Source organism: Arachis hypogaea, chromosome 20, assembly GCF_003086295.3.
Source record: "Arachis hypogaea cultivar Tifrunner chromosome 20, arahy.Tifrunner.gnm2.J5K5, whole genome shotgun sequence".
In the NCBI taxonomy this organism is placed as follows: domain Eukaryota; kingdom Viridiplantae; phylum Streptophyta; class Magnoliopsida; order Fabales; family Fabaceae; genus Arachis; species Arachis hypogaea.
In genome coordinates this window covers 25,220,254-25,273,336 of record NC_092055.1, presented here as the reverse complement: position 1 = coordinate 25,273,336, position 53,083 = coordinate 25,220,254, and the positions used below count along the sequence as shown (strand labels likewise).

Below are 53,083 nucleotides of genomic sequence, written 5' to 3'. Positions count from 1 at the left end.
GATTCAATAAGAATAAAATGTTCACTCAAAAAAAAAAGTAACCTCTATCACATACATGACCTTTCTAAAAAGGTCGAACACCGAATAAAAAACTCGAATTTCTCTTATTATTTTTATCTTCATTCTAGACCGCACATTTAAATCTAAATTAACGCTTCAGATAACTCTCAAAACACCATGGTTGTCCTTTAATTAATGAATTATTTAGTTGACATATTTATATGAAACTACATTTGATTGAGGTAGTTTGAAGATTGTATAAATAAAATTTGAAGAAATGGACAATTGAGCAGAAATAATTTTTTTTAAACCAAACATATGCTCAATTTATATTGAAAAGTTATATTTAAAATATAACAACAACAAAGTCTTGTCCCACTAAGTAGGATCGGTTATATGAATCAAACGATGCCATTGTGCTCTGTCATGTATCATGTCTACAAAGAGACCGTTTATATGTAGATCTCGTTTGACCACCTCATGGATGGTCTTCTTAGGTCTTCCTCTGCCTTTCGCTCATTATCTATCTTCCATCTCATCCACTCTCTTGACTGGGTGTTCTATCGGTCTTCTTCTCACATGTGCAAACCACCTGAGACGTGATTCAACTATCTTTTCTATAATGGGTGCTACTCCAACTCTCTCCCTTATATCTTCGTTCCTTATTTTATCTAATCGCGTATGACCATTCATTCATCTCATCCATCTTCATCTTCATCACGTTTGAAAAATTATATTTAAAATAAATATGAAAATTAATTTTTTTAAAAATCTAATTCAAAGGTTTTAATTTAGATTATCAAATTTTATTTTTTGACGATTATATTTTAAAATTTAAATTATATGTGGTTTAAAATTAAAATTGAGATATTATTAAATTTGACATTCCGTAACATATGTTAGTAGCAGATAAACTGCTTATTAGTTCTTCATGCATTTTACAAATTGTAAAAAGCTGTTATCACTAAAGACAAAAATTATGCACCAATGATCAATATTAATGCATTATTTTAAGTTTATTTTCCACATTTTATCTAGAAATTATTTTTTGGTCTTAGTAAGTACTAAAATTTGTATAAAGAACTAAAATATATTATAAACCATTTTAATTAGTTTTTTTTATTTTCGCCTTTAAATCATTATCCTATATTAAAGCTCAAATATAAGTAACAAAATGTTAAAAGGTATTTTACACGCAATGCTTAGGTAATTTTTTTAGTTCATAATTTTTTTTCAATCTTTTTAATTTTATTTTTTTATTTTTTTTTGGTGACTTTTCAATTTTATTTGTGAACAAGATATAATGTAAAAAGTCAATAATAAAAAAACTGTACATACTTTATATAAAAATAATATTATAACCAAATAAAAATTTTGAAGTAAAAAATCACGTATTTCTAAGTTTATTTTCTTTTTCAAAATAATAGGTCAATCTACTATTAAAGTTTGCATATTATTTTTGTATTGCCATTTTTGTTTCTTTTTCTGTAATCACGGCTTTTGGTTTAGCATTCAGTTTATTTTAAATAAATATTTTGTATAAATAATAAAATATATTTCAAGACATAACTTGTAATTCGTTAAGATAAACTTTACTGATTATTAAGAGTAACACTAAAAAAACAATAACGTAAAATTATATTATTTAACTTAATATTTATAATTATATATATATAATATCTATAATTATATATTTATTATATCTAAAGATTATTTACTTATTTTAGTAATAATTAAAAAATATAAAATAAAAAATATGACTCTTTTTATTTTCAAACTATTACTCCTAAATATTTTAATTGTTAAATATATTCTAATATAAGTCAAATCAACCTTCTTTCGAAATTTTATTTATTAAAAGCTAAATAAGTATAGTGACTGTACGAGATGTCTCTGGTACGGGTTGAGAGATGGATCGGGAACTTGCGGGTTGAGGCAGATGCCGGATCACCTGACTGGAGCAATGGGGGGAGGTACCTGCAAAGACACTCCGACGCTCAAGTCAGAATGGATCTCAGAGGTATAAGGTGTCAGGAATGGATGATTACCTGGAGGGACTTGGGTCCTCTATTTATAGGTGATGGGAGTCGTCTTATCTTATCTTTGTTTGGTTAAGATAAGGGAGGCGTTTGAATTCGAAAGTCGGTTAGGAGCTCTAGAGGGCCGGTTTTGGGCCTTTCGAAGGAGGGAGACGGGTCGGTCCCGAGGAACCGGATTCGGGTTTAGCCTCGGGTCCGGGATCCGTAACAGTTGCCCCTGCAGCGGGAGAGCGAGCGAGGTCGGTCTGTCGCTGGGAGGTGTGGTGTTTGACCGCGAAATGGGTCTTCAGCTTTTCTCGGGTGTTCGTTTGGTTCTTTCGCGATGAGGTCGGTGCCTCGGTTTCGTCTTGTGGAAGATTCGTCTGACCGTTTTAGTCTGATGTGACTCTTCCGTGTCTGCTGCGTCTGTTGCGTTTTTCGAGGCGTGATTTATTAATTGCTTTTTCCGAGAGGGCATTTATTGCGAGGGGGCGCTTTCCTCTTTTGCCCTTCGTTTGTTTTGCTTTCCAGGGGTATTTGCGTTATTTCACTTTTTCAAAACCGTTTTGGTTTTCTTCCTTCAGTTCCCTCGTTTGCTTCATTTTCTCTATTGCTTTCTTCTTCCGAAAGAACATCTTCTGCTTTCCTTTCGCACTTTGTGGCTTTGGTTGGTATTCTGCTGCAGCATTTCCTCTTTAGATTTATTTCCTTCGCATCATCAGGTTGGTGTTCTTCTGTTTTCCTTTTGTTTCCTTTGCTTTTTCTTTTTCTGCGTTTGTCTTGCCTTTGCTTTGTGTAGATTTAGGATTGTTTTATGGTATACGATGGTATTGCGTAGTGGTAAATAGTTTAGTTGGGGTAGTGGATTCCGTAAGGGGGGCGAGCGCCACCGTACAATTGGTGGTGTACGGTGGTGTCTATTTTTGGTTTCATCCGCCGTTTTCTGCCGCGGTGTTTGGCTGACGGTGGTGCTCGTCACTATTTTAGGTATGGCTCGTCGAAGGACTGAGGGTATGAGGGCTCCGGTGGCCCCGGCGGGGGGTGTTCCCGGTCTTTTCTCTTGGGTTACTAGTGATGTGTGGGGGACGCCGTCGCGGATGACGGAGGCGGACCTCCAACGGCTCCGCGATCAAGGAGCTGTTTGCGGGGGTGGTGACGCCGAGAGTCATTACGAGCTTTCTCTGCCCGGGGTTGATGAGAGGGTTTGTTACACCAATCTTGACTCCCCGACCGTGCCGGATTGGATGTGGGTGTATGAGGCGATGTTTACCCGGCTTGGCGTTCAGCTTCCCTTTTCCCCTTTTGTTCAGCAGTTATTGAGCCGGTGTTCTGTGGCGCCATCCCAGCTGCATCCGAATAGCTGGGCGGCGATACGGTCTTTCGAGCTTGTTTGTGACTATTTGGAGCTTCTTGCCTCGGTAAACGTCTTCCTTTTTCTCTTCTTGTGTACCCTTCCGACCAAGGAAGGGAAGCACAAGAAGAGATATGTGTCTTTTAGGGCTCAGCCGCATCGTCGAGTCTTCGGGTTGTATGAAGACTCTTTTCATGGTTTTAAGAGTGGGTATTTTAAGGTTCGTCCCGTAAGGGGACATCATCCTTTTTGGCTGACGTTGGAGGGTGAGCGTCGGTTTCCCACTTATTGAAACTTTAAGGCGGGGCCGTCCGTGTTTACTCGGGTTTCGAAGGAGTTCCTGTCCTCGGAGGAGCGGGATATCGCTCTTGTTCTGTGGCAGTTGTTTGGAGAGCGTCCTCTTAATCCTCGGGATGTGATGGGTGATCCGGTTGTTTGTCGGTCGTATGTTGGTGTGTGTCTGTTCTTTCCTTGGTTTTTATGTTTGTTTTCCTGTCTTTATAACTTGGGATTTTTGTTTTCTTTCAGTTGAGATGGCTGGTGGTTTGACTTCCTTGGCACGGTTGAAGGCAGCGATGGCCCAGGAGGAGGGGTCGTCGTCTCCGGCTACTCTTGTTTCTAACCCTGCCGTGGGGTCGCGGGCTGTTTCTCAAGAGGTGGTTTCTTCGGGCGTGCGGGCTGATGCTCAGGTTTCCCCTGGCCCTGCGAATTCTCCTGAAGTCGTTGTGGTGACGGCTGCCGAGGTTTCTCGGAAGAGAAAAAGGGGCGAGGAGCCGAGCAGCGAGACCTTTGAGGAAGAGGGTCTTGTGCCTAGCGTGATGGACCGACGCTTTGATGCTCCAGGGTTCATTGATCAACACTTGATGCCTGGTACGGAGCCGTTTTTTGATGGCTGCGACGTTTCGTTCCAAGCCAAGTCGGTGTATCGTGCCCTCCTCCGGTCTGCCGTTGTCGTTCGGAAGGCTGACCCCGTGATGGCACAGGTTGGTTTGCTGGATAAGAAGCTTCGCCATTCTCAGGCTGAGGTGGCTAAGTTGAAGGAGGAGCTTGAGGCTGCCGAGGCTGCGAAGGAGAAGGCATTGAAGTCTTCAAAGGAAGCTGGGGCGGAGATTCTCCGACTTTCCGAGGTTGAAACTTTGCTTCTTTCCCAATTGGCGGAGGAGCGGCAGCGGGCTTCAGATGCAGGTTCTCAAGCTGCCGTGCTTCTCGCTGAGTCGGAGGCTCTGAAGGCCGAGATTGCTGCCTTGAAGAGGGAGAAGACGGAGTTGTTGGGTGATGCAAAGGATGCGATTGCGGCTACCGAGGAGACGATGAAGGCTCAGGCTTTAGTGCTGGCTCCGGGAGTGGATGTGTCCGTGATGGGAGCCTTCAAGACTGTTCGTGACGGCCAGATCATTGACCTCGAGTAGCTTTTTTATCTTTGTAATTTTTATTTTGAACTGTTTGTTTTTGAATGTTTTGGATGGCCAAGGGCCGTGACATTGGGAACCGTTTAATGGTATTTTCGGCCTTCGGGCCTTTGTATGTTCCGTATTATGGTGTTTTCGGTCGTTCAGGCCTTTTTATATGTTTTGTTTTGAGCTATTCTGTTTGTTTTTTCGGACCGTCGTTTGGTCGGGTTTTGTGGATATCCGTGTGTTTGGCCTGGGGGGTGATCGGTCCCCCAGTCGTGGCCGTGTCTTTGTTCCGTATTTGGGACGGTTAGGAAGGTGGAAGTAGCTGTTTAACGAAATATTTATTTAAGGTTGGGCCTCGTTAAAACCCTCCGTTTTTGGAGGAAAAGAGTACCCGGGATAGATACTTAAGCGAAATTTAAAATTCAGGATTTGTAAAGTACAAATAAAAGGAGGTGACCTAGTTAGGTCGGCCTAAGTGTAGTATCGCCGTAAGTTGGTGGCGTTCCAGGTCCTTGGGACTTCGTCGCCGTTAAGTCGCTCGAGTTTATATGCTCCCTTTCCGATTACCGCCTTGATTCTGTATGGTCCTTCCCAGTTGGGGGTGAGTTTTCCTTCTCCTGGGGTCGGGGGGCCGATGTCGTTTCGTCGTAGGACGAGGTCGTCGGTCGTAAATTCTCGTCGGACGACGCCATGGTTGTATCTTAAGCTGATTCTCTGTTTTAGGGCTAGCTCTTTGATATGGGCTATGCTTCTTTCCTCGTTAATGAGGTCTCGTTCTGCTTCCTCGTCATTACCGCCGACCGTTCTTCTGGGGCTTGGGTCTCCGATTTCCACCGGAATGATTGCCTCCACGCCGTATGTTAATCGGAAGGGTGTTTCTCCCATGGTCGTTTGTGGTGTGGTTCAGTATGACCATAGGACTGATCCGAGTTCGTCGGCCCATAGTCCTTTGGCTTCGTCGAGCCGTTTCTTGAGTCCCTTGACGATTATTTTGTTTGCAGATTCCACCTTTCCGTTTGTTTGGGGGTGTTCTACTGAGCTGAAACGGTGAGATACCCGTAGTCCTTCTAAGAAATCTCTGAACTTTTTGTCAGCAAATTGGGTTCCGTTGTCCGAGATAACAATCTCGGGGATCCCGAATCGGGTGATGATCTGTCGCCAGAGGAATTTACGGCATTGGGCTGCCGTTATGGAGGCTAAGGGTTCAGCTTCAATCCATTTGGTGTAGTAGTCTATGGCGACGAGGAGATATCTGAGTTGGCCAGGTGCCGTAGGGAAGGGTCCGACGAGGTCGATTCCCCAGGTGCCGAATGGCCGTTCTACCGAGATGATGCTGAGTTTGTGAGGGGCGGCTTGGTGGATATTGGCGTGCCTTTGGCATTTGTCGCAGCTTTTGACTATTTGTATGGAATCCCGGATAACCGTGGGCCAGAAGTAGCCTGTCCGGATGACTTTTTGGGCTAATGTTTTGCCTCCGACGTGGTGGCCGCAGCAACCTTCGTAGATTTCGCGGAGTATGTACTCTGTGTTCTCGGGTTCCACGCATTTGAGCAGGGGTTGCGAGAATCCGCGTTTGTATAGCTGTCCTGCAACAATGGTATAGTTGGCGGCTTCCCTTTTTATTCGTTTTCCCTCTTTGGGGTCTGGTGGCAGTGTTCCGTCGAGGAGGTATTGTAGGATAGGGTAGGTCCAAGATCCCTGGTTCGAGAATGTCAGATGAGCATTGGTCGCCGTTGACACGGAGGGTGACTTAACGACTTCCTGGATTAGCGATTTGTTACCGTGTTCGGGTTTGGTACTGGCCAGCTTGGAGAGTAGGTCTGCCCTGGCATTTCGTTCCCTAGGAACGTGCTGTATGGTAACGTGCTCGAATCCTTCTTTTAGTTTGTTTACTTTGGCGAGGTATTGTTGGAGTAGGGGATCTCGTGTCTGGTAGTCTCCGTTAATTTGAGAACTGACTACCTGTGAATCGGTATTTACTTCTAGGACCTTTGCTCCGACCTCCCGGGCTAAGGATAGGCCTGCCAAGAGGGCCTCGTATTCTGCCTGGTTGTTTGAGACCGGGAATTCGTATCGAACTGACTGTTCGATCACGACTCCGTTTTGGCTTTCGAGAATGACTCTGGCGCCTCCGGAAGTGGTATTCGAGGAGCCATCAACGTGTAGTTTCCATGATTCGGGGATGGAGTCCCCTGGTGTCATTTCGGCGATAAAGTCGGCCATGGCTTGTGCTTTGATCGCATATCGGGGTTCGAACTTGATATCGAACTGGGATAGTTCGACAGACCATGCTAGCATTCTGCCTGCTAGGTCGGGTTTTTGTAGTACCTGCTTGACCGCTTGGTCGGTTCAGACCGTCACGAAATGAGCCTGGAAGTATTGTCGTAGGCGCCGGGAGGCTGTAAGGAGTGCGTAAGCTAGCTTTTCTATGCGTGAGTAGCGAGCTTCTGCGTCCTGTAAGACTTTGCTTATGAAGTATATGGGTTTTTGATCTTTTTCCTCGTTTTCACGGATTAGTGCCGCTGCGAGTGCCTCCTCCGTTATGGAGAGGTATAGGTAGAGTGTTTCCCCTGTTTGGGGTTTGGCGAGGATTGGTGGTTCCGCTAAGGTTTTCTTGAAATGTTGGAAGGCTTCTTCGCATTCCGTCTCCCATTTGAAAGGGGCTCCTTTTTTCATTAGTTTGAAGAAGGGGATCGCCTTTTGAGCCGATGCCCCGAGAAAGCGTGATAACGCTGTCAATCGGCCGGTGAGCTTTTGGATGTCTTTAAGGTTTTTTGGGCTCGTCATTTCGAGGATGGCGCGGCATTTTTCCGGGTTTACTTCAACTCCGCGTTGCGTGATCATGAAGCCGAGGAACTTCCCTGCCTCCATCCCGAAGGCACATTTTGCCGGGTTAAGTCTCATTTGGTGCTTTCGTAGGGTGTTCATTACGACCTTGAGGTCGTCGGTGAGTTGTTCGCCGGATTTGGTCTTGACGAGCATGTCGTCTATGTAGACTTCTAGCTTGCTTCCGGAAATGTTTTGAAATATCTTGTTGACGAGTCTTTGATAGGTGGCTCCCGCGTTTTTCAGGCCGAAGGGCATTACTGTGTAGCAGTATGTCCCGTCGGGAGTGATGAACGCTGTTTTTTCTTCGTCTGGTCGGTGCATCGGGATCTGGTTATAGCTGGAATATGCGTCCATGAAGCTGAGGTATTGGTGGCCGGATGCGGCATCCACTAATCCGTCGATGTTTGGTAAGGGAAAGGCGTCTTTTGGGCAGGCTTTGTTGAGGTCCGTGTAGTCGACGCACATTCGCCATTTCCCGTTAGATTTTTTCACTAGTACGACGTTGGCTAGCCATGTCGTGTAGGGGAGTTCTCTGATGAAGTTGGCTTTAAGTAGGGCTTTAACTTGCTTTTTGACCTCAGCGGCTCAGTCTGATGACATTTTTTGTCTCCTTTGTGCCACTGGTTTAGCTTTGGGATCCAAGGCTAGCCGGTGAGACATTAGGTCGGGGTTTATTCCCGGCATGTCGGCTGGTGTGAATGCGAACAAGTCTCTATTTTGTTTCAGGAGTTGGGAGACTTCTTCTTTGAGATCGTATGGGAGGTTCCTGTTAATGAAGGTGCATTCATCTTTGGTTGGCCCTATTTGTAGTTTTTCCATATCTCCTTCTGGTTCTGGCCTGGGTTGGCCGTCTTGTCAGGCATCCAGATCGGCTAGGAATACCCCGGCCGCATCTTGGGACTTCTTCCTTAGGGCTAGGCTAGTGTTGTTGCATTCGGTTGCGACTTCTCGGTCCCCGTGGATGGTACCGACGGAGCCGTCGTCGGTTCTGAACTTCATAAGGAGGTATTTGGTAAAGATGACTGCGGAGAAGTCATTGATTGTTTTCCTTCCGAGGATCACGTTATAGGCTGTGGAGTCTTTTAGGACTACGAATTTAGATAGGATTGTCTTCTTCTGGCTGCTCGTTCCTATGGTGATGGGAAGTGTGATTGAGCCATCTGGTTTGAGAAAGTTGTCTCCGAGTCCCGTGACGCCGTTGCGGTGTGTTTGGAGGTTGTCGTTGTGGAGCCCGAGTTTATCGAAGGCTCCTCGGAAAAGGATGTTTGAGTCTGCCCCGGTGTCTACCAGTATCCTTCGTACTAGTCCTGTTCCGATTCTAGCCGAGATGACGAAAGGGGCATCCTCAGCCGAGGTGCCGTGCTGGCAATCCTCTGGTAAGAAGGTTATCGTGTTGTCGGCCGCAACGGTTGGGGTTTGGTTTCTGACAGCCATTACTTTGAGATCTTTTTTTATCGTTAGTTTTGACTTACTTGATACGTCCTTGCCTGTGATGACGTTTACTATGATGGTCGGGTCTTCCTCCGGGCTTTCTCTGGGGGGTTGCTTTTGGGTTCTTAGGTTACGCCCTTCTTTCTCCGGCGATCTGTCTCTTTCCGCGCGTCTTGGTTCTCTGATGATTTTGGCAAATTCTGGGAGTTTTCCATCTCGTATGGCTTATTCGAGGGCGTCTTTAAGGTCGAAACAGTCTTGTGTTTTATGATCGTAACCTCGGTGGTAGTCACAGTAGAGGGTTTTGTTGCCTCCCGTCCTTTCCTTGAGTTGTCGGGCTTTCGGAATTATGCCTCGGTCTGCTATTTGGTGATATATCTCGGTAATTGGTGCTGTTAGGGGCGTGTAATTGGAGAATTTGCCAATTCTCGGTGGTCGGCTTGTATTTGCCGATCTGGGGTGGTCCCTTTGATTTTCTCTGGGTGGTGGGTTTTGGCGAGAAGCCGAGTTGCCGTGTTGGGTGTTGCCGTTTTGCCGTTTGTTGGCGGCGACGACCTGGCTGACTTCTTCGTCATTGATGTAATCTCTGGCGACGTTCTGGATCTCGTGCATGGTCCATACTGGTTTGGTAGTGAGGTGTTTGCGAAAATCTTCGTTCATGAGTCCATTGGTTAGGCAAAGGCTGGCGACGGAATCCGTGAGTCCGTCGACCGTCAAGCATTCGTCGTTGAAGCAGTCGAGGTATTTCCTTGTGGATTCTTCTTGTTTTTGCGTGACTCCCAGTAAGCTGATGGGGTGTTTGGCTTTAGTGATTCTGGTTGTGAATTGGGCCATGAATTTTCGTGTCACATCGTGAAAACTGGCTATGGATCCGTTTGGGAGGGCGTTGAACCATTTGATCGCCGGCCCTGCTAGGGTTACCGGGAAGGCTCTGCATCGGACCGCGTCGGCCGCTCCTTCCAGGTTCATTCTGGCCTCGAAGGCCGTTAGATGTTCCTGGGGATCTTTGGTTCCATCATACTTCATGTCGGTAGGTTTGTCGAAGCCTTTGGGGAGTTTTGCTCTTAAGATTCTTTTTGTGAAGGGTGTAGCTCCCATTATTATATGGTCATTTCTCGTGCGCTTGGTGTTTCGGTCCCTCCGATCTTCGTCTGAGTAGCGTTAATAACTCAGATCTCGGGAAACGCTGTAGTTGTGTTTCTTGTTGTGTCGCCGTTCTGGCGATTTCTCGTGTCTGTGGTCGCGTGAGGGGCTGCGACCGTCTCTTCTCTCGTGTCGTCGGGTTGGCGACCTACCGCGGCGAGACCTTGATCTGGAAGTTGCGTGGCTTCCATGTTCGTTGTATTTTTCTCTATTGGTCAATTTGCCTTCGAGTTCTTGGACCCGGAGGCAGAGATCCTGGATGATCTGTGCCGCTTTGTCCCTAGCTTTCTCAGGATGTCGTTGGTCCGTGACGACGTGGTCGTTCATGTGTTGGACAGTACTCGCTATTCTTGCTTGGTTTGTGACCTCCCGGTGTTATGGGGTTGGGTTAAGCGGTTGGGAGTCATCCTGGCTTGAGGGGGTCTCCTCCAGGACGTCCCCCATTCGGCTCGGCTGGCGCAAGTTCCCACAGACGGCGCCAATGTACGAGATGTCTCTGGTACGGGTTGAGAGATGGATCGGGAACTTGCGAGTTGAGGCAGATGCCGGATCACCTGACTGGAGCAATGGGGGGAGGTACCTGCAAAGACACTCCGACGCTCAAGTCAGAATGGATCTCAGAGGTATAAGGTGTCAGGAATGGATGATTACCTGGAGGGACTTGGGTCCTCTATTTATAGGTGATGGGAGTCGTCTTATCTTATCTTTGTTTGGTTAAGATAAGGGAGGCGTTTAAATTCGAAAGTCGGTTAGGAGCTCTAGAGGGCCGATTTTGGGCCTTTCGGAGGAGGGAGACGGATCGGTCCCGAGGAACCGGATTCGGGTTTAGCCTCGGGTCCGGGATCCGTGGACCGGATCCGTAATAGTGACTAAGTAAATAACATTTTTTTAAAAGTAAACAACAGTTAAATAATAAATGGCTTCAAAAGAAATTAAACAAATATATAATTGTCCTTGGTAGCTGAGTCACGTCCTTATTTTAGAACTACCTGTTTATGACATTTTGCCTCTATAACTAGGGTTATTTTAGTTATTTCAACCTTTATTACATAACAAATAACAACTTGACTAACTTTTCATACCATAAATATTCTATTTCACTTTTTTCAAGTGACATACGTGATACTTTTTTGAAAAGATATAAGGTGAATCAGGATGCATTTTTACATGAAAAAATAGTTACATTTTTACATGAAAAGCAAATTTGAGTAAAAAGAATTTTATACAAATATTTAATTATATATTTTTTCAAAAAATATCTCTTAAATTTATTATTTGAATAAGTATTTAAACTAGGTATGAATTTATATATATATATATATATATATAGATTAAATTCTAATTCACTAATTTACTATCAAGATCCCAAATTTAAATTTTACTATCTTTAAATATAGCAAAAAATATTCATGATGTCCTAAATTTAAATTTTAGTACTACAAATTTAGTCCAAAAAAATACACAAAAATAAATAAAAAAAATTTATGCTAGATCAAATTTGTTGTGGAATAGAAAAAAATTTGTTGCAAAATTATGGTGAAAGTAGAGAAATAAAAATATAAATTTATGTGAAAATAGGAGAATTGTATTAATAATAGTCTCAAAAATACAACATGTAACCATTCTAATATACCAATTATTATTCAGTAAAATCAGGATATCTCATAACCAATCAATTTTATCACAAGCCAACTAAGAAATTATCAAATTACACATTGAATTTTAAAAAAAATTGATCTGAATTAAACATATATGGAATTTGAACCATACTAACCAAAAATAAAAATCATTTGTCTGAAAAGTCACACATAGAGGTCTGGCGATGAGGGCAAAACTACATCAACAATGCCTCTAGATTAACGAACTATGTTTCAAGTGCTTGTTAATGGCCGAAACTCTACATACTATGATGATGTGTCTAGAAATTCAAGAGGTGTTAAATAAATTCCCAATAGCAAGTGTAATATCCAAAAATTCGAACCTAGAAGAATGACAATGATGGAAGTAGTTTATTGACAATCTCAATAGAAGAACATATTTCAAAAAGAAAATGTTTCAAGGACAAGTAGTGTACATGCTATGGCAAGTGTGGCTAGCTAAAAATGTGATGATTTTTTACCGTAAAAACGTCAAATTTGGGAAAATTCTATTAAACACTTTTATTTGCAAAAGAATTTACAAGATAGAGTTAATATTCAAAATCGTCCCTGAAAGATACATCGATCTCCATATGAGTTCCCGAATGATAAAGTTAATCAAAATAGTCCCCAAAAGATGATGGACATGACCACGTTAGTCCTTCCGTCAATTCGTCCGCTGAGCTGGCTAACGTTGGGTGACGTGTTCCGTTAACTGCCTGGGTGGCTGACGCCTACGTGTACGCTGGGTTTGCTGACAAGGTAAGTTCGTTAAAAGAAATCAAATCAGTCCCTTGGATGATGAACCCTAATCCCAAATTCAATGATAAATAACTCGCGGTCTAGAATCATATGGCCACACAGTTGGGTAGATGCTGAAATTGTCGTAGTGGTGGTGTATCTCTTAGGTCGCACGGCAAATTCAGTACATCAATGCGAATAAGGAGGAAGACTCACGAAGAAACATGTTTCTGTGGATAGAAGAATATCGTAACCTTTTCAAACTAAATTCTCAATGATTTATGAAAAAAAAATATAAGCCAAGAAAAATACAGTCCTCAATATTAGTCACAAAAAAAAACAAAATGAGATATTGTACAAGGAATTTCCAGTTTGTTGCAGCAAAGATGAACTTAACACTTGAGTGCTTCATCTATTTCATGGCAAAATCATGCAAGTGGTTTCAGATGGACAGCACGAACCTGGTATAGGATCAATTGGGTAGAAAGAGTTGTAGCTTCGGTCTGAAGGGTCTGAACTAATTGGAGTGCCATCTTTATGTCTTATGTAAAACTCCTGAGATGACAATTTGAACATTACCGTTTTTAAGCTCATAAAACAAGCAATAGAGTAAGTGAAAATATATATAGAATTTGATAGAAGGAAGTTGAATAACAGTAAGTACCAGGTAGGCTTGGTCACCATTAGTGGTAATAATTGCATGGAACACAACATATTCCATGTCTGTCAAGTTGCATACAAGATCGAATAATAACTTGATTCGATCCTTGCACTGGATATTCACAACCGAATAACCCCTTTCGGCCCAATTCTGAACAGTCACTAACGGAGAATCATAAGTAAACTTGAGAATGGGAGTTCTCTCATAATCACGGTTGGCAAACATCATTTGATGTAGCCTTCTTTTCGTGTGCATGACAGACAGAGCAACCGTGGTTTTGGCACTTCTAATGTCATTGTCTCCCTTCAAAATATTTCTCAACCTCACTTCAATTCTATTTATTTTATGGGAATCCTCAATGGTGGACCAGAATCACAGTCTTTAACATAGATTAGGGATGCAATGCGTCCATTGTGAGTCCAAACTTTAGCCTCAACAACATCACATTGAAGATCAGCTAGCACTGCGAACACCTCCAGGGTGTCTATTAAAAAACTACCTATCAATTGCTATAACAACTCATCCCATTCTGAATTCCAATGCTTCAATTACTTCCAGGGTTAACAAACCAACGCTACAATAGATCTAGAATGCCAAAATCCATTCATGCATCAAATTAAGAAAAATCATAGCAAGAATCAAATATCATTGCCAAAATTCAGCTTTCCGATGTCAAGAATCAGAGATTTCCCAAAAGGAATTGTTTGTAAATAACATTAAGATAAAAACATGTACTCAAAATCAAAATAAAAAAATAGAAAAAAATAGAAAATTTAAATGAAAAATGAAGTGAGTATCATGTTCAGACCTCTTGGCGCGTTTCGGATCAATGGTCCATAGCTCAGCGAGCTTATCAGGAGGCATTGCTTTCTTCGCCTCCATGATCTCTCCGAACACGCCTGTCGTAGAACCGTTGACGGAGTTACTATGCCGGTGCCTCGGCTAGCTCCTCCAGCGCCAGCGCTACCGTTTTCACCAGGACTCTTATCTTCCTCGTTGTTGCCGCTTGTTCTGGCGCCGCCGTAACCACTCTGATCCGATCCATTTCTGCCCTGAATCGAACCGTTCGAAGCCCCTCCTCCGCCGCTGAGCTTCTTGATGGGTTGCAACGTTTTGAATCTCTCGTGGACACCAAACGACGTCGTCCCAACATCTGGAGTCCATTGATTCAAAACGGCGTCGTTTTGTTATTGTGCCACGCAGGCACTTAACGGAATATGTCACCCAACGTTAGCCAAGTCAGCGGATGAATTGACGGAAGGACTAACGTGGTCATGTCCGTCATCTTTCGGGGACGATTTTGATTAACTTTATCATTCGGGTACTCATATGGAGATCGAGGTATCTTTCAGGGACGATTTTGACTATTAACTCTTACAAGATATGAAAGAGATCTCTATATCATTGTAAGGTATATTTCATTATCCTTTTCAACTAATGTGGAATTTCATATTTTACTCCCTAATAGAGCCCAACATTCTCGATGTGTGTGATTCGGACACTGATTTGGATACCTTAATAACAGTTCCATTCGCTTGTGGATATTGTCTCCTTTGACACTCTAATCCTCACAGTTTTACACTTTTACTCTTGATAGTAGGGATGACGACAAAATCTCCTATACTCACCTATTAAATTGTGTCCATGAAGGAGATGTCTTCACATACTTATAAGACACAAGTCATTTTTCTTTCCAATCAATATGAGACTTCATATTTCACTTCTTAATGGGATCCAACGTTTTTGTTGGCACATCAATTCAAACACTAATTTTGATACTATTTATAATAGTCCAACCCACTCATTTGTAAATATTGATCACTTTGACACTCCAGCTTTCACGATTTTATTCTTAATGCCAGAGCTTCTGACACTCATCCATCGAAACACATCCACAAAGAGATGTCTATAAGACATGTTTCGTTAACTCTCCAACCAATGTGAAAATTTACACAACACTTGATATACAATCTTTCGATACTATGATACTTTTTGTATTACACAAGAACTCACTAGCAAAGTAATGTAGCTACTGAAGTTCTTCTATACTTGTAGTATTCTTAAAACTTTGATTTATAGTCTCATTTATAGAAGAAATATTAGAGTAAATGGTTAAATTAGTCCCTAAAAGATCATTCGTTCTTCAAATTGATTTTCAAATTTTTTTTAAATCAAATTCATCTATTAAAGATTTTAAATTAGTCATATTAGTCATTGAGTCACTTTGTTTATTGATGGAGTCAAAATTTACTAATGTGACACATTAAGTGACACTCCAACACACACCTAAGAGTCTTAATTGACTATTAATATGATTAATTTATGAAATTAGAGAGAGAGAGTAGAAGAGGATGACGACAACGATATCGTTATGGAGAGACACACGCACGCAAAATAAGTAAGTATTTATGTATTTATTTAATTTAATTTAATTTAAAAGTAAGTATTTATGTACTCAAATTTCAAATACAATACTCTAAATAATCAATAATTTTAAAAATTAAAAAAATTATTCCATACAAAGCAATTTAAAAAGAAAACTGTTAAAAAAATATTTATAAATAGTTAGAGTAAAATCAAACTGCTGATCAGAATACAATGTACTCAGAATAAAATGGTAGCCACTAAAATTAACATAAAACTAAACAAAATATAATTTAAATGAATATCTCAAAATAAAATAAGATCTACCAAATTACTTATCACTGCTGATAATGATTAAACACTTCCTTTTATCATGAATATTATTTTATTCTTTTTATATATAGGCTCAAAAATTAACATTTGGCATAATTATTATTATCTGACTTATAAAGTTATTTAAAAAGTTATTAAAAGATTGAAAAAGTTAGAATTGAGTAATAAGTAAATAAAATTAGAGAAATAGTAAAAAAATTAAAAAAAGTAGATTATTTGAGTGAAGGATTGAAAGAGAAGTTATGTGTGAATTTTTTATAACTGTTAGTGAGATGCATAACTGCAAAATTAGTTTTAAATTAAGTTGAGAGGATTAAAATAAAAAAAATTGGACATTAAACTCTATGGTAGCGTTTTGTTTTGAGATACTGAGACAGAGACTAGAAGACTGAGACTCAGTATCATGTTTGTTGGTTCAGAGACTAATACTAAAATTTCTGTCTCTGTCCCAAAATTTCAGTATTTCAGTACCTCAAAAAAGTGGAGACACAGGGGACTAAAATTTTTAGAGATAGAGACTGAAACTTTAATAACATTTTATACCTAAAATACCTTCATTTTAATTAATTAATTCCAATTTTACCCTTTATACAAATTAAATTAGAATTTCATTCTTATTTCAATTTCTCTCTTCCACTTTGCACCAAACAGAATATTAAGATTTATTTCAATCTCTGTCTCTTATGGTCCATTTGGATAGGTTCATAAGTGACTTTTTTTAACTTTTAACTTATGAAAATGTGTAGTATTAATGTCTGGTACAATTTTCAAAACAAAATTGCAACTTTTTAAAAAGTTATTTTGGCGCTTAATGAGAAGTAAAAAAAATGATTTCTCTCATAATAAAAAGTTTTTTATCATTTTTCTCTTAAAATAAGTACTTTTAGAACTAAAAAATCAAATACAAAATAATTTATTTATAAATTACTTTTAATATAAGTATTTATTATTTAAGCTAGTTCTTCAAAAGTAACTTAATTAAGTTGGCCTTTAACCGAGATGTTTTTGGGAATATTTTTAAAAGAAAGAGGGAATTGGAGAGGCGTGTGACCAGTATCCAACAGCGAATGGAGAGAGTTGATGCTTTATCCCTCATACAGGAAGAAAGGGAGTTACAGGCTGAATATAGTAATCTGCTTATGCAAGAGGAGTTGTTTTGGTATCAAAAATCCCGAGAGCACTGGGTCAGATTTGGAGATAGAAATACTAAGTTCTTTCATATGCAAACCATTATGCGGAGGAAGCGTAACAAGGTTCAGGGGTTGTTTTTGGAGGATGGAAGATGGAGTACTGATCCGCAAGAACTCGAAGAATGTGCAATTGGATTTTATAGAGATCTTTTTTGTAATGTGGAACAGGTAGAACTCGGTGTGATGGGGGATCAGGAATTATCTTCTTTATCTCGTGAGGCTATTGAAAGTCTCACAAGAAATGTTTCTAAAGAAGAGGTTAGGAAGGTGGTTATGGGCATGAACTCTTTTAAGGCCCCAGGTGCCGATGGTTTTCAGGCTTTTTTCTTCAAGGAATATTGGGAAGTGGTTGGTACAGAGGTATGGGAACTTGTTAAGAAGGCTTTCGCTGGGTTTGATCTGGATAGTGCTCTGTTTGACACTTTGGTGGTGCTGATTCCTAAAGTTGATAACCCGTCTCGCATGAAAGAGTTTCGTCCTATCAGCCTTTGTAATGTCATCTACAAGATTATAACTAAGGTGGTTGTGGAGAGGTTACGACCTTTTCTACAAGATATCATTGGTCTTTTGCAGGGAGGGTTTATTCCTGGAAGGGGTGCCCCAGACAATATCATTGTAGCCCAGGAAGTTCTCCATTTTATGAAGAAAACCAAATCAAAGAAAGGTGTTCTTGCTTTTAAAATTGACCTAGAAAAGGCTTATGACAGGGTGAGTTGGGAGTTTTTGGAGCAATCTCTCCTAATGTTTGGCTTTCCAGGTACTATTGTTTCTCTTATTATGAAATGTGTAAAGTCTTCCTCCCTTTCTCTAATGTGGAATGGTAACCGGTTGGATGGTTTTCAGCCAAAGAGGGGTTTGAGGCAAGGAGACCCGATGTCTCCTTATTTATTTGTTATTTGTATGGAGAGGTTGAGTTGCCTCATTGCTAGGCAAGTGGAGGTTGGTAGATGGAAACCAGTGACTGTGTCTAGGGGAGGTCCTGTAATCTCTCATCTCCTTTTTGTAGACGACCTTATCCTTTTTTGCAAAGCGAAGAAATCTCAAGTACTTCATGTTTTGGACACTATGGCCACCTTTTGCAGAGCATCTGGTATGAAGGTGAATTTTGACAAATCTCGTGCTATCTGTTCTATGAATGTTTCTAGACAACGCAAGGATCTCTTCACTGGTATTTCTTCTATCCGATTTGCTAATTCTCTGGGAAAATACCTTGGTGTCCCCCTTAAGCATGGCAGAGTTACTAAAGCTGATTTTAATGATGTGGTTGATAAGCTTACTAATAGGCTAGCATCTTGGAAAGGTCGCTTCCTTAATAAAGCTGGTCGGATTTGCCTTGCTAAATCAGTTTTATCTTCTATACCTATTTATAGGATGCAAGTAAGCCTTTTTCCATCAGGTGTGTGCTCTAACATTGATAAGTTTACTAGAAGTTTCATTTGGTGTGGTAGTGATAATCACCGTGGTCTTCATTTAGCATCTTGGAGAGTTTTGACGACTCCGAAAAAGTTTGGAGGTCTTGCTTTGCGGGAGTCGCGGTTGGTCAATTTTTCTTTATTAGGAAAGCTAGTTTGGCAAATTTTGATGAATCAAGAGAAACTGTGGGTCAAGATTATGCTTCAAAAATACCTCCAGAATAGAAACCTATTTGCAGTTAAAGCAATGGGTTCTTCATCGTATATATGGAAGTCTATTATGCACACAGCTTCCGTATTAAAGGAAGGGTTTGTTTGGGAAGTGGGAGCTCTTTCTAAGAATTTTTGGTTTGACTCTTGGTTGCACTCTGGGCCAGTAGGAGCGAGGGTTGAATTTCTTGATATTTGTGAGGCTGCTTTGACCATTGAAGATGTTTACCGTGATGGAGTTTGGCATTTGGAGAGGATTTACTCTTTTATTCCTATGGACTTAAGGGAAGACATTCTTAGTTTAGTACATATTTCGGCTTCTGGTCGTGATTTGGGTTGGAGTTGGGAGCACACTCTTTACTCTGCTAAACAAGGATATTTATGGTTAATTCAGAATAAGTTGAATTGGGATAGGAATATCAATTGGCTTTGGCTTTGGAAGGCGCGGGTCCCTGAAAAGTTGAGGCTCCTAGTGTGGCTTTGCCTTCATGATGCTGTACCAACTCAATATCTGCGTTTTCGGCGACATCTCTCCTCCTCATCCTTATGTACACGTTGCAATCAACTTCCGGAGACAATTCTTCATTGTTTTCGGGATTGTGAAGTGGTGCGATCAATTTGGGTTTCTCTAGGTTTTTCTGATGTGTGTTTCTTTGGCTCTCACGAGGTGCATGATTGGTTCAAGCATGGTCTCCTCAATGAAGGTTGTTCCAAATTTGTAGCTATAATATGGTCAATTTGGCAAGACAGAAATATGGGTACTTTTTAGGGAATTTTTGGATCTGCTGGGTCAATTGCATACAAGGCTCGCAGGTGCATGGTGGATTTTGAATATACAACTCAAAATCGAGTGTGTTGCATCCAGGGATTAAAATCTCTGTCTTGGTCTCCGCCAGAACCTGGTGCTTGGAAGTTAAATTGTGATGGGAGTGTGAACTTGGGAGATGATTGTGCTGGTTTTGGATGGGTAATTCGCGATAGTTCCAGTCAATGGGTAATGGGATGCTCAGGAAATTCCTTTGGATCTAGTGTCGTCAAGATGGAGTTGTGGAGTATATGGAAAGGTTTGGCTTGGGCTTGGGAGGCAGGTCTTAAGCTTGTTGTCTGTGAGACAGATTGCGCATCAGCTTTTGAGCTAGTGACTAGTTGGCAAGTTCCACTCTGGCATCTTGAAAAAGAAGTGATACAACTGATCTTTGACTTGAAGTTAAGAAGGGATTGTGATATTCGTTTTGAGCTTATCACGAGAGAAGCTAATGTTCGTGGCAGATCGGTTGGCAAAGATGGGATCTGGAGGTAGCGGAGCTGATGAGGTTCACCTTTGGCACCAGCCGCCAGAGGTGGTTTGTCCTCTCTTGCTGTTAAGAATCTGATTTCTTTTCTTTTTCTTTTCTGCTCTTTTATTTTTTCTGTTAGTTGTTCACCAAAAAAAAATTAGACATTAGTCTCTATCTCTTTGTCTCAATATTTTCGTCTCTATCTCTCTACTAAATACTATCTATATAATCGTATTATACTATTATATATTGTTATAGATTATAGATAATGTTCCAAGATAAAAAGAAAAAATTCCTCTAATCCAACCGCAAAATTAGCACACGGAAGTGGAGAAACCAAATTCCCGTAGCATATTCCCCATCCTCAGATTCCAACAAGTACAAAAGAAAAACCCATTACACAAAAAAAAAAAAGGAAAGAAAACAAGTGGGACCCAATATAATACACTTGGTCAATCACTCAATTGGCACCAATCACATGAAGCCACGTAGCACCTAATACCGTATAAGCGGCGACGCGAGTGCTCTTCCACATGTTTAATTGAAATCGGAATCCCTCATTTCCTTTCCTCTCTTTTGCTGTGAAAACAACGCCTTTTCCCCCCAATTCCCTTCCCCCGCAACCTTCCCAGGTAAGTAAACCAACTCAAATTTCTTATATCCGTTTCCAAAGTTTCGATTTTTTGTCTTCCTTTGCTTTCAAACCATCATCTTTTATTATTTTTCAAATCCCGTCTTGTAGGTTAGCTTGTAGCGTTTAATTAATTAATTATTTGTTTAGTTCTGTTTGTTCTGGTGGATTGGTTTGTTTGATGATGCTTTTGTTTATCTTTATATGAAGATGATGAATTGATGTTTGTAGCTTGTAAATTGTGTGCTTTTATCCTTTGGGGTTTTGACCCTAGTTTTGGGTTTTTTGGGGACTTTTGGATCCGTGATTTGGTTTTTTGGGAATTTCGTCATGAATTAGATCTTGATGTCCATTGAAGTATAGATTGTCGTTTAATCATATCTTTGATACCGATGTTCAATGCCAGATTACTTTCTTGGACTAGGAAGCATCCATGTTTGATAATTTTTTAATTATTCACCCTTTTTAGTAGTTGTTGGTATTTTTGGTCCAAAATGATTCTATTTATTTAAGATTGGTGGTTGAGATCCATATGATTGGATTTCTGTTTTTGTTGTCAGCTTAAGTTGTTTTTGTTAATACTTTGTGGGATTACATTATGGTAACAAAGGAAGTTGCTTTTGTGTATGTCATGTCTCTCTGATTTTGATTCCTCCTTTTCTTTGTTGGATGAGTTTGAACAGATTGTGAATTGGATCTTCATGAGTTCAACAACCACTGGAGCATTCTTCGTTTCCTGTGACTCGGGAAACAACAACAGCCTCCTCTTCTGCTGGATTTTGCTCTCCTTGCTGCCAAAATTCTTGGGAACGCCATTTGCATACATCAATTTCCTCCTAATTCAGGCTGTTGACAGGAAAGAATCGGCAGTTGGGTTCTTGGGGAACTTTGGAGTGATTAGTCTATAGTCTTTATTAGTTTGGCCATCAGCACATTTAGATCCCATTTTAATTAGCGGGAAAAAGAAATGGTTTCCTCTCAGCTTTCTGGTTTGACTACGGCTGGCACATATAAGCCTTTACAGGCTCAGTTGCTCTTTCCTACAAGTCTTCCTGAAAACATAATCACAGATCACATTGAACTAGATTTCTCAGATGTCTTTGGTCCGGTTACAGTTCCACCCACAGTAGAAGTAAATAATATTGAATCTGCAGAGTATTTCGAAGAATCTAGTGAGCTGGTTTATGATGAGCCTGAAGTCATTTACACCCGTTCACATTCTTTGGTTGGCCCTTCTGCTTGTGTTAGCCAATCACTGAAGCTTGGAAAGCTCACCATACAAGAAACTGAAGATTCATTGGAACTAGAGGTCCTAGAGGAGGATGTGACTGGAGAAAAGGTCACAGACGTGAAAGAATCTTCCTTTCACAATGTTATCACCAAGGAATCGTTGCAAGACGGTGGGAGTCTCATGAAGATTCACAGAGTTAGCCTTGATGATTTTGAGATTTTGAAGGTTGTGGGGCAGGGAGCATTTGCAAAAGTATATCAGGTGAAGAAAAAGGTAACTTCTGAAATATATGCTATGAAGGTTATGAGGAAGGACAAAATTATGGAAAAGAACCATGCTGAGTACATGAAAGCTGAGAGGGATATTTTGACACAAATAGAGCATCCTTTTGTTGTACAACTCAGATACTCATTTCAGGTACTGATTTTCAAATTGTGATAATGTTGTAGCTTCTTTTGTGTTATCGTGGTGATATATCACTAGTGACATAATTTATCAAAATGGTATGGTACTTTTCTTAGATTCTGTCTCCTTTTAGTGCCTTTTGTCATTGTGTATGTTACCCAAAGGGCCAAAATTTAAATGAAGAAAGTGTTAGTTTGAGGCATTGATGTGCAATTCTAATCATAACTATGTCAGGAATCATGCTCTCTGCTCATAAATTGGTTGCAATTCTAATCATAACTATGTCGGGAATCATGCGCTCTGCTCATAAATTGGTTTCTTTTGTTAAATGGCTTGTATTATAAGACTGTCTAATAATATTCAGAAATTCAAAATGGATGTGTTCTATTCTGTTTCAGACAAAATATAGATTGTATCTTGTGCTGGATTTCGTGAATGGGGGGCATCTTTTCTTTCAACTTTATCACCAGGGCTTGTTCAGGTAAGTTTGGTTGAGTGTTGGTTTTTTCTTCTGCTTCTTGCATTAGTTCACAGGATAACACTCGAGTTCTATTGTTCTTTGAATATCCAGAGAGGATCTAGCACGCATATATGCTGCTGAGATCGTATCTGCAGTTTCACATCTCCATTCGAATGGAATAATGCACAGGGATCTAAAACCTGAAAATATCTTGCTGGATGCTGATGGCCACGTAATTTTTCCTTCATGATTTTATTCAACATTGCTTTCTATGTGTAATAACTGTACTGAGATTTATTTGTTGGTCTACTAGGTTATGTTGACTGATTTTGGTTTAGCAAAGCAATTCGAGGATAGTACAAGATCAAATTCTATGTGTGGAACACTAGAGTACATGGCACCTGAAATTATTCTTGGCAAGGGCCATGATAAGGCTGCTGATTGGTGGAGTGTAGGCATCCTTCTGTTTGAGATGCTTACTGGAAAGGTTTGCATCTTGTTTCTTGTAAATTTATGTCTTTGCTGTTCATTTGGATCTTCATACTGTTATTCAATGATACAAAATTACTATGTGTAAGCGTGATTATATAAGTAATAAATAGTTTTAATTTAAATGCTCATAACTGCCATTTTTTTGTAGTTGCTAAGTTTTTGTTCTTGTCATTTCTCCTCTGCAGCCACCTTTTTGTGGTGGGAACCGTGAGAAAATTCAGCAGAAGATAATTAAAGACAAGATTAAGCTGCCAGCATTTTTGTCTAGTGAGGCGCATTCTCTGTTGAAAGGGGTAATTTATCATATTTACATACCGAACTGTATCTAATACATGTATTCATATTTGTGTAAAATAGTGTCCCAGTGTGAAGATGATGAATAAAGCAGGTACTTCTGATGGTTTGACCTCTTCCAGTGTTCTCCTGGTGCAGTAGTAGTGCAGCTGTGCCGAGACCTCTGGTTCTGGTTCAATATCTCATGATTACACCATCACAATCTGTTCACTGATTTATCCACTGTCCATGTTTGTTTCCAATTTGGAATTGTAGATGCATGTTAGAAAAACTGTTCCTTCTGTTCCACTCTTTGTTTCATTATCATGGTAATAATTGTTTTTGTTTATGATACATAATACTAATTCGTTAATTGAATTATAAGTTCATTGGCATTTGTTTTCAAAAAATTTAGATAGTAATACTCACAATGCTGTAAGTAAATCAGTTTACAATGCTTTGTTTCTTTCCTTGTTTAGTCACAAAAAAAAAAATCAGTTTACATTGTTGGTTATTTTGTAATTTCATTTTAAGCTTGTACTGAAATTAGTATTTCAGATGTTATTTGCATCCATTTTTATCTGCATAGAACCTTTGATTCCTTTCCTTCTCCCCTTTCTTGTTGAGCTTTCTGCTTTCTTACTGTTGTATTCAAACCTTTGTTCTTCACTTTGAGATAAAAATAATTTGTGTCTGTTACAGCTGCTACAGAAGGAGGCGGGAAAGCGATTAGGTTGTGGACCTAAGGGGATAATGGAGATTAAAGGCCACAAGTGGTTCAAACAAATCAACTGGAGGAAGTTGGAAGCAAGAGAAATCCAGCCGAATTTTAGGCCGGATGTAGCCGGGAAGCATTGCGTCGCCAACTTTGAGAAGCGATGGACTGATATGCCTGTGGTCGATTCACCAGCTGCCAGCCCGAATGGTGCCAACCCCTTCAAAGACTTCTCTTATGTGAGGCCTGCAGCCTCCTTCCTTCAAAGGAATAGCCCTGCTTGTTAAAATTGCTGTAGTTTGCAATTGGTCTTGGCTCTTAAATCCACACCTATTTTTTTCTTTGGTATTTTTAGTATTTTTTATATTTGGTTGGGTTAGGGGTTTGCATGAACGAAGGTGTTATACTGGCACATAAATTGCCAACAAGAAACTTTTTCTTAGGTTTCTATTTTGGCTTTTAGGAGTTGTGTGAACTTTCTAGGTTATGTTATTTGTGTGAATTGCGGCTCATTTGTGTTGAGTTGACTTATAATGTGTTATGCAGAAAATAAAATTGTTTAATTTTGTATCCTTTGTTTTATTCAACATCAACAAAGTCTTATTTCATTATCTGGAATCAGATATATGGATTAGATGCGAGTAAATTTTATCATATATATTATCTATATTGAATTTTATTTTGTATCATGTCTATAATCATAAAGAGTTTATTTGATTTTTAATCCTCTATGCCAATGTAAAAGTTAAAATAAAGTGATAAATAAATTTCTAAAAATTTAAATTTCGAATAGGTTAATTTCTAAAAATAAAAGTATTAATAAAATTTGAGGATAGCAAATGTGAATATATTATTTTTAAATTTTAAATTAGTTTTTATAATTAGGGTAAAAAGTTTTAATTTAAACTAAGGGTAAAAAATTATATTAAATCAAATGGAAGAAAAATTTACACGAATTTATCAAAGCAAAAAATGTGACATGAATCATCCAAAAGTATATTTTTATGTAATTCGAATTAAGCTAATTTGAACTATGAAAACAATAGTAATTCGAATTAACACACTTCGAATTAATAGGGAAGTGTAAATTCAAATTTAGTAAATCCGAATTATGCCATGGAGTTAGTCGTAGGTAGTTCGAATCAAACATGGTTCGAATTATGTATGCATCTTGTATTATAGTAGTTCGAATAATACTGATTCGAATTAAGTAGGGAAGCCAGACATAGTAGTTCGAATGAGGTTGCTTCGAACTACTTATATATAATTCGAAATTGGTTGTTTCGAATTATGAAGGCCCAACGTGTATAAATATAGTGTGAACGTGAATTCCTCCCATTAGAGTGAAAACAATGGCTAGTGAAGAGAGTTGTTTATGTTTGGTGCATTATAGAGGGTCAATTAAGAAAAAAACACGTTCTGGTGTTAAGTTTACTGATAAGGATCCTTTAGTATTTTTCTGAAATCTACAACGAGCTTCGCTAATTTCTTGAATTCTATAATACAGAAACTTGGGATGCAAGGCGTGAAACGGGTTGAGAAATCATTCTATCGCATTCTGATCTCAGTGCTGCGAGATGACGTGAAATACGATTCGTTTGTCATAGGGAGTGACGAGGATTTGGAGGTCCTGTTCCATTATCGTCGGCAGTTTCCCGAGGTCAAGACACCTGAACTGTTAGCAAAGCTGGTTGATGTGGTCTCTAGATCAAGTGGTTCGAACTAGAATACCCAAACTCCAGTAACGGCAGCCTGTTCTAGTTCGAGACCTGTTGGTGCATCTTCATCCGTGCCTGTGATTTCACCTCAAGAAGAGCATGTGGCCTCCCCGTCGTTCGCCATTAATCTCAATAGCGGTGGTGGCAGAGAAGTTAGTATCATTGATAGGGTGCCGATTTCATTACAGTGTGGGCACCGGCTGGGATGGACGATGCATTGCCGGATGACGATGACACTGATGATGTGGAGCCGGACTTCATTGCTGATGATAGTAGTGATGACATAGCGGCGAGTAATCTAGTTGGGGATGGCGGTGGTTCCAGCTCAGGGACTCAGCAGTATCCCCCGCACTTTTCATCTTTGGACTTGGATGCCATGAGACAGGAGGGGATTCCTGGGGAACCTATTGGATTTGGTGCCAGAGATATGCATGGTTCCGGAGGTCTACAGAATTTCAGGTTGGTCAGCAGTTTCAGGATAAACAGGAGGCTGTGTTAAGCGTGAAGATATATAGCATCCGACGGGGGGTACAGTACAAAGTGATGGAATTTGATTATCGCAAGTACCCTGAGAAGTGTACTGAATTTGGCAACGGGTACACATGGTTGATCAGGATCAGTCTCTGCCAGCGCAGGAGTATTTGGGAGGTAAAACGGTACAATGACCCTCATACTTGTCTGGCCACGTCAATCTCAAGCGATCACATGAGTCTTGATTATCATGTGATCTCGGCCTACATCATGCCAATGGTTAGAGCTGATGCATCCGTCTGTATCAAGGTACTGCTGAATACGACAGAGGCACATTTCGGGTTTAATCCGACTTATAGGAGGGTTTGGTTGGCTAAGCAGAAGGCCGTGGCAAAGATTTACGGAGACTGGGATGAGTCATACAACGAGCTACCGCGATGGGTCTTAGGTGTGCAGCTGACGATGCCTAGTAGTGTTGCAGTGTTGAGGACGAGTCCTGTTCGAGTGGGTGGGCTGGTGGATGACTCGCAAGCCTATTTTCACCGGCTTTTCTGGACATTCCCACCGTGTATAGAGGCATTCCATCATTGCAAGCCGTTGGTCAGTATTGGCGGGACGCACCTGTACGGTAAATATGGGGGTACGCTGCTCGTTGCGATTGCACAAGACGGGAACTCCAACATCCTGCCTGTTGTATTTGCACTCGTGGAGGGTGAGAATGCTGAGTCCTGGTCTTTTTTTCTATCCCATCTCCGCCAGCACGTGACCCTGCAGCCGAGTATTTTAGTGATATCAGATAGGCACAATAGTATCAAGACCGCACTTGAGGCTCCGGACGGAGGTTGGCTACCACCTGCTGCATACCGTGCATTTTGTATTCGACATGTGGTTGCAAATTTTTCCCTCACTTTTAAGGGCAAGAATGCACGGAGGCTTCTTGTGAATGCGGCATATGCGAAGACTGAGGTGGAATTCGATTACTGGTTTGATATTCTACGAAGTGAAAATCCTGCCATGTGTGACTGGGCTAACAGGATTGAGTATGCAATGTGGACTCAACATCGGGATGAGGGTAGGAGATTCGGCCATATGACGACGAATAGTACCTTGAGGCCAAAGGCCAATTGAACGTATCATATCTAGCGGGTCTGAATCCAGGAAACCGCCAGAAGATCCAAGACTGAAGCAGGTGTAACGGACCGGCTAGCTTCACTATGTGTCTGTTCACCATGCGACACATACACTGGTATAACCACGAGAGAGCAGCTGATCCCCAACTGTACTGACCTATGTCCTCAAGCCTGGCTAGGTGTGGAAGTCACCTAATGTGAATGCGAGTACCGAACTTATCACCAAATAGCTGAGTCCCCAACAGCATCATGATATAGGTCCGGGCATACCTCCTAACCGTGGGCTCATCGGCCCCCTTAGGAAGCTCGCTGAACGTATCTTAGAACCAGCTGCAGTTCACTGCAAACTTCTTGATGCAGTTTGCAAGAGGCAATACACCCAGCAGCTCCTCGAACCACACCCAAGCTGGGAGACCACCCTCGATGTACGTCTGAAAATCTGCCAAGCACCCACTAACATAATGCCCATCGATCGGCAGCCCTAACTGGTACACCACGTTCTGAAGTGTAATCGTGCACTCCCTGAACGCCAAGCTCCACGAATACACTAACTAGGGGCTCATCCAGCATAAACCATCTCTCATCCAGGCGCATACCCTGCTGCCGTCGCATACTCGAGATACATCGGTGGGGATGCATAAAAAATGATTGTCCCTCGGCTCGGAACATATTTACACAACATACTTCACTAATGCATATTGTAGAGCAGAACATACAATTTGCACTCTACCAAATTATGTTACGCGTTAAAATGGAAAATAACCTCAAATACACATCAAAGTGGGCCTAACGAGAAAATTTTTTAAAAACTTTTTCCTGAAAATGGTATACTTAATTACCATAAAAAATTTTCTTAGAGAGAGTATAATATTACGCTTAAAAAATTACTTCAATGATTACTACTCATATAAAAAAGAAAAAACTTACTCTAGATAATTTTCACCCTCCTTACTACTCATACTTTTTCATGTTTGTGTTCACTAATAAACCACTAATATAACCACTTAACAAAGGTATATACTTACTACCATTATAACATACAAAAGGTAAAAATGTAAAAAATATAAAAAATATAACACACTAAATCCTATTTTCAAAGGAAAAAATGGCACTAACCTCTTCATTGATGACACCAGCTATATGGGCGACGCCATCCAAATGATAGAGTTGGTCCGGGTCATCCCCCATCAGTTGAATATTCTGTTGAACACTTTGTTGCGGTCGTACAGAATGAGTTTTCTTTGGGATTTGGTGGGCAGGGGTTTGGGATAATGGTTCGAATGAGGTTGACTCGAACTCTATTTATAAGCCAAGCCTTTGTAATTCGAATTACTAGGGGCAGCCAAACTGAGGGTAATTCGAATCAAGTTGTTTTGAATTACCATGAGCTTCAAATCGGTGTGCTAGTTCGATACATGTTGATTCGAACTAGTGTGGATACTTATTTGTGTGTAATTTGAAAGAATGTGATTTAAATTACCATATCGAGTTTATGCGTATATAATTTGAATCAGTGTGATTTGAATTACTAAGGTCACACGTAGTTCGATTTAGGTTAATTCAAATTACTATTGCTTTGTGTAATTCAAATTGGGTTCATTCGAATTACATAGGATGCTGCTTTTGGGATATTCACATTGTTTTTTTGCTTTTGGTAGAATTGTGTAAGTTTTTTCTCCATCTGGTTTAAATACGTGTTTTGCCCTTAAACTAATTTATTGATGTTTATTATCTTAAAAGATTTTATTGGTATTTTTTTAAAGACTAATCTGTTCAAAACATAAATTTTAAGGGATTTATTTGTCATTTTATTCTAAAAATTATCTAAATTTTTTAAAAATAACTAGGCCGGACTATTTTAAGAGTTTATGCTTTTATATGAAATTAAATTTAGTAATTTTCATCAAGTTAAGAAAATGATCATATATTTTTTTATTTGAAAATAAAAAATACTAATACAAATTGAATACTCTAAACAACAAAAAGAATAAAGGGGTTATGAGAAACACTCAGTTTCCATTATCTATTTACTTATTTTTTATTAAATATTTTAAACAACTAAATTGTTTGGACTTATGATTTCTTGGATGAGGTTTTATGTAATTTTGAACTAAAAAAAATACGTAGAACAGGTGTATAAAGTAAGGATGAACGGTGGCAAAAGTGTTGCCTCTGCTGAATGCTGGCATTAATGTATTTATTTATTATTTATATAAAAGAAAATAAAACCAAAGTCATTGTAATATTGTATGTAACAAGTAACAACATATCATGGTTACTCTAATCAGCACAACTTCAACTACACTTCATCACAATCATCGCAATATATTTTTCTCCTCTGAAATCCACCACCCCATATACAATTTCCCTCTTAACACAGCGTTTCAAGAGTAACTACATTAACTCCATAAAGTGCAATGCATTCTTGGATAACATCAAAGAGTTATTGGTGGAGTTGGACTCCACACTAGGGAAGTTCCAGAATGTAACTGAAGACTTATCAAGTTTACAAAAATGGGGGTTTCTTACTTTTGCTAGTTTGTCATGGATTTACTTAACTGCAAGCCTGGTCTTCTTGTTGGAGCCGTTGATGCATACTATATGGCTCCAATTCAAATGGTTCTGGATAGCTTATTTGGAAAGAGAAATCTCAAAAGGAGTGATTTTGTGATTGGAGATAAATTAGGAGAAGGATCATTTGGTGTTGTTTATTGAGGTGTTTTGGTCCCAAGAAATGTAAATAATGTAGAACAAGAGAGGATAAAGAAGAGTGGCAATAAGGGGAGGAATGTAATAAAAAAGTTGGATGCAAAATCTAAGGACAAAGTCATTCTTAAAAAGGTATTCCTAGTTATGATAGAATACTCTGGCATAGTTTGATTCCTGTAGCCGATTTCGTCTGTGGTGTGTATGCAAGTGAAAGTTGGAATTGAAGGAGCAGAAAAATTGAGTAAATACCCATAGTAGTCCCTGAGATTCACGCAATTACCCATAGTAATCCCTAAGATCTCGATTTCTCTATTGTAGTCCTCCAGATAGAGCTCCGAGCACTCAAACTAGTCCCTGGCCATATTTCAGGTGATGACTCATCACCGGAGTGCTGACGTGGCCTCGGATTGCCACGTGGAACGTGTTCAAAACAACGTCGTTTTGGATTTGGTGCCCTTGAAAGCCAAAAACGACACCGTATAGTTGTTACTTAGTATGAAAAACAGTTTTCTCCCCCAACACAAACACTTCGTCTCTTCTTCTTCCACCCTGTGACTTCTTCTTCATCTCCCCATCAATGGCGTAGCGTTAGGGTTGTATTTGCTGGGTTTACGAAAATTTGAGAAAAGAATTCATCTGATCAGAAGTTGTTATCGCTCTTCCCTTCCCTTCCTTCACCACAAACACGAGGTTCTGACGTTGTGATCGGACTCAAGGTAACCTTCATTTTTTTTTACTCTGCATTTTGAATACAATGTTGGTTGATGATAGCATTGGTCAGTGTAGTTGAGGTTCTGGAGTTTTGGTGTCATTGTAGTGTCTAGGGTTTGAATCTTGGTTGGGGTTTGTGGGGTTGCTGTAATACCTGAATAAAACAGGGATGACACAGGGAGATGTATGAAGGTTTGGAAAAATATGTTTTCTTGTGGTGATTATTTTTCCTTTTTAATGCATGAGTAGGCTTTCAAATTCTCCTTGTATATTGTAAACATTTTAAATTTCTTGCAGATAGAGGAGAAGTTGGACATCATGTTTCATCATGGAGGTGACTTCAAAAAAAATTCAGAAAGGATTATGATATATTCTCCGGACAACAAGGCCTGTTTATTATAAGTGTTATCAGTAACTGAGTTTGTTTTCTAAATCCTAAGCGGGAACTCTGTTCTAATTTGTTATCAATGAATGTGTATTTGGCCGTACCTTCAGGGAAGATTGCTTAATATTTCTTTTGATTTAACAATGTTCTAGACCTAGAAGCCAGTTTCCATTTCAGAAATGTATACTTGACCTTCAATTCCTTCTTTTAAAAGGTTTAATTTATGTATTTAAATTATCGTTGTTGTCACTACTTTTGTTTTCTTATTATTTTGAAAACTATGATATTTGAATTGATGTAGTGAATAAATGGATATCACAATTAATTGCAATTGCCACTGAACAAATGAAGGAGAAGAATGAAAGGTATCCATTGATTTCTTTTTCAATTGCTAAATGAACCTTTGGAGTTTCTAAAAGTTTTGGCATGTAATCTTTTCATATTTGTTACAAACATGATGCAATATTTTTCCAGTTGTTCCCTGCTTCTTTACAGTTGTTAGATTTCCATGTTCTTGTTTTTCTGCATTCAGGATCAACAGTTTTCCATTCTCTAGCCAGTTGTAGCATATTACAAAAATGGGTTAATATTTTTCAAAGCTGTTGGTGCATATTTACAATCCTAAAATTGTGGTTCTTACAGAATTCGTAGAATAGGAGAACTTTTGACATATATTCGCACTTTGAAGATGTATGGATGGGAACTTATTTTTTCTGGTTGGTTGATGGAGACAAGATCTTTGGAAGTGAAACACCTAGCTGTAATGCTTTAAATTTTGATTTACATCTTTAGAAGTGAAACTGGAAAATTTTCATTGAAACCCACTGAGCTAGTGTTCAACAACGGCATAATTTAATTGATTACTATCTTATTAATTTTGATCCTCATGTTTTATCCATGTGTTTTTAGACTCGGAAGTACTTGGATGCATGGTGTGTATTCTTTTGGGCTACTACATCATGTTTCATCAGTGTTTAGGAAGAAGTTATAGAAGAAGAAGAAGAAGAGGTGAACAAGATGAAGAGGGGAAGTGTATGAGAATTTGGGGATTTAGGGTTACATATATTAGGGGGGACTAATATGGGTAAAAATTGGAACTTAGCCAGCTCAGCTAGCCGTTGGGAGCCCTCCAGCGTGGCAATCCGAGGCCACGTCAGCGCTCCGGTGATGAGTCATCACCTGAAATATGGCCAGGGACTAGTTTGAGTGCTCGGAGCTCTATCTGGAGGACTACAATAGAGAAATCGGGATCTTAGGGATTACTATGAGTAATTGCGTGAATCTCAGGTACTACTATGGGTATTTACTCCAGAAAAATTTGGTGAATGTGAGGAGTGGTTCAATTACAGAGTCTTCAGAGCAGCTCCAGAAACATGTGCTAGGTTTTTTGGAAGTTTTGTTGCTGATAAAACCAATCACTTTTCACAAAAGGTGGAAAATGACTTGTTTGGAAGTTTGAGGTGCTCTTATTTATGTTTCTGTTTGATAAAGGTTAAAATTTTGCTGTTAATCAATTTAGTTTTACCAAATTTGAAATTGAGTTGCTAAATTTGTAATCACATCTTCGTCGTTCTAAGAACAATTAACCTAACAGTGGCGTGAGATGGATGAAAATGATTTTGCAACGTTTATTGTTAAAAAGATCTAATTACAAATCTAAAATTGATGTAAGGACTCAATTGATAACTTAAAATGCAAAGATCTAATCACAATTTGAGAAAATTATAAGAATTAACAGAATAATTTGATCTTTGATAAACTATAGACGCATGCAGTTTATTTGTGACATATATATGGAAGCGTTTCAGGTGAGGCAGGTTCCTGTACTGGAAGTTCAGTACGCCAGTCGTTCACACCATTGAGATATACTGTAAATTATTTGAATGGCTCAGATAAATAGACACATAGGTACTGTGATGACTGATTTAATAAGGTGCACGATAGGACTCTAACCGCATCTATGGGTGTGAAGTTTTTAGTTGTTTGAGATGGCATTAATGCCTAAGCTCGTGTGAAGTAATGGTGCTTCCCAGTTCCCATGTAGCTGGCTTGGCAAGCTGTAGGAAAGCCAATGCAATGGGTCGTAAGCAGCATCTTATGTATTTAACTATATATATATATATATATATATATATATATATATATATATATATATATATATATATATATATTTTGCAATTATGTTACGTATATACCAAAATCAATCACCAAAGTCAACCAGTAATATAAAACACGGGTTGGAATACAAATACACATTAAAAATAAATTAAACCAATACATATATTTATATATAAATACATTGGTGGCTAATTTTAGTGACTGATTTTGGTGTACAAATAATATTTTTGATTATGCTCTTGTATACGATATTTTCTCTTGCTTTAATATTTGGTGTGTGATAATGATCGTTGTTTTGTTTATCTTTCCTTACATAATCCTAATTATATTATTATCCTTCGAATACTATGTATATATTTTTTTCTTTTAGGTGTCGTAATGTCTCACCACCTTAAATTTACGAATATAGCGTACGGCTTTGTGTGGTAGGGTATTACAAATTTCGATGACAGAAGATGCACGAGGGACTACATTGGTGCACTTTTTTAAATTTGAAAGACTAAATTGTAGCAATTGAAAAGTCAAAGACTATTAAATTAGTACAACTCGCCAATCCTAAAGACTAAAGTGGAATTTAACTCACCTTTTATGCATTCTCGAATATTCTTATATAAAAAAATTTAGTTGTGCTAACTTTTTTTTTTATCATAAATTGATAATTAACTATATAATAGATTGATAAATCGCAAGTGGATCATTATTATTAATGTGATAATATATATAGTTATTGGTCTTTATTTATAAAAAATATCAAAGTACTTAATTATAACTTTTTGATAAATCAATCATTGTATTTGTGAAACTTTTTTTTGGACATCTAATTAGATTTTGTGTTGTAATCTCATTGTCTTAATTAATTTACAAAAATTAATTACCATTTTATTTAAAATAATGACAAAAATAATATATTTTATTTAGCATTAAGATAGAGAAATTCACTTTTAAAATAATTTTAAATAATTAAAATAGTTATTTAGTAAAATAAAATATGTTGTTTTTTTACACTTGTTCAAAATATATATTAATATTTTAAAAGTATAAATTAATTAATGTTAATTCAAATACAGAACAAGTTAAAAAATATTAATCTTGATATTTTTATATTTAAAAAATTATAAGAAGTTAAGTAATTGTTTGAATAAAAATATTTTATTAAAAATAATAACTAAGATATTCACTTGTATCATATTTAATAATATAATTAAACATAGTCAATTTCAAATTGTTGAACTCATCATTTTTTTTATTAATTTTGACCAGAGGAACATGCTTCACACAACATAAGCGGAGCCACTACAATCATAGTAACATAGCTGACCTTCGCCACACTATGGTGCCCCATTTCTAAAGCTACCTAATATTGTCTTTTCAAACCTTTGCTAGGGGCTATTGTTGTCTTTCAATTCCTCGCTACACAACAAATGAACACAATGCTACCTAATCATACCTGGCATACCCAATTTCCATAAAAGTACGATGGAATACTTGAAACGTTTCCTATATATATATATATATATATATATGTACTTTTTTTTCAAAATTTTTTGTACTCTGTACCCGTTTTCATGCAACTTAGGTATCAACTATTCTATACACTAATTGCAGGGTTATGATGTCACAGGGTGGCTGTTCTCTTACCGACTACATGACGGATTGAAACTTTCCTTCAAACTTGGACTCTGTCATGTTTCGACAAGTCTTGCAAGGGATAGACTCGTTGAAAAGAGATGCCTTGATCTTACTTTGCTTGATAAGAAGATTCATGACACAGGCATTGTTCACTGGGATATAAAGCCTGCCAACTTGGTGGTTACTAAACACGAACAAATCAAATTCATTGATTTTGGTTCAGCTACTGACCTGCAAATCGGAAAGAATTATGTTTCCAATTTTACCCCTTTGGATCCTGACTATTGTCCCCCAGAATTGTATGTGCTACCTGAAGAAACAACTAGTCTTCATCCAGAGCCAATTGCAGCTTTTCTTTCACCAATATTGTGGCAGGTTTTGTTGCTTTGTCCTATTTATGCACTCAATTTTTTAAGTTCCTTCTGTAGTGGTTTCAATTTTGAAACAGAACATTATAGTAGGTTCAACAATCATAAAATTAGCAGAAGGTTTTGCATAGACACAAGTTTAACACTTTATTTTTTAGGTAATATGGCAAACAAAGTGGACCTTGACAACTTTTATCTAAGTGTGTCTACAAATGATGTGTTAAATTTGTGTTTATACAAAAATTATTAACTAAAGAAGTGTCGGAAGAGATATGTTTAAAGAATTATACATACTAGTATTAGAATCATTAGCATATCTGAGTACATATTAATATGATACTATTGTTAATTCAACCATACAACCTTACATAAAAAAAAAAAATCAACCACACGTATAAGATGCATGTTAGAATACAAGATACAAATTGAAAATGCGTTGAAAACACATATTTATACACAAATATATGGTAATTGAATTTTAGTGTGTACATATCATTTTTGTTGTTAGTTATAGGATATTATGAATTTATTATTTTGATTTGTTCTTTACCTGTAAATACTTTGTATATTTGTCAGGATAAAACCTTTTCTTCTATTTCACCTTTTTTGTTTCTAACAACTACAATGTTAATGAGTTTATTAACAATACATGGACTCAATTAACTTCTTTGGTTAATGTTGCTATACTAGAAATATTTTCACTAGGATTTATAAACCGCACTAAGTCTGAATTCCTCATTTTCCTATAGTTTCTGAATAAGCTATAATTTCAAAATTCTAGCACCATTTACTTAATACAGTTTAAAATGTGCATGCATTGTGCTTTTTTTCTTTATCTATTGTTTCTAGATACACATGAAAGGTGCTAAGATGAACCTCTATGATTTTGGAATCCTCAATGGGACTCCGGTAGAGGTTGGGACTGAGATTCCTCGGCGAGCAGACGCTTATCGGCCGCGGCTGCTTTGAGGCATCCTTATTTTCTTCTAGGTGGTGTTCAGGCGGCTTTAGTCCTTTTAAAATTAAGCTTGAGCACAAGGTGATTTGATTAGCAATGTCATTATTGTAAGTAGTATATTTATCAAATAATTTTCTTTTTTATTCCTTTATTTTAAAAAAAAAATGATTCATATATTTCTGAATTTTGTAGAGTTTAACTGAATTCCATATTTTCCTTCCTATTGTTGTTATCCTTGTTGGATGCATATTCAGAGTTATTATAAGCTGAATTAATTACTAATTAAATTTGAATATGAAAACTCTTCTTCATGTTTGTAAATTAAAGCCTTTAAATTTTTAATGGTAATTTCACTTAAGGGTTTTAAAGGCTTATTAGGGAGTAAATTGAGGTAAAAAATTTCAATTATCATATCAAGTAACCGTTAGGTAGTTTAACTTGGCAGTAGTCAATTTACTCAGATTAGGAACTAACATGAGTCACTTGGAGGACCAAATTGAGTAAATTAAATTTTTGGACATCAAATTGAAGCGCGAATGTAACTTTGGGATTAATCTGAGTATTAATTCATTTAACTAGATAACAAAAAATTTTAAAATCTACATAATATTTGTTAGAATAATGATGATGTTCAAGTTTTATAAAATTTGGAATAAATGATAGTAATGATAAGCAATTATTATCAACAGTTAAGTCGATAAAAAATACAAATGAATATTGAATATTCCATTCATCTCAAGTGAGATTCACATCATATTTAATAAATTTACTATGCTAATTGTACATAAAAAAATTAACTATCTGCAAAAAAATATATTTTAAAATATAAAATAATTTTTAGTATGATAATAATATTTTTTTCTATAAATATAAACCATAAATGAATACAATGTGTTTACATAACATTCTTTTGGAGTGCTCCAATGCATGCAAAGATAGTGTTACATTATTTAATTCATTAAATACCATATGATATATACAAATGTACATATAAATTATTTGTTCTTGTTTTAATTTGATACAGTGAAATATATTGTATGAGATATCCTAAGTTAATATCCTAAATCCCGGTTTCAGCAATCCACGTGTCATAACCCCGGCTCATGTTGAATGAATGCATTCTCCTTTTCAACGACCGTACTTCACCGGTCTGATTTTTCATTAATTCATCCAATCAATTCATCCTCTTGAATATTGACAATGCTATTATTTTGCTGCTGGCATTTATTACCAACGTTATTGGACTTCTACTTTTGTCGATATTCTCGCTCTCATGGAAGCCATTAGTAAGAGCAAAAAAAAATTATACAACTTATAAGAAAACTAATAAACTATGAAGAACAGTAAATTATTTATTAATTATAGTAACATTATAAATACAAATGTATGCAACCGTATAAGCAATTAGTAAGATAATATATATATATATATATATATATATATATATATATATATATATATATATATATATATATATATATAGATGTTTTTGTACTATTTGGACGATTAAGGATATTTATATTAACTAACTGATGAATTGAATAATTAATTAGAAAATTATGTTCCCTTTATATAATATACAAGTATAAAAGGATTATATAATATTAATGTATTAATCTATACTGCATAGCTATATATTTATTTATGTATATATTTATGTATTTAAGAAGAACCACACTCACCGTATAGGAACATCACACCAGCTAAAGAAATCATTCCCTGTTTACATAGCATTTGCCAACGTTCTTTCTGCTACATTGGCACTTATCTTTTTGAGTTTTCATCCTCCGCAGCTAGCATGGAAGTTCAGCACTAAGTTGGAATCTCCCGACCAACAGGCGAACAGATTGATCATGTATTTCGCGGTGGATATTGTCGGGATGAAAACAATTCGAGCCTCTTAGCACTGCCAACGGACTTGATTTTGAAGATATTTCTTCTATCTGATGGAAAAACGATAGGAAGAGGCAGGTGTATGTCGCGTGATTGGTACAATAGGTTGAATCGTGCGGCTAACATGGTCACTCACTTAAAATCGAAAGGGGAAACGCGGCGGTCCTCCATTTGGACAACCCCCTGAAAGAGGCTGATTGTGGGTGGCTGTCTCTGTACATCTTCGAAACTCGTGTAGAGGTTCCGGTTGCTGCTCCTCTTGACTGGACGTGGTTTTTCTTGGTGGGGTCGGCCACCGGCAAGCTATGTGCTAGGTTTCCAACAAATGGTCGTTCCAGTTCCTTGATCACATGGGACCCGTTGGGTTCCTGGAGGTATGTTATTCCTGATCCAGGGTCTGACTGTTACCACTTCAACCACCGTGATGACTGGTCTGCTTATGCCTTTGTTGGCGTGGTTGGTGGTGATGATTATAAGATTCTCAGCCTCACAAAGCGTCACCTGGCAGCTGCTGGATACGACATGTAGATGTATCTTTCGAATGCGAGTCAGTGGAGTCGCGTTGTTCGGACCCCGCCAATGGTTGATAGACTGAGCAGTGGGTATGCCATTGCCAGCAACTATGTTTTTTGGGTCAATAGTGAAAGTAGATTTTGGAAGAAACTGTTAGGATTTGGTTGAATTAGTCCCACATTGCTCAGGATAGCAAATGGAGTGGGTGGCCTAGGCTATAAATATGAGGCTAAGTTCTCCATTTGTTTTTGCACCAGTCAGAAACACTTTAAGCTTGTATCTGATTTTTCTTTTCCTCTGTACTCTTTATTAGAGAGTGTTGTGAGGTGTAGTTAGATATTTTCTTTGAGAGAGTGTGGGTGTACTGGGGTGCCGGTGAGAGAAAGAAGTCTATGTGTTGTAACAATTTTCACATAGTGATATTCTCTGGTTGTCATTTGACAACGGCCGTGGTTTTTTCTCCGGTAATTGGAGTTTCCACGTTAAATTCTTGTGTTGTGATTGTGTCTATTTTATTTCTCTGTCAAAGGTGTTTTCTCAAAGGGGAATGGTGTATTATTCCCAACAAGTGGTATCAGAGCTTCGGTTTGGTGGGATTTATTCTTAGTATGCTCTGTGGTTGCAGCCTAGTCTGACCTTCCACATCAGAAAAGAATTTTGTCCTGTGGCTTGAGGTTGATCTTTGGTTGCTGTTGTTGTTGCTGGAAGGCAGTGTGACACTGTGAGAGTGCTGTTTGGAAAGGTTCTGGCTAAGGAAAGACTTGGTATTTAAGTGTGTCTATTGTGACCCACCTCTCTTTCCTGGGGACCTTTCCTAGTGCACGGTTGAGTTATACTATTCCAGTATACGGTTGCAACAATGTCAGGATATTCAAGTGCTGTGAAGCTTGAAATAGAGAAATTTGATGGAAGAATCAATTTTGGCTTGTGGCAAATACAAGTCAAGGATGTGTTGATACAATCAGGTTTGCATAAGGCGTTGAAGGAGAAGATCTCTGGTATGAAGGATGAAGAATGGGAGGAACTAGATTTGAGAGCTGCAAGTGCTATTCGCCTGTGTTTGGCTAAGAATGTTCTTGCAAATATGCAAGGAATGAAAACAGCCAAGGAACTTTGGGATAAACTCGAAGGGTTGTATCGGTCAAAGGGCATCTCAAATCGGTTGTTATTGAAGGAGTAGTTCCATAATCTACGCATGGATCACAATGTGAAAATCTCCGACCATCTTAGTGCTATCAATGGTATTGTCTCTGAATTAGAGGCAATTGGAGTGAAAATTGATGATGAAGATAAGGCACTGAGGCTTATATTGTCTCTTTCCCCTTTCTATGAGTATATCAAACCTGTTTTAATGTATGAAAAGGAAACTCTGAATTTTGAAGAAGTTGCCAGTAAGCTCATTGCTGAAGAAAGAAGAATGAAAAATGAGGGTAGCACTTCATCAGATTTGGCGCTTGTAGCTAGAAGTGACAATTATGGAAAAGGAAATCGTGGAAGGAGTGTAACATGCTGGAAATGTGGAAAGTCTGGGCATGTAAAGAGAAATTGTCCAGGTAATGTAGTTTCAGAAAAAGACTCTCAATCTGATACTTGCAATATTGCTCTCTCTATGAGAGAAGATGATGTTCTCTAGAAGACAAGAAGTATCCTCATGGTATTATCGCACTGCCATGGATAAGGATGAGTTGTGGCAATCGGGTCCACAATTGCACACGGGCATTGGTTGGCGTTGAGATGCAAGGTGTGTGGCGGAGTTAGGTCGATGGCTGAAGAACTTCCAGGAAAAGCCAATTTGGAAGTTGCACCATGAATTTTCAGCAAGGTTTCGATCTGTACCAAGGTGAAATGCTTGGAGTAGTCTAATTCCAAGTGAGTATACTTTCATGGTGGAGTATAATAGTTCTCTGAACTATGATTGTCGGTATAGACAATGGCAGCAAAGAATTGTCGGTGTTGACAATGGAAGCTGAAGATGTGTGACTATTTCAATCAAGGTGGAGATTGTTAGGATTTGGTTGAATTAGTCCCACATTGCTCAGGATAGCAAATGGAGTGGGTGGCCTAGGCTATAAATATGAGGCTAAGTTCTCCATTTGTTTTTGCACCAGTCAGAAACACTTTAAGCTTGTATCTGATTTTTCTTTTCCTCTGTACTCTTTATTAGAGAGTGTTGTGAGGTGTAGTTAGATATTTGCTTTGAGAGAGTGTGGGTGTACTGGGGTGCCGGTGAGAGAAAGAAGTCTATGTGTTGTAACAATTTTCACATAGTGATATTCTCTGGTTGTCAATTGACAACGGCCGTGGTTTTTTCTCCGGTAATTGGAGTTTCCACGTTAAATTCTTGTGTTGTGATTGTGTCTATTTTATTTCTCTGTCAAAGGTGTTTTCTCAAGGGGGAATGGTGTATTATTCCCAACAGAAACCGGTCTCTGTTGTTCGGTACGCAACGCTAGAGTCTACATGGAATGAGATAGAAATAGGTACAGGTTCATGCGTGGATCATCCTACCTTAATTGGGTACCATGATTGTGTGGATTTTGTTAGCTATGAGCGGTCCTCTGTAAGGTTCGGGGTACATGTGATGACCATCAACCTTGGACCTTCAGGTGCAATGGAGTGGGTCGGCATCTCTTTGTTGGTGATCCTAACCTGACCGATACACCATGTGTTATGTTTGGTCGTGACCTTCTCGGGATCAACCATTTTATCCGTGGTTTCGATGTACTTGAGCCGTCGCTTGATGTTGTCGTATCGGAGGTCCATTTTCGCTCTGTTGGGCTGATTGACGGAGTTGTAAGGTTTGTTGGACGTGTGAGATGGCCTGTAGTTGTTTCCATCAAGGGGTGCCTCGAGTTTTCTTTAAATGTTTGAATAACGTGTTGTGTTTTGCGCGTTGTGTTTTACGCGTTGCTTTGTTTGGACTTCTGTACCCATTAGGTGAACAAGTTAGTGGTTTGCCATTTGTCATTAGTTATTGTGGCTCCGAGTTTGATTGCATCGTGTCTCCGGTGGCTGATGCGTTCGCTATGATTGTTCTTGGCAACTTCATGTTTTATTTATGAATGCTTTATTTATAATTTATAATTTCTGCTGTGTATTTCGTGGTTATTATGTAATGTATATTAGAGAGCCCCGATGTGGCTTTCATGGTAATGAATATGGCTGGGTTGACTAGGCATCTTCTGTTGCGGTTACCATTTTTTTCTGTTCGAAATCGTTCATTTTTTTTATGCACAGCAGCTTTGTGTTGCTTTGGGCTGGTATTTTGTTCTAGGTATTTCATTAAAAAGGTATTAATTGATGCCTCATTTCTATTCCAAGCATACCCGGCCTGTTCTGCTCACGTGGGCCCAATGTGTTATCTTTGGAATTGCGGATTGGGTGAACACTGGCCCACTATGATGTTATCACGTTATCTTGGTGCTTTCATGCTTCATTAGCCCTTAAACCCTGGATTCCGCCGCCGCTCCCATCACTCAGTCGGGCTCACCAAGGTGCTTCTGTAATCGTTTCGGCAGCGATTGTTTAACCTGTTGTTTTGGATCTTGCTCCTTCGTCATGGACAACTTACTACCTTTCTTATATTTACTCAGTAATTTCTTATTCATCTCTTCTTTGGTTTTATAATTTTTGGTTTTTTATCACAATGATTTCACAAATATAACCCCCCACAGGGTTATCATGCTATGATCGCTTTGTGTTCTTTCATAAAATGCCTGCTCCGACTTGATGCATGTTAAATTGTTTTATATCTTCTTTCCAGGGCGATCCCATCGGTTGAATGTGCACACTTTCTTTGACCTGAAAGTATTCAGACCCTTGACTTTTGATCTCCCTGTGGTCCTCTACAGCTCCGGCTTATACACAGCAAGGTACATTTCAGGGATTACGTGGATATATGGATTGTTAGCAGTGTTTCGGTCGACTGTGGACTCCTCTTTGCGCAAGTACCTGGTCGTCTGTTCTTTTTAGTTATAATAATACCTTCAAATAATAGTCATCCTAAGTCTTGGCTTCTATTTCGTTGTTAATGGTATCCAGATTTAGAATACATTTTTATCTGCTACTATGCCCCGCTAATCTAACTTTACCTATTAAAGTTTAGTGATGATCTTTACACTGGTAAACAACCGATTATATATTATCAAGCGATGCCTTTAATTGTGCGCCCTTAATATTTCTATGCAAAATTGAATCTTGTGTTATCTACTGCCATGCCTATCTATTAGACCGCATTTATATTGCCCATACTCTTTTTTAATTTTGCGCCGTGTTTATATTTGACTCTAATGTGCCAGTCTCTTTTCTGCTTGGTTCCCATGTATCCCTCCATGTACCGTATTTTTCCCGGACTTGCCTTCAACTATTTTTACCCCCCAATTCATCCATGTTGGTGAATCAATGCAATTAATTTCTTTACCTGTGTTCCATACTTTCTCATTCGTGGTGTTCAACCCCTTTGAGTCTCTGGTGACAAGACGTTTTCCTACCTGGAGTAATTGAACTTAAACTTCTATCCCTGATTCAGCATTTACTGTCATTTTAATTTAATGGTATTCTATCTTCTTTCAGTCCTACTTATCTCTGGAGTAATTAAATTGGGTAATTATCACTGCTATTATTAGACTTCACCCTACTTGTTTTCTTACTGATCTCATTGGATGAGTTGCATTTATTGACTACCTGTCTATTATTCATTTTTATCGGTCTTTCTTTAAAAGGAGGGAACATTTTCCCGTTCAATTTTTTCACTTGGAGCGAGGGCTTCCTATAAAGTGATCCGTAAATTCTCCGTAATAAATTCTGATCCACGAGATTAACTCTGTTTTTGCTTTTGTTATAAATTTGATTTCTTTTATTAGATTATTATCATTATGTTATATTATTATCATTATTATTTGTATTACATGCTTAATATTGCAACTGGTTAATCCATTAAGCCATCTAAATATCTAATCATTAAATCTGATATTCTTTGTATCTGGGTCGAGGGGCCCAAATATTATTAATGACAACGGCTCGGTTCCTTGGATCTTTGAACAACATTTGCTCAATTCTTTTGTTCGGTTAATAGGTCATATTATAAATTACTTTAGTTTTTAATTTAAGTTACAATAATACTAATAATCAAAATAATCAAAATATTCATATATTTATACGCATCACTTAGGATTTATTATTGTTATTACATGTTCAATATTTATTCATGTAAATCCTTTAAGCCGTCTAATCCAATGTCTTCTTTGGTATCCGGCCCAAGGTGGTCCAAATAGTATCCCTGACCACGGGCTCGGTTCCTTAGATATTATAACAATAACAATGAGAGCATTTGCTCAATTTGTTACTTTAGTGGTTAGATAATATAATAATAATGATATAATATATAATTATAATTTTTATTTTTAAATTTAGTTTTTAGTCTTTGAATAATAATAACAATAATTATTATTATCATATTCATATTTTTATACGCACCGCTTCGTCTTTATTATAAATATGTGAATAGGTCATTCATAACCATACCCATACTCATATCCATATTACCCATATATACTAATTTAATCTCGGTCTACCTTACATCACTAACTCATCGCACAATATTCCCCACCCTCCCCTACCATTTCCCACCCTTCCGCTGTTTCCTCGGGATTTAGGATTTTATTTGTCATGCAGTCGCTATCTACAATGATTCAAAAGTTTATTTTCATCTTAGTGGACCATGGGTGAGTGACCAATATTTATCTTGCTTTCTATTTATGTTCAGACACACATGTCTATATGTGCCTTTTGTTGCATTTTCTGTTGATACACTAACCCAATATGTGAGGTCCTTTTCCGTACACAACATCTGATATTGTTAATCTTTTTGTGAAGTATGTGCCTTTGGCCATCTGCTGACTCAAGCGAAAATGGTGATCCCAATCCTGATTTCTATAGACTTCTCTTCCTTGCATTGGATCCCGTAGCCGTACATTTTTTCCTGCGTCAAAACCATCACTTATTCATATATGCTAATATGCTAATATTCAACTGAAGCCTCATCTTTTATGGACTGCAAAGCACCATGCATTTTTTTTTTTGCTTAATGGCCTCATGCGTCATTTTCCCAGCTTCTTTTAATCTATGTCATATATTTATATTTATATTCATATATTCATATTTGTATATAACACCTTATATACATGATATATATTGTGTGCATAACTGCATATACATAAATTGAAAAAGTTTTGGATCATACATATATATGTTTATATATGAAGATACTGCCACTAACGAAAAGGTCTTCATGCACGTACTTATACTTGGCTATTCTAATTTCATTATTATTCCAAGGTATGTGTTTGACATCCACAAATATGTATATATATATATATATATATATATATATATATATATATATATATATATATATATATATATGCACAGCTTTTTTAGATTGTTTCTGCTCTTTATATATGTTTTTCAGAGACGAGTTGCAGTTTCCGGTCCCTTTTATCTTGCTTTTCGTCATGAACTCCGTGATTTCATGATGTTTAAGGACAACCATGGAAATGAGTTTCGCGTTATGTTAGACAAGGTTGGTAACAATGCATTTTTTTCCGAGGGATTTCGTTCCATGGTTACCGCGTACAACATCAGGCATGGGGCTTGGTTGTGCGCCTACTACCAAGGTGATGGCACTCTATGCATCTCTATAAGGAACCTTGATGGATCCCGCATTATTTATCTAAGGACACATTCTCGAAGCAACTGCACCGGTCCAACAATGAGTAGCATGAATCCGCTTCGTTCAGGCACCCTTTCTCGTGATGTGGTTCGGACTGGCAACGTTATACCTCCATTTGCCATCGGATATACTCCTCCCCCCTCTCCTGTTCGTAGCAACACCTTCGGCAGTCCACAATACCCAACCAACAGCCTTGGTTGTCCTGTGTATTTTGCCTCGACTGCTTCCCAAGCAAGTCCGGTGCACCAAGTCCACATCAGTTCGCCGAGGCGAGCACATAGTCTGCCGGTTGCACGAGCTAATGGCCACATTTAATTATCTTAACTAATTGTGTTGTGGTTTTCTGTGTCCCACAAATGTAGGTTTTTTTATCGGTGCAACGGTTAATTAAGCATTATAAGTTGCTGATGATATTTTTAGCTGCAGATCCTGGCAGCTTTTCCGAGTGGATTCGTAGTTAAAGTTGTTTTAGATCTTGCCTTGCAACCAATGATACTCCTAACCATGCCTAATCCAAGTGTCATGTTTCTGCTCTACTCTTCGCTGTTTCCTCATTTGTGCTTTGCCATGTCGTGGGTCATGTTTTGTTTCTTTTCTTTTGTTAATTTATTCCCGGCTTTGTGGTGCAGTGCGTTCGAAACCTTTGTAGTTTCACTCATCCTGATGGATAATTATGCTGTATACCCCTCATAGTCATCATTTCCATCCATGTATCTAAATCCATTACTGTCACATGTCAAGTTATCTATGTAGTACACGTAGATATGTGTATTCTTACGAATAGTAGTTTTATATTATATATTATATATTATTGTTATATTATATATTATATATATAACTTATATAAATTAAATTAATATATTCATTATTAATCATTATATTTAATATATCAATATAACTATCATAAATATAATATTGATAAATATAATTAATAATTAATTACAGATAGTATATATATCTTTTACTGTCTCAATTCTATAATATTATATCATATCTATTTATCTATTTATGGATCTTATATATATATATAGTCACTATTTATCTATTTATAGCTTCTTTTCTGTACATATACATAAGTTATAATCATTATCATTATAATAATATATTTGATATGTTATTCATATTTTAACACTCGTGTGTTATATATAATTTCTTATATATATATCTTAGGGTTAAGTACTGAAATCGTCCCTAAGGTAAGGGGCGAAAATCAAAATCGTCCCCGACCTTTTTTTGTTATTAAAATCATCCTCAACGTTACAAAACGTTATAAAATCGTCCTTTTTACCAATTTTATTTTTTTTATTACCAAACTACCCCTCATTAAAAAAATTATAAAATAAAATAAATTAAAAAGAAAGGAAAGACAGGAAACAAAAAGAAAGAAAGAACGAAACGGTGAGAGGGCTTGAGGGAGAGAGTGACTGACGGAGAGCTGAGAAGGGAAGAGAGGGAGGTCGTGTCCAGCGCCGCCGCCGCCGTGCCCAGATGCCTTGCTTGTCATCGTCGCCATCAAAGGGAAGAGGGAGAGAGAGTGCCGTCACGAATCAGAGTTGAGCCGAGAAGAGAGACAGCGCGAGAGAGGGAGTGAGCCACCGAGGGGAGCGTCACCACCGCCAGGGCCGCCGTTGAGGGGGGCTGGGGGGAGGAGGAGGGAAGGGAAGCCGCACCGCCGCCCCGTCGCACCACCGCACCGCCATTCTTCTTCTTCTTCTTCTTCTTCTTCTTCTTTAAACTGGATTTTTGTTGTAGAATTTCTGAATTTTTAGTGAAATTTCTGAGTTTTAATTGTTACTGCAATTTTGAGTTCTTGTTCCCAATTTTGCGTTGTTCTCTTTCTCTCGTTTTTTTTTCTGAAGAACATATGAGTTCTTTTTTAAATTTTTTAATTTATGTTGTTGTCAATTTTGGATCTGAAATTATAGTTGATGATTGCTGAATTGTTTAATTTAAAATTTTTGTTGATTTGTTTTTTATTGTTACTGTTGGTGTTGCTGGATTGTTGGTGGTGATGGTGTACCGATGGATTTTTGTTGATTTATTTTTTATTGTTGCTGTTGGTGTTGCTGGATTGTTGGTGTTGATTTGTTTTTGATTGTTGCTGTTGGTGTTGCTGGATTGTTGGTGGTGATGGTGTAGCGATGGATTTTTGTTGATTTGTTTTTGATTGTTGCTGTTGGTGTTGCTGGATTGTTGGTATTGATTTGTTTTTTATTGTTGCTGTTGGTGTTGCTGGATTGTTGGTGGTGATGGTGCAGCGATGGTGATGTAGATGGTGATGGTGATGGTGATGATAATGCAGAGGGTAGTGGTGAAGGTGGAGAGACTTTTAAATTTTTGTTTAAGGGCAAAATTGTCCGAAAAATTTTATTTATGGACAAAAGGACGATTTTATAACGTTTTATAACGTTGGGGATGATTTTAATAACAAAAAAAGGTCGAGGACGATTTTGATTTTCACCCAAGACCTTAGGGACGATTTCAGTACTTAACCCTATATCTTATATATTATATATTATATCATAAAGTGTAATGTATAAATTGCTATCATATTAGTTTCATATATACTAATTTTGCCTCCATCAACGTGATGATCATAATCATGAATAATTATGCGAATATAAATATATTAATCTACATAATTATAGAAATATATTTAAGTATATATACATGTATATATTCATATTATTCGTATTATTATTATTATTTGGTAGTTTATGCTTAGATGATTGCTCGTCTTCGACTTTAGTATCATTAATTTTCTGAATTTTTGTTTGGGTAGAGAAAATTTTAATCATACGAAACCTGTACTCTTGGTTTCGCAATTAATTCAGCTCAAGTCGGTTGAGGATTCATTGATTGATATTGATTATATAGATTAAAACTAAGCTAATCAATAAATTAATCTATTTATCTATATTCTATACTATTATATTATATATATTATATTCTTTGTATACTTTATTATAATATACTATTCTATACAGTGACGGATCCAGAAATTTTATAAAGAGTGGGCCAAAAACAAAAAATTAAAAGTGTCATTAAAATTCAAAATTAAAAAAAATTATATATTTTAATATTATTTTAAATTAAAGTTAATTTTTAAAAATCATTTATATCAAAGTTTTTTCATAAAATTCTAATTTTTATCCTTATTATAAAAGATATAAGTCATATAACATAAATAATATAAATTTATTTCTCTAATACTTTAATATATGTATTTAAAATAAATTAATGAATATAATATATAAGATATATTCATATTAATAAATAATTCATTTAATATATTTTGATTTTAATATTATAAAAAATAAAATTTAATCTAATTTATTTTTATGTATATATTTTATTATTACATTCAATTAGAAATTATTATAAAAACTAAAGTATTTTTATATAATAATAGATAGAAGAATTACAAAAAAGTAAAAAAATTGTTATAAAAACTAAAGTATTTTTATATAATAATAGATTGAAGAATTACAAAAAAGAAAAAAAATTGAAAGAACAAAAGAAAATAAATTTAAAATGCATGAGATGAGGTTTGAACCCATGTCTTGGAATATAAACTATCTTTCTTTAACCATTGAACTAGATTGAACTAGAAGGTGTATTGTAAAAATTCTAAATATTATATTAAATATATTTTAAGTTTTGAAAATTTAGGGGGGCCATGGCTCATGCTGGTCCCCTAAATTACTATATTACTATTACTATTACTATTACTATATAATAAACACTTCATGGCCACTTCCATTCAATTATTACATCTACTACTTTGACTTTGTCTTTCTCCTCTCCCATTTCCTTTAACCCAAAAAAGAGAACAACCCAATTCGTTCTCCTTTCAAAATTGCTTCTTTATCTCTTTGCTATCGTAGCTCATGTGCTCTCTTCCTGGATATCTTTTATCAAAAGGTGAGTTGGCTAACCATTTCTTTTCCATGTCATAGCTCTTTTCGCGATTTTCTCCGGCCAAGCAATCTCTTTTTTTTTCCCGGCCGTTTCTGACTTTTTTCCAACGAGATTGGTGATACTTTCAGGATAGTTAGTTACCCAGCCTCCCACAAACATCGTTTTAGTCTTGTTGGGTAGCTCGTGCTTGCTTGCTTGATAATGGGTATACTAATTAACACTGTTTTTGCTTTGGCACCATTCATTCGCTCAGCTTTTCTTTGTTGTTTATGACTGGAATGACTTTGTTGGCTAATGGAGACATTACTCTTCCTCGTACGCTCCGTTTATGTTTCAGGGAACATGTCTACCTTTTTCCTCTCGAGAGTTACATGCAGATGCATTATTTTTTGTGTGGACTTGTGCTTGGTGCGTCTCTCTCCTTCGTGATATAAGCGTATGCTGCAGAGATTATGATATGTGATTCATGGACAACTTATTGTAGTAACCACGAATTTTACTTTCAAGCAATGGTTGCTCTTCCCCGCATTTTTTATAGTGAATTTCGAGCTGAACTGCCATATGAGGTTAGATTTGTTGATTTCTCGGGTCGTCAATTCACCATGCTGCTCCAGAAGACTCCTTCTCTTTGTCTAATAGTGGGCAGATTGACTCAATTAATTAATGCCTTTAGCATCAAGGGAAGATGCTGGTTCTTTATGGCATATGTCGGTAATACCGAGTTCGTTATTTTTCATGTGCTAGATGCAAATGCACGTTTCCCAGATGCGGGAGTATCCTCGGACAAGCCTTTTGCTGTAGCTGAACTATTAGGGAATATTTATAATTTGGCCGCTTATTTTGTGCCCGCTTTGGGTGATGATGAGGATTTGTTGCTACCAGATTCATTCCACTCTAATTTGGCTTCAGCAATATATCCCAATGGTAATACATATACCATCCAGTTTGCATCTACCATACAAAATTTGCCCATGCTGTCATTGCTTCTGGAGATGTATTTGACTTTTGTTACTGCGTTTGCTGTAACACCTCTTGATTATCGTGCCTTCGCTTCAATGCTTGGTCATTATTCAGTTGCGTACCCTGGAGTACTACCCAGCTTGCTACCAAACTGTGAGGCTGTTGTAGTCGACAAAAAGATTACAAAATACCAAGCTGACGAATATATTCTGGTGAGAATTTAATCAGTGGTCCCGTGTTTGTGTGTTTGGTTTATATCGGTTTTTGTCCTTGATGTCTACATCTAGGTAGTCACAATCTCTTATTCATTCTTAGACGATTTTGTCTCATTTGTTTTGTAGACCCTCCCGATCAGTTTTGTTCAAAGGGCTTTCCGGATTAGACCTGATCAAGTCGACATTGTTGATGATGCTAGTGTGTGTTACAAGGTCGATGTTTGCTCCAAGCTCAGTCGGCCCCGAGAGTGTTATTTTGGTAGGGGCTGGAGGCCTTTTAGTCAGCAGCACATGCTTCAAACGGGGAGCATCATTAGGCTAATGGTTTATTCGCTCAAGAACTGACATGTGCATTGTCATGTCCTATGTATTTGATGTTTTGTTCGCTGAAACCGTATTCTGTGTTTCCACCATCAAATATCAAACTTGGTGTTTCAGAATTGTGTCAATTTAATTTTCATATGTTATCCGCGTTAAGTCATGAATATATATAAATTTATATTTTACTGGCCGCGAGACTACAGCTAAGATGACATTTATCCACATCCAGTATAATGTTCCTTCGTTTTTAAACATACGTTTGGAAAATGCTATCTATTCAATCGAATGTGATTCTGCTGCATTAATGGTAAAAAATATTTGATTGTTTTTATTGATTTATATCATAGGCATCATATTATATAAGTATATAGCTTTTAGGTTTTTTCTTTTATACTTTTTATTTATCAGATACTCCTCCCCATTATGGTACAGGAAAATTAGATTAATAATACTCTTCACAACGTTTGAATCCTTCTGAATAATATATTTCTCTCTTCACGGTTGCATGCATCTCGACTTCTTGCATTTTAGGATGTTCTTTGTACTCAAGACTACAGTTATTTGATTTTATCGGTTTAATCATGGACCTAATAAAAAAGGCGAAACCATGTCAAATTAATATATATTGTGTTAACTTTTTGTGTTAACTAATGTTAACTTTATTCAGTTTTAACTTAAAAAAATGATTCTTTTAAAATAACCCATTAACACAATTTTTTTTATTTTAAAGTTTGCTTACCAAAATACCATTTAACGAATTATTTTTTTATTGATTAAATTGCATTTTTGACAAGATTAAATAATTATTATATTTTCTTCTTAAATATCCTTCAATAATTTTTAAATTATTAACTTATAATTTTACCAATTTTGTTTTTTTACAATTAATTTTTCCATATGTATGTATTATTTTTACATGAGATCAAAAAAACCTTTATCATTATTTTTCAATCTCAGCATATATACATTAATTGTTCTACATATTAACAGGGGTCAGATTTTTTATTTCAGTGTTAAAATAACGTATATGGATATCAACCAATTAATAAAAGAATCATAAAAAAATATTCGCAAAATTTGGTTAGATCACCATTTATTAAATTTTTCTCTTTTATAATTCCCCATTGACAGAGAGTGTTAGTATTTTAGTCACGTGTTGCCATATGGGACAGCCGTGTTCAACTAACTCACTCAGTATTCAGACTGTGCTGGCCTGCACCTAGAAGAGCGAAGTCCTTTTTGGTTATGACCTTTGCTCTCTCGAATAATTTATTTCATCTTTGAGTAATTACCTCAGCCTTATTATGCAGAATAATAAGGAGCCTTTTCTTGGATTTTGAAAAATAATCCACCTGATGCGACAAAAAAAATTTCATCAAAGGACATTCACACAGCTCACCTTTCGCAACTATCCCAACACACTGTTAACTCTTCCTACACAGTGTGCGTTCATCACTCTGAATCAATAGCTGTGTGGATAATTCCTACATTCAATGTATACAACGCTGGGTTTTGACCGCCGTGTCCCAATTCTGCAAGGTTTGCTATAACCGGGCCTGCTTCACGTACTTTCCGGCTCCTTGGTTAGAGAAACGAAAAAATCAAACCCGAGTTTCGGTCATTCGTTAGCGTTACCCCTTTCCCACAATATCTTCAGACCCAAGTTTATTTAATAAGTTATGCACATGCATGTGAATATATCTGTTTTAGCCATTTAGCCACTGCAAACATTGTTATCGAGATGGGTAATATATGCGTAATAATAACACCGATATTATTGCTCGGTCAAATTAAATGGATAACGTTCAAATTGTATCTCAAGTCAAGGTTTCAACTGTTTCGTTCAAGAGTTAATTTAATTTTTTGTTAGCACTGTCAGACGGTGTGGACCGCCGTCCAGTTTGCAGTGAGGTATATGGCCCTTGGTTACTGCTAGGACCTCCTGCCCTATAAATTCTCTTCTACCTTGCATCATGCTTCCCACACTTACTTGCTCTGCATCTTTTATACTGGTCCATTTTATATCGTCGCTTTCATCTATCTCTGATATTTATTGTGATTGCTATAGATACATGTGTGAAAGCTTTGCCTTTACTGCCTTAGATATAATCGTTATCAGGCATGACATAATT

General features: G+C 37.6%; 2 protein-coding genes across 3 annotated transcripts; both read left to right on the top strand.

Moving 5' to 3' along the window:
* Window positions 1-16,972: 16,972 nt before the first annotated feature.
* On the top strand, window positions 16,973-20,017 carry LOC140183009 (uncharacterized). Its single transcript, XM_072231001.1, has 3 exons — window positions 16,973-17,803; window positions 17,888-19,384; window positions 19,487-20,017. The coding sequence occupies exons 1-3, from the start codon at window positions 16,973-16,975 to the stop codon at window positions 20,015-20,017; spliced, it is 2,859 nt and encodes a 952-aa protein (XP_072087102.1).
* Window positions 20,018-20,269: 252 nt separating this feature from the next.
* Window positions 20,270-24,771, top strand: LOC112782473 (serine/threonine-protein kinase AtPK2/AtPK19). Of its 2 annotated transcripts, none has more exons than XM_025824865.3 (7): window positions 20,270-20,626; window positions 21,309-22,273; window positions 22,660-22,742; window positions 22,833-22,953; window positions 23,035-23,208; window positions 23,399-23,506; window positions 24,189-24,771. In XM_025824865.3, the coding sequence occupies exons 2-7, from the start codon at window positions 21,593-21,595 to the stop codon at window positions 24,486-24,488; spliced, it is 1,467 nt and encodes a 488-aa protein (XP_025680650.1). In that variant the 5' UTR covers window positions 20,270-20,626; window positions 21,309-21,592; the 3' UTR covers window positions 24,489-24,771. The 2 variants fall into 2 exon arrangements, 1 of the variants encoding a protein (XP_025680650.1); XR_011878727.1 differs by lacking the exon at window positions 24,189-24,771 and adding an exon at window positions 23,763-23,815 and having other exon boundaries at window positions 20,303-20,626; window positions 23,399-23,601.
* Window positions 24,772-53,083: the final 28,312 nt, after the last annotated feature.

Excerpts from the sequence above, each read along its gene's own strand:
- LOC140183009 (XM_072231001.1), top strand. The coding sequence starts at position 16,973 with ATGGAGAGAGTTGATGCTTTATCCCTCATACAGGAAGAAAGGGAGTTA. Across the intron at positions 17,804-17,887 it reads TAGAAAAGGCTTATGACAGG|TCTTCCTCCCTTTCTCTAAT; the intron begins GTGAGTTGGGAG and ends AAATGTGTAAAG. Across the intron at positions 19,385-19,486 it reads GTTTCTTTGGCTCTCACGAG|GGAATTTTTGGATCTGCTGG; the intron begins GTGCATGATTGG and ends GGTACTTTTTAG.
- LOC112782473 (XM_025824865.3), top strand. The coding sequence starts at position 21,593 with ATGGTTTCCTCTCAGCTTTCTGGTTTGACTACGGCTGGCACATATAAG. Across the intron at positions 23,209-23,398 it reads TTGAGATGCTTACTGGAAAG|CCACCTTTTTGTGGTGGGAA; the intron begins GTTTGCATCTTG and ends TCTCCTCTGCAG. Across the intron at positions 23,507-24,188 it reads CGCATTCTCTGTTGAAAGGG|CTGCTACAGAAGGAGGCGGG; the intron begins GTAATTTATCAT and ends TGTCTGTTACAG.